Source organism: Pleurodeles waltl, chromosome 2_2, assembly GCF_031143425.1.
Source record: "Pleurodeles waltl isolate 20211129_DDA chromosome 2_2, aPleWal1.hap1.20221129, whole genome shotgun sequence".
NCBI lineage: Eukaryota > Metazoa > Chordata > Amphibia > Caudata > Salamandridae > Pleurodeles > Pleurodeles waltl.
In genome coordinates this window covers 18,386,367-18,458,455 of record NC_090439.1, presented here as the reverse complement: position 1 = coordinate 18,458,455, position 72,089 = coordinate 18,386,367, and positions in this window count along the sequence as shown.

Sequence of the window (72,089 nt, the reverse complement as noted above, 5' to 3'; positions counted from 1 at the left end):
TGGTGAGATCCTGGAAAGAGAGCAATTTTTTGGAGAACAGCTTCTTTGGGAAAAGACTTAGGGGGATATTATGACCCCGGCGGTCGGAGATAATGTGACGGTTGTGCCGCCAACAGGCTGGCGGTACTCACTGCCACATTATGACATTGGCTGGTTGGCTGAAGCCAACATGCCAATGTACCACTCCGACCGCAATGGTAGTAGCAGCCGCCGGGCTGGAGATAACAATCTCCAGCTCGGCAGCCGCTATTGTACCGCTGGTGGTATCATGACCCTGCCTACCGCCAAGGTTTCTGTGATGTTCATAACACCATAAAAACCATGGCAGTAGGCCCTATCAGTGACAGGGAATTCCTTCCCTGTCACTGTCAGGAGGCCCCCTCTTCCTCTCCAACACTCCCCAGATACCCCCCACCCCCTTCATCCACGCTTCCCCACCCTTCCAACCTCCCCCATACACACACACGCAGACACACACTCATTCACACAGACATACACGCATACATACATGCATGCATCCATTTATTCATGCTGACACGCAGACACGCATTCACATTTCCATTCATGCACGCACTCTCACACATGCATACATGCATGCAAACAACACTACACACACACTCGCGTTCACGGATACACTCACACACTCATGCACACCCCCCCCCACCCTCCTCCCCTGTTGGAAACCTGACTTACCTGCATTCAGGGGGTCTTCCAGCAGGGGACGGGATGGGGCGCTGTTACCACCAGCAGTGCCCGCCAGCAGAACACTGCCAGGCAGTATTATTTTTCATAATATGTCTGGCGGTGGGCTACTGGCGTGGCACTGCTGGTGGTAGCAGCCCCACCTTACCACCATCCTCCAGTATGGTCACAGCTGGATTTCCGCCCTTTTTGTGGCGGAAATCAGGGTGTGGTCATAATTTGACGAATGGATGGTAGCAGCGGCGACGGTCTTTTGGCGGCCGTCGCTGAGGCGGTAGGCAGCATTTATCACCATTATTGTAATGAGAGCCATATAAGGCTGAATATGTCATAGATCCTTGCCGAATTGCTCAAATGTGAGTTCTGGATTAGCAGAATTGTAGTTGTGTTTTTCAATTCAGACTGACTACTTGTTTGATTTCTTTTAATAGAGGTTAATGCTCTGCCTGTGCAGTGGATCGGACTCAATAGTTTCACCCATTTTGGCGAGCGTCGCAGTAATTGCTTCCATTGCCTGCACAATTGGATATACCTGTGTTGTAGAGGTCTTATGTGGAACAGAGGTACTTGGTTCACAGCGAGACTGTGGACTGGATTGCAGTTCAGAAGTTAAAGGACCGTTCACCTCAGGAAATTCCTCTACTAGGGCAGTATTGTCCAAAGACCTAATGAGTAAATTGTATGAATTCTTTTAGGTCTGGGACTTTTGAGTTGGAAGTGCAGAGGCTGAGTCCTCCTCCAAACTACTCCCTGTCAACCATAGGATTTAGTCTGTCAATGGAGTGTGTTTCTGACTGATTAGTGAATAGAGCAATGTTGGATGTTGGGCAGTAATTATCACCACTGTTGTTATTATATTGGTAAGAGCACAGGAGGAATACACAGGGCTTTTGGCCTGTGGATACTACTTCAAAGCTTCAAAGGCCTGCTGGCTCGGAGTGAACAGCCAGCCAGGGCAGGGGAAGGAATTAAATTCCAGAACCAGATGTGAGGGGAAGTCTAGAAGTTTCTCCCACCACACAGCTGGCAACAGGTATAAATATTAGACATTCAGACCATCACTTTAGGTCACGTTTGGACCTTTGGACACGTGTTACAGGCTCAGGGTAGCAGGGCAGTCCTTCAGAAGATGGACTGCTCTGCTGCCCTGCGGCTGGAAGGACAGTCCCACTGATCTGCAGCAACAAGGACTGCCCTGCTTCCTGAGGAAGAAAGACTGCACCACCTGCTTGAACCCAGAATCACCAGAGTGCCTCCAATGGCTAGCTGACTGGCTTTCTGTTCTCTGCTACAGGGACATAACAAGCTCCAGAGACCTGTCCTGCATCTGCTCAGGTACCCAAACTCAACTGCATCTGCCTGTGTCCAGCTGCTGCCCTTAGCTGATTTGAGCCATGATCCCCAGGAGGTGACCCCCCCCAGATCTTAGACCCTATGCTGGCATCAGCGTATACTCCTCCTGGCCCAACGGTGGGTTCCCTCAGAACTGATGTAGCACAATGCAGCACGATGCAATGTGATGCAGCATGATGCAGATCGTTGCATCCCAACACTACTTAGCTCCTGATCATCAGTGTCATCGAGACTGATGCAGCGTGATGCATCTCAATTCAGGGCCTCCCACAGCAGCACCCTGCAGCTTCTGATCAGTGGCCTCATCGGCACAAATGCAGCACAATACATCTCAATACAGGACCTTAGATTGCAGAACCTAGCAGCTCCTGATTGGCAGCTTCATCAGCAATGAAGCAGTGCAATGCAAGTCAACGCAGCACCTCACCTCTCCTAAGCGGCTGTCCCATCAAAGTCAATGAAGCGTGACGCAGGACCTCACATCTCAGTCCAGGTACAACCAGGTACATTGCCCAGCAGGCTGAACTCAGTCCTGTACCCAGCCGGTGCTCCATCGCAGTAGGCTTAATCTCATGACTTTGCTCCAGTCCTTTCTGGACTAGATAACCGCAATCAGCGTTTTGTGCTGTTTTGTACTATGTTTGCCTAATAATTTGAAATTGCACATCCCCACTTTTGACTGATTGGTTATTGTCATCTGGTATTTTATTTATTAACAAGTGCTCTATTTTTCTAGATTGGTGTAGGATTTTTCCTTGTGCTGTGTTTTCACTTTATCTCTGCATGATTGCTGCAGAAATACTTTGCAAATTGCCTATAGGTTACACCTGACTGCTTTTGTGTGAAGGTACCTGAGAGTTAAGCAGTTCAGTTTAGTGCCTTTTGTATTTCACCTTGAAAGGACTGTGGCTATTATTTGAGAAGGGCTCACAGCCCCCTCAACCAACATCACAATTTTTAACAATAGAGAAAATAGCATGCATGTTAATGTTGATGTATCTAGATGACTTAGTAAAGGGGACTGTGGCACTAAACGATATTGCAGTCACAACATGTAAAAAAAAGCCAGGCTATCTGGCAGTTACAAAGCAGTGGCAACATGCTTTTAAACCATTTAGAAGTATTAGAAAATCATTTAAGTGTTTATCAACAACTGCCCATACAAGAAGTTCTGATGGTCCCATAATCAATGTTTTCACAATCAATGATTGTTTCAGGATGTCTTTATCCCAAATGGTGCAGACAGGGGGGCATTTAACAAACACTTCGATGCCATCATGGGCAGTGGACCGGTGCATTTTATGTTATGTACTGCTGTTTATTTGTATTGAAATCAATGAAAACAGATTTACACATAGTTCTTTTTAGAGTATGATAATACCTCAGGAATCAGAAATACAACATCATACTCATGCACGGTACTCATTTTTGGAGCCTGGGATAAAGCATTTACTAGTGTGTAAAAGGCTAAATTGTTGAGTATGTACAAATCAAACCTGTAATATTAAGGAAGGCAATTTTGGCCACAAACACTTCCAGAGATGAACCGTTCAAACCAAATTAGATCTCGTGGGTAAAGGGTCTTGATATTGTCAACGATAGAAGCAATTAACAATAAAGTGAAATAATGTTATGACTCATACGTAGATGATCCAACAATCTTTAAAAATATCAGTACACCATTATTGATTTCTTCTGCCCTCTATACTTGCAGGAAATGCTAATGTCTTAATTGATTAAACATTTCTTCTTCAAGTGCATGATGAACATCGCCCACTGGATGAGAACCAACTGCCTACAGCAGACAAGACAGAAGTGCTGATCTTCAGAAACACCTCCCCGTGGAATGATGCATGGTGGCCCGCCTAACCTAGACTCTCCCCAACACTGACCAGCCACACCCGCAGCCTAAGCATCATCCTGGACAGGAAGCTGACCATGAAAAAACAGATCAGCACAGTCTCAAGTGCCCTTCCCCCTCAACACTAGATGCACCGTCACTCAAACCCAGGTCACCAGCTGACTGGACTACGGCAACACACTCTATGGAGGTATACTCACGTGAAACTCCTCAACAGACTGCAGACTATACAGAACTTAGCAGTCAGACCCATCCTTGACTTCCCCAAGTGGACCCACTTCACCACCCACCTCAAGAAGCACCACTGGCTCCCCATTCGGAAAAGATGCCAGTTCAATATGGTGATCCATGCCTTCAAATCCCTCCACAACCTACGACCAGTGTACATAAACCACCAACTGAATTTCCATCCCCTGTCCAGACACCTTTGCTCTGCCTCCCTCTTCCTCGACCTCGCTTTCACCTACAGAAATTAATAGACATCTAGTTTAAAGAGGTAAATGATCCTTTACTATGTCTATTAAATCATGCAGGGTTTAAGTTAATTCTATCAAGTCCTATGACATCACAACAAAGAAGCAGAACTATGATTAGACTCTTTAATTAGATAATGATATAGGACCTGATTTAGATCTTGGTGGTCGCACCACCAAGCTGCGTTTGACCTGAGTAGTCGATTGTTTCCACCCAATTAATTTAGATGTATTGCACCTGAGCCAAAGGATGCCACAACAGAGTGCTCTATTTACCCATCAGGTGGGTGGGTGTCCCCGGCCATATTTATATGTTACAGTTGGACTGGAGGCAGTTTGCTGACTGAGGGAGGACATCGCTGTACCCAATGGACATCAGACAATGGCAGTGGCTGTAGACTAGAGGTAAGCCACCCACGCATACACATACACACACATGCTACCCTTCACATATGCGTCCCCCTGCCTTGCACATGACACAATACATCACAAACACACCATTATCCATTGCTATTACTCCACAACACCTATATGCTCACACCACCTACAAACTCCCACATACACCCATCACACAACATACACACACTAGTGACACTACACCCACACACAACACACCCACACCCACAAAAACCAACACACTCATCTACACAAACACACAAACACAACACACACATCACAGCCGTGGCCGCCACACAACAACATGCACCTAACATACAGAAACACAACAAACACAGCATCATCCACACTGTATGCATGTGGAACACATACTGACACAACCACATCACCCACTACACCTCCCTCCACCTCACCTAGCCAATTGCACCGCACACACATATACACATTCTAACTCAGACACAAAACTCAACCACAACATGACAGGTACATGTCCCCTTGCAATGTGCCCACATAGGCACAGGTGGCAATTGTGATTGCACCGTCATTGTAGTGCCAGCATTCATTTGGCAAAGAATACTGATGCGATAATGACAGTTGTTTGTGTGTCTGATATGTGTTGTGTACCAATGTGTCCTTACCTGTGTCGCTGACATATGCATGTCCCAGTAATTTAAAAATATTACTGTAACATGTATATGTCTGCAGTCGCTCTGGCCCATGTGCAGTGACCCCCTCCCCAGTTCAGAGCCAATGCTGGTTGTCTATCTTCGTGTCTAGTGACTGGAGTTGTGTTTCCTCCAGAGTCCTGTGGCAGCAGCAATGGAGAGTCCTGTCCAGATGTGTCCAGCCAGAAACTGAAGTAGAATTGGGAGAAAAGGTGAGTTTTCCCCCACTTTCACCCCCAATCTGCCAAGTCAGAATTGGATGTCAGACCACCATTTTTTGCTTGGTGGTGTGGCACATCCAAATCTGCTCAAAGGAAGGTGTGGCAGGAGTCCTGCCATCAGCCACTCTTCCTATGGTGTTGTGGCAGTGGATGGATACCTTGGCGGAGTTTGCGGAGCTCAGCCGGGTTAAAGTCTATGGGACTGCCAACATCTAAATAAGGTGGTGGACTGCCAAGTTGGCAAGTGGGTTTTCCATCAGAAAACCGACAGTGGGACCATTACTGCTAACATCTAAATCAGGCCTATAGTCACCCATATAAGGAATGCAACAGTAGAATTTTTCAACTGTAATCAAGACTATGTTTATGGAAACATAACCATTATATTGATGCAACAATACATGATGACAGCAAGAAAGATGAGAAGGGAACAAGCTCCCCTAGAAAACCAGCTAAACTTGGCTCAAGGAAGAATAAATTTGCTAGATACAACAACTGTCACCAGACAATTGTGTGAAAACAGCCAGGTAAGGGGCTTTGGTTCTGTCCACAAGTTGAAAACCAAGTGTACATGTTTTAATTGGACAGAAGTTGTGGGGTTCCACAGAAAGTGCTTGCCCTCCACACAGCTTTGATAATTTGGTTTATTTATTCAGCTTCATGAGCGTTAACTTTAAGGGGCACACACATAGGCCATTGTAATGCTCTTAAAGTGTCTTAGATAACTAGATAATTAATAGTGTTTTTCTAAGGTAGAAGTACAGATAGAAGGCAGCAATTAAGTACTTGGAGTTTAGGTCTGGCTTAACAGTGCATTCCTAAACAAGACCTATTGGCATTGCCAGTACTTGTTTGAACATACACTTCTTTCTTTGAGGCTGCATCTAGATTCTATGTGTAGGTCCACTGTTCTTGTTAAGTGTAGGAGGCTGGACTGGCCTGTAGTGAGTACCAAGGGGTACTTACACCTTGCACCATGCCCAGGTATCCCTTATTAGTGTATAGGGTGTCTAGCAGCTTAGGCTGATAGATAATGGTAGCTTAGCAGAGCAGCTTAGGCTGAACTAGAAGACGAGTGAAGCTCCTACAGTACCACTAGTGTCATATGCACAATATCATAAGAAAACACAATACACAGATATACTAAAAATAAAGGTACTTTATTTTTATGACAATATGCCAAAAGTATCTCAGTGAGTACCCTCAGTATGAGGATAGCAAATATACACAAGATATATGTACACAATACCAAAAATATGCAGTATAGTAATAGAAAACAGTGCAAACAATGTATAGTTACAATAGGATGCAATGGAGACACATAGGGATAGGGGCAACACAAACCATATACTCCAAAAGTGGAATGCGAACCACGAATGGACCCCAAACCTATGTGACCTTGTAGAGGGTCGCTGGGACTGTAAGAAAACAGTGAGGGTTAGAAAAATAGCCCACCCCAAGACCCTGAAAAGTGAGTGCAAAGTGCACTAAAGTTCCCCAAATAGCACAGAAGTCGTGATAGGGGAATTCTACAGGAAAGACCAAAACCAGCAATGCAACAACGATGGATTTCCAGACGAGGGTACCTGTGGAACAAGGGGACCAAGTCCAAAAGTCACGATCAAATCGAGAGTGGGCAGATGCCCAGGAAATGCCAGCTGTGGGTGCAAAGAAGCTGCTACTGGACAGTAGAAGCTGAGGATTCTGCAAGAATGACAAGGGCTAGAAACTTCCCCTTTGGAGGATAGATGTCCCACGCTGTGGAAAGTCGTGCAGAAGTGTTTTCCTGCGGAAAGACCATAAACAAGCCTTGCTAGCTGCAAAGCTTGTGGTTAGGGGTTTTGGGTGCTGCTGTGGCCCAGGAGGGACCATGATGTCGCCAATTGCGTCAGGGGACAGAGGAGGCACCCAGCAAGACAAAGAGCCCTCTCAGAAGCAGGCTGCACCCGCAGAAGTGCCGGAACAGGCACTACAAAGTGGAGTGAAACGGTGCTCACCCGAAGTTGCACAAAGGAGTCCCACGCCGCCGGAGGACAACTCAGGAGGTTGTGCAATGCAGATTAGAGTGCCGTGGATGCAGGCTTGGCAGGGTACAAAGGATTCCCTCAGAAAGTGCACAGGAGCCGGAGTAGCTGCAAAACACGCGGTTCCCAGCAATGCAGTCTGGTGTGGGGATGCAAGGACTTACCTCCACCAAACTTGGACTGAAGAGTCACTGAACTGTGGGAGTCACTGGGACAGAGTTGCTGGATTCAAGGGACCTCGCTTGTCGTGCTGAGAGGAGACCCAGAGGACTGGTGATGCATAACTTTGGTGCCTGCGGTTGCAGGGGGACGATTCCGTCGACCCACAGGAGATTTCTTCGGAGCTTCTAGTGCAGAGAGGAGGCAGACTACCCCCACAGCATGCACCACCAGGAAAACAGTCGAGAAGGCGGCAGGATCAGCGTTACAGAGTTGCAGTAGTCGTCTTCGCTACTTTGTTGCAGTTTTGCAGGCTTCCAGCACGGTCAGCAGTCGATTCCTTGGCAGAAGGTGAAGAGAGAGATGCAGAGGAACTCTGATGAGCTCTTGCATTCGTTATCTGAAGAATTCCTTAGAGCAGAGACCCTAAATAGCCAGAAAAGGAGGTTTGGCTACCTAGGTGAGAGAATAGGCTAGCAACACAGGTAAGAGCCTATCAGAAGGGATCTCTGACGTCACCTGCTGGCCCTGACCACTCAGAGCAGTCCAGTGTGCCAGCAGCACCTCTGTTTCCAAGATGGCAGAGGTCTGGAGCACACTGGAGGAGCTCTGGGCACCTCCCAGGGGAGGTGCAGGTCAGGGGAGTGGTCACTCCCCTTTCCTTTGTCCAGTTTCGAGCCAGAGCAGGGCCGGGGGATCCCTGAACCGGTGTAGACTGGCTTATGCAGAAATGGGCACCATGTGTGCCCATGAAAGCATTTCCAGAGGCTGGGGGAGGCTACTCCTCCCCTGCCTTAACACCATTTTCCAAAGGGAGAGGGTGTAACACCGTCTCTCTGAGGAAGTCCTTTGTTCTGCCTTCCTGGGCCAGGCCTGGCTGGACCCCAGGAGGGCAGAAACCTGTCTGAGGGGTTGGCAGCCACAGCAGCTGCAGTGAAACCCCAGAAAAAGGCAGTTTGGCAGTACCCGGGTCTGTGCTAGAGACCCGTGGGATCATGGGATTGTGCCAACAATGCCAGGATGGCATAGAGGGGGCAATTCCATGATCATAGACATGTTACATGGCCATATTCGGAGTTACCATTGTGAAGCTACACATAGGTAGTGACCTATGTGTAGTGCACGCGTGTAATGGTGTCCCCGCACTCACAAAGTCTGGGGAATTTGCCCTGAACAATGTGGGGGCACCTTGGCTAGTGCCAGGGTGCCCACACACTAAGTAACTTAGCACCCAACCTTTACCAGGTAAAGGTTAGACATATAGGTGACTTATAAGTTACTGAAGTGCAGTGTAAAATGGCTGTGAAATAACGCGGACGTTATTTCACTCATGCTGCAGTGGCAGGCCTGTGTAAGAATTGTCAGAGCTCCCTATGGGTGGCAAAAGAAATGCTGCAGCCCATAGGGATCTCCTGGAACCCCAATACCCTGGGTACCTCAGTACCATATACTAGGGAATGATAAGGGTGTTCCAGTATGCCAATGTAAATTGGTAAAATTGGTCACTAGCCTGTTAGTGACAATTTAAAAGAAATGAGAGAGCATAACCACTGAGGTTCTGGTTAGTAGAGCCTCAGTGAGACAGTTAGGCATCACATAGGGAACACATACTTATAGGTCACAAACTTATGAGCACTGGGGTCCTGACTAGCAGGGTCCCAGTGACACATAACAAACATACTGAAAACATAGGGTTTTCACTATGAGCATTGGGCCCTGGCTAGCAGGATCCCAGTGAGACAGTGAAAACACCCTGACAGACACTCACAAACAGGCCAAAAGCGGGGGTAACAAGGCTAGAAAGAGGCTACTTTCTCACATTAAGCATGCTTTCTGTTCTCTCAAATCATATTTTGGGATTTACTGAGCATGTGCACGCCTTTGTTTTTAAACCTGCACATGTCTTTTTCTCTGCTACATTAACATTTTCTAATCATGATCATCTATTTTTTGAGCATGCAACACTGATTTAGTTACCTGCAAATATTTTGTAGCCTCCACTTTTACATTTCAGAACAAATGCCCCTAAATTCCAGTTTTTTGGAGAAACACATTTTGAAAGCTTAAATTGCAGGTTTTTCTGAGCCCACATATTATTTTTCTAAGCTCTATCTATTATTTAGAGCAGTTTTCCCTGTAGCTGTGTGTAAATGTCTATAGTGAATAAATCCACGGTTGTGTGACCACGCTGCTGTATTTTTGAATACGTACCCCAGTTTTCCAAGATTAAACCCTTAAATGGAGCTAGCACCATTACTCTGAGCCAGCAGTCCTTTCTGTAGCTACTCACTTTTCACTAAAAACTATATTCCTATATTACAAATCCCTAGCTTATGCTTACCAGTGTTTAATTTGTGCAGCACTTAACCTGACCTTATTTTTCATCATTAGACTTTGACCCAGATCAGGGCAGAGAAAGGCAAAAAGAAGGAAGAAGAGAAAAATAGTCAAAACGGAAAGGGCAAGGAGCAAGATGGACCTGGAAGAGAGAAACAAAGAGACAGGATGTGAAGGGGGGGAGTGAAAGAAAGGGGCTTGAGGTGAAATCTAAACAGGGCAGATACAGCAAACACAAACATTTGTCAAACTTAGCGGAGGGTTTCTAAGAGGAGGCTTCCTCAGCTTTTGTGGCCATGGTACTGTAGCAGAAATTCAGCCAAGTGACTCTTTGATTTCAACTCTTCTGTCTGAGACTTGGGAGTGACTATTCCATGAGCCAGACACTACAGGCACACTCCCCCCCCCTTTGTTAGCTAAAGGATAGGGAGATACAGTCCAGCAGTTGGTGCAGCCTTTCTTGTTTGGTCCAAGTAACAGCAGGGCAGTCATTCTTCAGTCCTCTTTTCAGTCCAGGTGTCATCTGAGGTCAGGATGCCATGCTTATGCCCAGAAGGAGCCCTCTGAGGATGCTGCAGTTACTAGGCAATGGGCTACTAGGACCTTCGTGCTTGATAATGACTTCCTGCAATGTATGACATCCAACTGACACAGAGTGCATTATTCTGCCCTCTCCCAAGATGAAAGAACCCCTCTCGTGATGTGTGGAGTTTGGTACCACACCCTAGAGATGTGGCTACAGAATCAACGTGACTCATAGCTCGCCATATTTCAATTGTCTATTTTCAAAATATTTTGAAAACAGGATTCAAATAATGTATGGTACTGTAGGTACAAGTGGAAAAAGGTTTATTTATAGGAAAGGGCTTATTGAATACAATTAACAGTGGATATTGAATGGGTGAATTATAGTTTCTTCCCTGAATGAGTCACGTTGAGAGTAGATGGAAAGCTGTCGGTGTTGTATAAGAATGAGAATTACTGTTCAAAGAAAAAATGTAAACCAATAACTATAACTACTATATTTCTAATGTTTGTGTAGCTTATCTGTCGGTTATAATGGAGGACTATTATATTAAGCCCTAACTATAACTGACTTGTAACCTTTGTTTTTTTAATTTCATGATTTCATGTTTTTTTTTATAATTAGACTAAAATATATAATGGGTTTGTTTAAAGTATTACTAAAGAAAAAGTTTAAAAAAATTGTATAACAATTTAGATTTTCTTTAATTATTACATATTGTTTATGTTAATGTATTAGAAGACAAATATGTTCAAGAATGTATTGTTTTTAATATGAAAGCAATATCAAATTAAAATGAAAGAAAGGAAATATGTGTACAAATGTATGAACTATGTTAAATAAAAAGTGATAATATAGGAGTACGTTTAGTAATGCATAGAGGACACATTTTATCTTATTATTATCATTATTTCCTAATTGATAAGAAACAGTTTACATTATTATAGAAAGTGTTGGCTATTTTTGTAGTAATATTGGGCTACACTACTTCAGCCTCCTTCAACATGAGAATATATAGTACATATAAACACCCCCAACTGTAAAAGTGAATATAACTGTGAAATCATACTTGTTTATGGGGGCATTGTCTGTTGTGAAAGTGTTTAGTATTTGTGGTTTTTAATGTTTTATTTTTTATTGGTGGCACCACGGTACTACTGTGGAAGTCCCACAGTATTTTGCAACTGTAAGAAAGCTTCTGATGTTGGACCAGTAGAAAGCTCCAATTTATTTTTGTCTCTTTCTGTTGTGCTTTTGTTTAAAGCAAAAGCATAATAGTTTGAGAGCTGCTTTTGCTTTGTTTTTGTGATTCCTTGGAAGATTTACATTCTCTTCTAAAGAAATCACAGAAGCAGGAGAGGCTATTGGTGAGCGTCAGTCTGCAGTGGGGGAGGAAGAGGAGGGCATTGTCCAGGAGCAGCAGTAGGAGGAAAGAAGAAGGCACCTGAAAGAGTCAGTAGTGTGGCAGTTTTTCACCTTACCTGCTTTTGTGTGGAACTGGTCAGAAATATGCACTGGGTACTACAGGCACGCAGAAGCACCATCAAGCTATGCACTTGACACATTTGGCCCGGGTGGAACTCAAAAGATGGTCAGAGTTTGCAGGACTTGAAGATACTGGATCCACACTAACTGCTGAAGACAACAATGTAGCACCATCCACCTTGGCCATCCAGACTACACTTGCACCTACATTTAATGGTTCAATAGTACCCTCAATTCAAGTACCTGGTTCGGTGGTGCCTGTGCACCAGCGGAGGCAAGATCACCATATAGTCGAGGTGTATGCCAGTACAGCCATATAATGTACATACTTACAGACTAATATATTCAGAGGAGGAGGGTGATTTGAACATTCATAGGAAGCTTGTAATTCACCATGTGTGCCCTCGCAATAGGGCAGGATGTTTCCTTCTGCACTGTTCTGTGTGTTTTTTTGCTTGAATCTTTTTTTAAATTGTAACCAGTAAAACTTTACAATACAGCTATGGTAAATTATTTTGTTACACTTGTTCAGCTTTCAGATACTATTTATGGCTCCTGAATCAAGCTCCAAGGAGCTAGAAAATTGTTGATCATGATAAGATTGCTCCTTGTTAGTAATGAGCTAATAATTGGGGCCGAGTGAGTTCTTCAAGGCGATTGCTGTTGGGTGCAGACTACGGCGAAAGTCCATCTGCTTAGTCCAGTGAGCGCTTCTTCACGAAGTTATAACCTTATGTTTTGTCTTCTATACAATTGGTATGTCCATAGAATCATTTATAAGTGTAGCTCCGACATCGATGATAAACAGAATAACATAATTCAGGAGAATTGGGGGCCCCCAATATAACTGCATGAATGGTAATGTGATAAAGTCTAGGATGACACATTAAAATAACTTACAGATGATATCTTGACTGTAAATGCTGTTTAGGAGTAGGAAAGATGTCAAGGGTACAGCTATCAGCATTTACATACCAATTGTCTAGTCCTATATCGCTACCATGAATTGTTCAGTTGAGTTCGTGTCAGTGTTTGGTTCACGTAGGAGAGATAACATCTCATCCCAGCTAATAGATAGGGGATATTTACGTGTGCCCAAAGCATCTTCATGTCTTAATGCCACCCCTTCAGGTTCCGCCCATGTTAGAAAATAGGTCCCAGTTAGGATGGTGGTTCTGCGGCTTTCCATCTCCGAGTGATTAGACGCTTGGCTGTTAGGAGCCCGAAGTCTAGGAAACTCGTTGAGGAGTTACGATTCTTGTGCCTGGCGAAAAGGCTAAGAATACAGAGGGGCATATTTATACTCCGTTTGCGCCGAAATTGCGTCGTTTTTTTTTACGCAATTTTGACGCAAAACTAACTCCATATTTATACTTTGGCGTTAGACGCGTCTAGCGCCAAAGTCCATGGAGTTAGCGTCATTTTTTAGCGTGGACACCTACTTTGCGTTAATTATATGCAAGGTAGGCGTTCCCGTCTAAAAAATCGACTCCGAGGCATGTGCGTGGGATTTATACTCCCGGGCAAAAATCACGCCCGGGAGTGGGCGGGTCAAAAAAAATGACGTACGGCCGCTTTTGCGCCGTTTTTTAGCGCCTGCAAAAGGCAGGCGTTAAGGGACCTGTGGGCTCTGAAGGAGCCCACAGGTGCCCCCCCATACCCCCAGGGACACCCCCTGTCACCCATGCCCACCCCAGGAGGACACCCAAGGCTGGAGGGACCCATTCCAGGGACATTAAGGTAAGTTCAGGTAAGTGTTTTTTTTTATTTTTGTTGTGGCATAGGGGGGCCTGATTTGTGCCCCACTACATGCCATTATGCCCAATGACCATGCCCAGGGGACAGAAGTCCCCTGGGCATGGCCATTGGGCAAGGGGGCATGACTCCTGTCTTTGCTAAGACAGGAGTCATTTCAATGGGGGTTGGGAGTGAAAAAAAATGGCGCAAATCGGGTTGAGGCGAAAAAATTGCCTCAACCTGACTTGCCCCATTTCTTGACGCCCAAGCTCCATATCCCCCTACGCCGGCGCTGCCTGGTGTACGTCGTTTTTTTTAACGCACACCAGACGGCGCCGGCGGCTAACGCCGGCTAACGTCATTCAATAAATACCGCGCCCGCATGGTGCTTCAGAATGGCGTTAGCCGGCGCGAATTTTTTTGACGCAAAACTGCGTTGGCGCAGTTTTGCGTCAAAAAGTATAAATATGGGCCAGAGTTCCCAGCTTTTTAATGGTGGGCGTGACGTGCATATTGAGAGACATGATGTTACTGCATGCTAGTAGGTGAGTAAGAAGGGACAGGACTACAGCATGTGAAGGGTGCCCGCATTGTTCTTGCTTACAGCAAGGACAAGCAGCATCTAGACGGCTAAAGTATTTATTAATGCGGGCCGGAGTGAGGTATACTGTAGGAATAATATAAAATTGTATAAGGAGAAATCTAGAGTTGCAGGGGATGGTAGTGTGACTGGACAGGGCTGCACCCCATTATGCATCAGTAAAGGGCTCAGTGGAGTCGCATTTCCAGGTGGCGTGGAGTGCAGTATCAGTGTGCAGTGTGTGCATTCTAAGGGGCATATTTATACTCTGTTTGCACTGAATTAGTGTCATTTCTTTTACTCTAATTTGGTGCAAAACAAACTCCATATTTATACTGTGGTGCTAGACCCGTATAGCGCCACATTTATGGAGTTAAAGTCATTTTTTGGAAGTGGAGACCTACCTTGCCTTAATGAGAGGCAAGGTAGGCATTCCCTCACAAAAAATGACTCTTAGTTTTGCACTGAATTAGAGTAAAACAAAATGACACTAATTCAGAGCAAACAGAGTATAAATATGCCCCTTAGCGTCACAAAATGATGCTAATCTAGTTAGAGTAATTTACTTTGACTCTAACCTGCCTAACGTCATTTTTTTTTAAGCTAGCCTACCCTTTGCACCGGCTTGCACCATTCCATAAATATGGTGCCCAGCTTGTGCTAAAAAATGGTGCAAGCCGGTGCAAAACTTTTTGGTGCAAAACTTTGGAAAAGAAGTATAATAAACGAGGGAGTACTATCATCTTCAGGAGAGCAATCCTTCCTGCCCCTGAGAGTGGCATTGTTTGCCAGAAGGTCATTTGGAGCGAATGGATGATACTGCCCTTCTAAGGTTCCCGTCATGAAGATCTTCGTCTCTGTGGAATATCTGTATACCCAGGTAACGGAACGTCCTTGGTTGCCATGGAATGCTGACTCCTGAGAGGCATAGGTTCGGATTTGGTAGTGTCAGATCGAAAAGGAAAAGGCATGATTTTGCCCAATTTACTCGCAAACCAGACAGGGTAGTGAACTGTTGCAGAAGGACCATGACTTCTGGAGGGATGTTATTGATGTCCCTAAAATACAACAGAAGGTCATCAGCATACAGTGATATGATGAGTTGGCCATCTCCTAGTAGAATGCTCTAGTCTTCACCTCTCCTGCGAATCTCCGCAGCCAGTGGTTCCATCGCTAGGGAAAATAGCAGCGGAGAGAGGGGGCAACTCTGTTGTGTACCCCTGCCCACCTCAATCGGGTCAGAAACGTTCCCACCTATCTTGACCCTTAACCATGGTTGGGTGTACAGTAGTTTCATAAGGGCCGAGGCCAAATCACTTCAGCAATTCAAACAGGTAAACCCATTCCAAGGAGTCAAAGGCTTTCTCCAAGTCAAGCACCAGACATCCTGCTCGAGGCCAATCCCGCGTTGAGTATCACATGATTTGGAACAGGTGTCTGATGTTATGAGAGGTGTCTCATGCAGGTACAAAACCGTTTTGGTCGGGGTGAACCGGTTGTGGGACCAGGGGTGCCAGTTGTAACACCAAGACCTTGGCAAGGATCTTATAACCAGGGTTGAGCATTGCCAGTGGTCTATAAGAGCTGAGTTCTAACGGGTCTTTGCCTGGTTTAGGGAGGGACACCAGCAGTGCCTCTCTCTGTGATGCCGGGAGGGACGCTGACTGTAATGCCTCCTCATAGAGGGAGAGAAGGCAAGGTGCAAGAGTTGCAGAAAAGGATTTATAAAAGTCTGACGGGAGTCCATCTGGTCCTGGAGTTTTACCTGCAGACAATGTATGGATACCTTCCTGTACCTCAGAGAGGGTCAGGGGCTCCTCCAGTTCTTCCCACTGGTCAGTAGCCAAGTGGGGTAGGGCGATCAGGGAGAAGAAGTCATCAAAATCCAAGCGGCTGGTCGCTGCCATGGAGCAATAAAGGGACTCATAATGCCTCGTACATTCAGCATGAATGACCTCAGGCACCAGTCAGACTGCAGGCATCAAGGATGTGGGGGGCCGCTTGCGTGTGCCACTCGGAGGAGTAGGCGCCGCAGCACGAGCAGCCCTCCCCTCCGTTACCACCACACCGCTGGGGGAGACAATTGAGAATCGCTCCGGTAACAAATGGCGAGTGTGTCCGATTGTTTCAGAGCAGTTGGAGAAGCTTCAGGAGGAGGCAACAGAATAACTTCACTCCCTTCCCCTGTATGTTCATACGCCACAGCGTTCGGTTATGTGTTAAACAGGAGGACCTTTTGCATCCACACTGTCAGCGGGGGTCAGATCATTGTACAAATGAGGTAGGGATAGGAAAGCCCGCTTGCGTGACCAAAGTGGTGAGAAAAGCGCAGCAGCACGACCAGCCTCTCTCTCTGTCGTGTCCACACTGCAAAAGTGTCACTCACCGGTCACTCCGACCGCGGTTGTATCTTCTCCCCTATTCTCCTGCACTTTGTCATCCTCCCACAGCGTCAACCAACGTGCCCAAATTCAAGAGTGCTAACCATTTCATATGGTAAGAGTCGAGTTAATTGTCGGTTAGTGTGGATGGGTCCTCCCTTCTCCTGTTGCGCGGTGCCTCATCCAGCCATTGCCTCCCGGCCAGTGCTGCCTGTCTGACCCCGCCCAGGATCGGCAGCGTGATTGCAGAGTTTGCCCACTGGCAACATAGGACCCCATGTCAGGGCACCACCAAGTAGGCCACTCTCGGCGTCTTGCTGAGTAGGCCGGCAGCTCCGGTGTCCCCAGCGGGTCAGTTCAACTCTGGAGAGCTCCGCCCACAGGCGCGTAAGTTGGCTGCTGATCATTGGCCCCCCATTACCGCATTTTGTTGAATAATCCGGGTTGGCCACGGAGCTCGGCTAGATCGCGTCCACCATCTTAGCTTGCAAGCCACGCCCGCTGCGCTATTCTGTGTGTTGTATATTTTTTTATTGTGGATCTAGCTGACCTGTAGTTTGAGAAAAAAATACTGAAAAAATGTAACAATAAAAAGAAGAAAAAGTTATTTTCAGAACTATTTTCATTTTCATCAAAAGAAAGAGCTGGTTACTAATGTAACATTTTCCCAAGCAGGTGAGTAAATGATAAATGTGAAAAAGCAGTAAAGGATAAGGTAAGTGAAGTGTAATTTTTATTTTATGGGTACGTATAAGGAAGCATAACGAATATTATTATGTTTTTTTGTAACTAATATATTATTTTTAAACTTAAAAAACAGAGGGCCTGATTTACATTTTGGAGGAGGGGTTACTCTGTCACAACCTGACAGATATCCCGTCCTCATAAATCTAAATCCCATAAGCTGTAATGGGATTTAGATTTCTGCACACAGGATATCTGTCACCATTGTGACAGAGTAACCCCTTAACCGATATCTAAATCAGGCCCCTAAGTTAGTTTTTAAAATATAATGTTCCCAATAATTAAAACACATACTTCATAAATGCAATACTTTTTTTTGTGTTTTTCAGACAGTAATAGTAATAATGTTACAAATATATACAAGAACGCAGCACCTAATAAGGTGCAAATAAGCATCATGTAGTGGTAATCATGAAACACTGGGTAAAAACAGAAATCAAATGGATTGTAAAAAGAAACCTGTATACATGAAGTTCTTGTTTAACTTTATTTTTGGCAAAAGTATGAAATCAAATCAAATCATTAACATTTATAAAGCGCGCTACTCACCCGTGCGGGTCTCAAGGCGCTAGGGGGGAAAGGGGGGGTTATCGCTGCTCGAACAGCCAAGTCTTTACGAGTCTCCGGAAAGCGGAGTGGTCCTGGGTGGTCCTGAGGCTGGTGGGGAGGGAGTTCCAGGTCTTGGCCGCCAGGAAGGAGAAAGATCTCCCACCCGCCGTGGAGCGGCGGGTGCGAGGGACGGCAGCAAGTGCGAGGCCAGCGGAGCGGAGGGGGCGGGTGGGGACGTAGAAGCTGAGGCGTCTGTTGAGGTATTCCGGTCCCTTGTTGTGGAGGGCTTTGTGTGCGTGGGTGAGAAGACGGAAGGTGATCCTTTTGCTGACTGGGAGCCAATGCAGGTGTCTCAGGTGTGCGGAGATGTGGCTGTTGCGGGGTACGTCGAGGATGAGGCGGGCCGAGGCGTTTTGGATGCGTTGCAGGTGGTTTTGGAGTTTGGCTGTGGTCCCGGCGTAGAGGGTGTTGCCGTAGTCCAGGCGGCTCGTGACGAGGGCGTGGGTCACGGTTTTTCTGGTGTCGGCGGGGATCCAGCGGAAGATCTTACGGAGCATGCGGAGAGTGAGGAAGCAGGCGGAGGACACGGCGTTGACTTGCTTGGTCATGGTGAGAAGAGGGTCCAGGATGAAGCCGAGGTTGCGGGCGTGGTCTGCGGGGGTCGGTGCGGTGCCGAGGGCCGTGGGCCACCAGGAGTCGTCCCAGGCGGACGGGGTGTTGCCGAGGATGAGGACTTCCGTTTTTTCAGAGTTCAGCTTTAGGCGGCTGAGCCTCATCCAATCTGCGACGTCCTTCATACCCTCTTGTAGGTTGGTCTTGGCGATGGTGGGGTCCTTGGTGAGGGAGAGTACAAGTTGGGTGTCGTCGGCGTAGGAGGTGATGATGATGTCGTGCTTGCGTACGATGTCGGCGAGGGGGCTCATGTAGACATTGAAGAGTGTCGGGCTGAGCGATGAGCCTTGAGGTACGCCGCAGATGATCTTGGTGGGTTCTGAGCGAAACGGAGGGAGGTAAACTCTTTGGGAGCGGTTAGCGAGGAAGGAGGCGATCCAGTCCAGGGCCTGGCCTTGGATCCCGGTGGAGCGTAGGCGGGTGATTAGGGTGCGGTGACAGACGGTGTCAAAGGCAGCTGAGAGGTCGAGGAGAATGAGGGCGACTGTTTCACCGTTGTCCATCAGGGTTCTGATGTCGTCTGTGACTGAGATGAGGGCGGTTTCCGTGCTGTGGTTGGTTCGGAATCCGGTTTGTGAAGGGTCGAGCAGGTTGTTGTCTTCCAGGAAGGTGGTCAGCTGTTTGTTGACGGTCTTTTCTATTACCTTGGCTGGGAAAGGTAGAAGAGAGATGGGGCGGAAGTTTTTCAGGTCGCTTGGGTCAGCCGTAGGTTTCTTTAGTAGGGCGTTGACTTCAGCGTGCTTCCAGCATTCGGGGAAGGTAGCAGAAGAAAAAGAAGAGTTGATGACGGTCTGGAGGTGCGGGCGATGATGTCGTCGGCTTTGTTAAAGATGAAGTGCGGGCAGGGGTCCGAAGGGGCGCCGGAGTGGATAGAGTTCATGATGGATTTGGTTTCTTCCGTGTTGATGTGGGTCCAGTTGTTGAGGGTGATGTCCGGGGAAGCGGGTTCAGTGGTGTATGGTTGGGTCTGGTGTCCGAAGCTGTCGTGGAGGTCGCTGATCTTGCGATGGAAGAAAGTGGCGAGGGATTCGCACAAATCCTGTGAGGGCGTGACGGCGTTGGCGCTGGCGCTGGGGTTGGAGAACTCTTTGACGATGCTGAAGAGTTCTCTGCTGTTGTGGCTGTTTTTGTCTAGTCTGTCGGTGAAAAAGTTCCTTTTGGCAGTGCGGATCAGGTGGTGGTGTTCGCGTGTAGCGTTCTTGAGGGCGGTCATGTTGTCAGCGGTGTGGTCCTTGCGCCAGGCCTTCTCAAGGGCACGACAAGTTTTCTTTGATTCTTTGAGGGTGTCAGAGAACCAGAGAGGTTTTTTGGTGTTGGTCTGTCGATGCGTGCGTTTGAGGGGAGCAAGGTTGTCAGCGCAGTTGGAGATCCAGTTTGTGAGGTTGAGAGCTGCGTCGTTGGGGTCGGTGGTGAGGGTGGGTTGGTTGGCGGCGAGAGCGGAGAAGAGTTGCTCTTCAGGGATCTTGTTCCACTGTCGATGAGGGATGGGTTGAGTGCGGAGGTGGGAGGTCTCGCGTCGGAATGTGAAGTGGACGCAGCTGTGGTCGGTCCAGTGTAGGGCAGAGGTGTGGCTGAAGAAGACGTGTTTGCTGGCGGAGAAGATAGGGTCGAGCGTGTGTCCGGCGGTGTGGGTGGCGGTGTTCACCAGTTGTTTGAGGCCGAGGTTGGCGAGGTTGTCGAGCAGGGTGGTGGTGTTGGGGTCGTTGTTTTGTTCCAGATGGAAGTTGAGGTCGCCTAGGAGGATGTAGTCCGGTGAGGCGAGGGCGTGCGGGGAGATGAAGTCGGCGATGGCGTCGCTGAAAGAGGCGCGAGGTCCGGGAGGACGGTAGACGAGGGATCCTCTGAGGGTGGTCCTTGGGTCGATGCGAATCTGAAAATGCAGGTGTTCAGCGGCGAGGGGGGGGGTCTTCGGTGGAGGTGGTGACGCTGATGGAGTCTTTGAAGATGATGGCGACACCTCCTCCTACTTGGTTGGTGCGGTCTTTTCTGGAGATCTTGTAGCCTTCGGGGATGGCGGGTAGCGATGTCTGGAGCAGAGGAGGCGTTCATCCATGTCTCCGTGATGAAGGCGACGTCCGGGGCTGTGGAGTCCAGGAGGTCCCAAAGTTCAACGGCGTGCTTGTGGACGGAACGAGCGTTGATCAGGATGCACTTGAGGTGGTTGATGGCGCGTGGGCTTGTGGTCGTGGTAGTTGCGTGGTGGAAGATGCGTTTGCAGGAGTTGCAGGCGAAGGGTCCATGGGTGCGTTTGGGGTGAGCTAGGAAGCAGGTTTTGGAGCGCCCTGGGTTGAGGGCGTGGAGGGTGGTGGGGTCGTAGCGGATCAGCGGGGCTTGGGGGAGCTGGGGACCAGGGGTCGTGGCGCTGGGCGCGGGCCAGGCGCGGACCAGGCGCGGACGGGCGCAGACGGGCTTGCCTCTGGCGCGCCTCCGGCGCCCCAGCGGCGTGCCCGCTGCGCGCGCCCGCTGCGCAGTCGCGCAGCGGCCGCCATAAGACGTAGGAGGGGGGGGAGGGGTCAGCTGGGGGCGAATGGGAGCTGGGGGGCGGGGGCGTGCAGGAGGTCGCGGCGGGAAAGCGCGAGGGAGGGGGGGGGACAGGTAGAGTGAGAGGAGCTGGGGGAGGGGGTTTAGGGTGGAGGAGGGTGAGTGTTAGGAGGTTTGGAGATTAGGGAGAGAGATAGGAGTAGGGTTGTGAAGATAGGGGAGGGGGGGTTGTAGAGGTGGGTGAGGGAGAGAGGTAGAGTGAGAGGATAGGGAGATAGGTAGTAGAGGGGGTGGCGGGAGGGGGGGAGAGATAGAGAAATAGATAGAGAAAATAGATAGAGAAGTCGATAGATAGGGAAATAGATAGATAGACAGATAGGTAGGTAGGAGGAGGTGGAGAGTGGGGGAGTTAGATAGTGAGATAGGGAGCTAGAGAGATAGGAAGATAGGAGGAGTGAGGGAGGTAGATAGCGAACGGGTTAGCTAGGGGTGAGAGAGGGGGAGGCGAGTGAGGGAGGGGGATGAGGAAGGAGCAGGAGGGCAGGCTCGGGGGAAGAAGACGGAGGAGGTAGAAGAGCCGAAGACAGGAGAACAGAAGACAGAAGAACAGAAGACAGAAGAACAGAAGACCGGAAGAGCAGAAGACAGAAGAACAGAAGAACAGAAGAACAGAAGAACAGAAGACAGAAGCACAGAAGATCGGAAGAGCAGAAGAACAGAGAAGAACAGAGAAGAACAGAGAAGAACACAGAGGAACCGAGAAGAAGAACACAGAAGCACCGAGAAGAACAGAGAAGAAGAACACAGAAGACCGGAAGAACACAGAAGAACAGAAGGGAAGAACAGAAGAACAGAAGAGAAGAACAGAAGAACACAGAAGAAGATTGCAGAGGGGGAGCGAGGAGGAAGAGACAGAGAGGAGGAAAAGAAGCAGGAGCAGGAGAGAAGGTGAGTGGCGCGGGGCAGGGCGAGGGGCTGGGAGGAGGGGGGTACTTACAGTTAGGTGGGTCTCAGGAACACAGGAACTCGGGAACTTGGAGGAGCTGCAGCGGCAGGGGGAGCGACCTACCCTTGGGTCAAGGGTCGCTACCACTGTCGCGCAGCGGCCGCCATAAGAGGTAGGAGGGGGGGGAGGGGTCAGCTGGGGGCGAATGGGAGCTGGGGGGCGGGGGCGTGCAGGAGGTCGCGGCGGGAAAGCGCGAGGGAGGGGGGGACAGGTAGAGTGAGAGGAGCTGGGGGAGGGGGTTTAGGGTGGAGGAGGGTGAGTGTTAGGAGGTTTGGAGATTAGGGAGAGAGATAGGAGTAGGGTTGTGAAGATAGGGGAGGGGGGGTTGTAGAGGTGGGTGAGGGAGAGAGGTAGAGTGAGAGGATAGGGAGATAGGTAGTAGAGGGGGTGGCGGGAGGGGGGGAGAGATAGAGAAATAGATAGAGAAAATAGATAGAGAAGTCGATAGATAGGGAAATAGATAGATAGACAGATAGGTAGGTAGGAGGAGGTGGAGAGTGGGGGAGTTAGATAGTGAGATAGGGAGCTAGAGAGATAGGAAGATAGGAGGAGTGAGGGAGGTAGATAGCGAACGGGTTAGCTAGGGGTGAGAGAGGGGGAGGCGAGTGAGGGAGGGGGATGAGGAAGGAGCAGGAGGGCAGGCTCGGGGGAAGAAGACGGAGGAGGTAGAAGAGCCGAAGACAGGAGAACAGAAGACAGAAGAACAGAAGACAGAAGAACAGAAGACCGGAAGAGCAGAAGACAGAAGAACAGAAGAACAGAAGAACAGAAGAACAGAAGACAGAAGCACAGAAGATCGGAAGAGCAGAAGAACAGAGAAGAACAGAGAAGAACACAGAAGAACACAGAAGAACCGAGAAGAAGAACACAGAAGCACCGAGAAGAACAGAGAAGAAGAACACAGAAGACCGGAAGAACACAGAAGAACAGAAGGGAAGAACAGAAGAACAGAAGAGAAGAACAGAAGAACACAGAAGAAGATTGCAGAGGGGGAGCGAGGAGGAAGAGACAGAGAGGAGGAAAAGAAGCAGGAGCAGGAGAGAAGGTGAGTGGCGCGGGGCAGGGCGAGGGGCTGGGAGGAGGGGGGTACTTACAGTTAGGTGGGTCTCAGGAACACAGGAACTCGGGAACTTGGAGGAGCTGCAGCGGCAGGGGGAGCGACCTACCCTTGGGTCAAGGGTCGCTACCACTGTCGCGCAGCGGCCGCCATTAGAGGTAGGAGGGGGGGGAGGGGTCAGCTGGGGGCGAATGGGAGCTGGGGGGCGGGGGCGTGCAGGAGGTCGCGGCGGGAAAGCGCGAGGGAGGGGGGGGACAGGTAGAGTGAGAGGAGCTGGGGGAGGGGGTTTAGGGTGGAGGAGGGTGAGTGTTAGGAGGTTTGGAGATTAGGGAGAGAGATAGGAGTAGGGTTGTGAAGATAGGGGAGGGGGGGTTGTAGAGGTGGGTGAGGGAGAGAGGTAGAGTGAGAGGATAGGGAGATAGGTAGTAGAGGGGGTGGCGGGAGGGGGGGGAGAGATAGAGAAATAGATAGAGAAAATAGATAGAGAAGTCGATAGATAGGGAAATAGATAGATAGACAGATAGGTAGGTAGGAGGAGGTGGAGAGTGGGGGAGTTAGATAGTGAGATAGGGAGCTAGAGAGATAGGAAGATAGGAGGAGTGAGGGAGGTAGATAGCGAACGGGTTAGCTAGGGGTGAGAGAGGGGGAGGCGAGTGAGGGAGGGGGATGAGGAAGGAGCAGGAGGGCAGGCTCGGGGGAAGAAGACGGAGGAGGTAGAAGAGCCGAAGACAGGAGAACAGAAGACAGAAGAACAGAAGACAGAAGAACAGAAGACCGGAAGAGCAGAAGACAGAAGAACAGAAGAACAGAAGAACAGAAGAACAGAAGACAGAAGCACAGAAGATCGGAAGAGCAGAAGAACAGAGAAGAACAGAGAAGAACACAGAAGAACCGAGAAGAAGAACACAGAAGCACCGAGAAGAACAGAGAAGAAGAACACAGAAGACCGGAAGAACACAGAAGAACAGAAGGGAAGAACAGAAGAACAGAAGAGAAGAACAGAAGAACACAGAAGAAGATTGCAGAGGGGGAGCGAGGAGGAAGAGACAGAGAGGAGGAAAAGAAGCAGGAGCAGGAGAGAAGGTGAGTGGCGCGGGGCAGGGCGAGGGGCTGGGAGGAGGGGGGTACTTACAGTTAGGTGGGTCTCAGGAACACAGGAACTCGGGAACTTGGAGGAGCTGCAGCGGCAGGGGGAGCGACCTACCCTTGGGTCAAGGGTCGCTACCACTGTCGCGCAGCGGCCGCCATAAGAGGTAGGAGGGGGGGGAGGGGTCAGCTGGGGGCGAATGGGAGCTGGGGGGCTGGGGCGTGCAGGAGGTCGCGGCGGGAAAGCGCGAGGGAGGGGGGGGGACAGGTAGAGTGAGAGGAGCTGGGGGAGGGGGTTTAGGGTGGAGGAGGGTGAGTGTTAGGAGGTTTGGAGATTAGGGAGAGAGATAGGAGTAGGGTTGTGAAGATAGGGGAGGGGGGGTTGTAGAGGTGGGTGAGGGAGAGAGGTAGAGTGAGAGGATAGGGAGATAGGTAGTAGAGGGGGTGGCGGGAGGGGGGAGAGATAGAGAAATAGATAGAGAAAATAGATAGAGAAGTCGATAGATAGGGAAATAGATAGATAGACAGATAGGTAGGTAGGAGGAGGTGGAGAGTGGGGGAGTTAGATAGTGAGATAGGGAGCTAGAGAGATAGGAAGATAGGAGGAGTGAGGGAGGTAGATAGCGAACGGGTTAGCTAGGGGTGAGAGAGGGGGAGGCGAGTGAGGGAGGGGGATGAGGAAGGAGCAGGAGGGCAGGCTCGGGGGAAGAAGACGGAGGAGGTAGAAGAGCCGAAGACAGGAGAACAGAAGACAGAAGAACAGAAGACAGAAGAACAGAAGACCGGAAGAGCAGAAGACAGAAGAACAGAAGAACAGAAGAACAGAAGACAGAAGCTCGGAAGAGCAGAAGAACAGAGAAGAACACAGAAGAACACAGAAGAACCGAGAAGAAGAACACAGAAGCACCGAGAAGAACAGAGAAGAAGAACACAGAAGACCGGAAGAACACAGAAGAACAGAAGGGAAGAACAGAAGAACAGAAGAGAAGAACAGAAGAACACAGAAGAAGATTGCAGAGGGGGAGCGAGGAGGAAGAGACAGAGAGGAGGAAAAGAAGCAGGAGCAGGAGAGAAGGTGAGTGGCGCGGGGCAGGGCGAGGGGCTGGGAGGAGGGGGGTACTTACAGTTAGGTGGGTCTCAGGAACACAGGAACTCGGGAACTTGGAGGAGCTGCAGCGGCGGGGGGAGCGACCTACCCTTGGGTCAAGGGTCGCTAGTCAATAGTAAGTAATGAAGTAATGAAATTTCTAATCGAAGCCAGTAGATTTCTTTTAAAGTCATCTACCTTGATAGGCCACATAATGGCATATCTACCGACTGCTATCATATACTGTGTCCAGATGATATTCCTGATTTACTATACATTTGTAGCTTAAATTAAAAAATTTGAGTTAAAATAAGTAAATGTTTAGTCACTTTGGGCCTGATTACGACCTTGGCAAAGGGGATTACTCTGTCACAAATGTGATGGATATTCCGTCCGCTATATTATCGGTTCTATTTTATCCAATGGAACTTGTAAATCAGTGGTCGGGATATCCGTTGTGTTTGTGATGAAGTAATCCCCTCCATTAAGGTCGTAATCAGGCCCTGCGTGTTTAAAAGTTAACAGTGTAATCTCATTCAGTCCATTCTGTTTTGTTCCTTAAATATATTGTTAAGTGGTTTCTCCATAAAGGAAAATAATGGCAATACAAGTGTGTCCAGAAATGGATATTTGGTTAGCAGTGAAATGACTAAATAAGGTATTCAGTTTCATTAATGGCTCGAGTGCTGATCTCCAAGATGGAGATGTTCCCTCTGCTCCTATATTTCTTTGTTAACCTCCCAGTAATGGTCCCTGTGGCCTGGTTTCGGAGGCTAGATGTTCTACTGCGGAAGTTGATGTGTGACGGGGGCCACTTTAGGATATCGCTTGGAGTGCTGCGGTGACCACATGCTGCAGGAGGGCCTGTGGGTTCCAGATTTTGAGCTATATTATCTAAAAGTGCACAAGCAGTCAGTGGCCCAGTGGCTTGACGAGACCCATATGAATGACTTGCCTTGTGGGATTGATATGTGCAGATGTGGTGCTTCCCCAGCCGGGTGCCTTTCTACAGGTAACCCTGTACTGTTGGCATAGATATAGAATGAGTACCCAGAAGGCACTGTCATACATATCGGCGTTGCCATTATTTGGGCTCCTGCACAGGAATCTAGTACGTTATCTTACAATGGGTCAACTCCGAGCTTGGAATGTAGGAGGGGTAATGTGAGTGGGAGAATGTTTTGAGCTAGGTGTACTCAAGTTCCTGGAAGCGTTGATGGAACGATGGAACAGCATGCTTAACCCGGTGGACAATTCCTGGCATATGAGGTGTTAAGATGCACATTTGTTGATTTATGGGTCACGGAGTGGGAAGTATCTCCGCAGCATGTTGTGCTCTAATGGCACCTTACTCTGGGCTCTGCGAGATGACTGAGGTCATGGATATACCAGTCATTGAATACTATGGGACGACAACAGCTGGGAGCGCTTCAGACACGATGGAGAGCATACTGGTTCATGAGATGGTGAACCAAGAATGGAATATAATATTGTCTTACCCCAAGACAGCCTCACACAATACTAGACTTCAATATATTCAGCTGACTATTCTGTACCTGGCCTAACTCAACCCACACAGACTGCCAGTTATATGTGGGGGAGAGCCCTGAGAGTGTTTCGCAGATGCTGTTTCCTTGATGCGGACTTCCAACATATGCTGTGGAGTTGTCAGATACTCCAGACATTTTGGGGCACTGTGTTACTACATCTATGCAGGGCATTAGGGCACCCCTTCATTGCATGGTGGACACCTGCCATTTGGTTTTTTTTCCTATGCCCAGGAGGTGTAGGATTGGCACCAGATTCCTGGACCTGGCACTGTGTTGTCCAGATGGAGGATCAAGTTAATGTGGAAGTCTAAGATGGAACCAGGGGTGGACGCAAAGGCCAGAGATGTCACATCATGGGCTAGAGGTGAAGAAACTGTTTTTTATAGAGAGGACACCAATGGGGGGTTAGGAGACACCCCTTGGCGGAACAGTGGGTGGAGGTATTAGAGAGATGGAGTGCCCTGGCGGAGTAACTGACTCAGACCCGGACAGTTTAACTGAGAGTGAAACTAAGGGCAAGGAGGCTGTGGAGGAGGTGGTGGAAGTAGAAGCCTGTCCCACACGAGTCTGAGGCCTCAGATTTGCTGACATGAATAGATGTCTCTTCCGTGAGACATAGCCCACAAAGAGGAGACCACGGACTGGCCATCCCTCGACAGTCAACAACATTTCTCCATATAAGTTTATGCTGACCATACTCACATCACTTGGACATATAACACCCTTAGGATACCTGCTTGTGATAAGATGCCCATACCACCAGCCGCAATGGTTAGTACTGATCCACCCAGTTCTCCTTTTACCCTTCTATTATTGTTTTTTGCTTTTCCCACCCTGGTTGTTCTTTTGTCTTCTCCATTGTTAGACAATGGGCTAACTTCCAAGACCCGGAAACTCAGTTGGTGTTTCACTAGAGCTTATCTAGCATTATTTTACACATGGTAATTTGTGACACTGTACTGTATGATGTTGAAAGTTTGTTGTATTGCAATCAAAGTAAATCAGGCAAGTATAGCACACAACTTATTCTGAGTGCCACAGAGTGAAGCCCTGTGTATATCAAGGTAAAACTGATAAAAGAAATGTGAGGACAGCAGAGAGAGTTGCCCCTGATGGATGCCAATGTAATGGAGTTTATTGGTGTATAAACAGAACCTCTCCTAAGAGGAAAATGCTGACTACTGTAGGGTGATATGATTGTACTGTTAAAATGCCAATAAAATATGTTAAAAAAAAATAAGGTACTCAGTTTGATATTATCTGGAGATCCTCTCTGTATCATTATAACTAAATACTTAATTACCATAGTTAACCAAATTGTCAGCACAATCTTCGATGCACAGTTTGAACAAAAGTTAGAGTGCACAGCTTGATGTATAAAATGTTGATATTATATGGATTTACAATCAGGAATAGGAAGGTATACAAATCTTTCAAATTACGTAACTGTTGAGAAAGCATTGAAGCACTGGAAACATTCATATTCCCTGTAGTAGCCTACACCAAAACGATCTGTATGAGGTAAGGCAAAGTCTTGTTAGCTATAATTCCAAGAATAGCCATACAGAATTCTTGCACATTTTGTTGTTGATTTATAGAGACACAAATTGTTCCTGTACAAACATCAACAATATCTCTAATACAACTTGTAGAATGGCAGAGTTGTTTTTCGGATTGAAGTACTGAATACTGATTAATTACAGTCTTACTGAAAGGGTTTTGTGTATTTTCTACAACCAATTCTTCCACTAAAGGTACGTAGAGAATAAGATTAACAATCACATTACTATAGCAGTTAATTCCATTTGCATTACTAAGCTGAAAACCTAAAATTTCAAGGTGGTTTTCTTTTCCATTTTCTTAGAGGGTTCTTTATTGTCCAAGCGATCATTATTTGTGACCTTTTCTTTCCTTTTCATATATATTTTAGTTTTTTACATAACTGGATAGTATCCAAGAGAATGTGTATATAGTCTTCGCAAACTGTTGTATTAGCATACATAAAGAGCCCCATTACGAGTTTGGCAGTCTTTTGGGAAGACTGCTGCGGTGGAGGCTGCCAAAAGACCGCCATGTTGGCGGTAATCCGACCGACGTATTAAGAGTCACACTGTGAAGATCGCCAAAATTCAGCCAAAAGTCTGAAACTGCTTGGACACTGGAGGGCACGAAAGAGGAGGTCCCACCACCAGCACCGCCAACCGGACAAAAATCCACCCACCAGCTAATGAGCCACAGTTCACTACAGCGGTTCTTCCAGGGCAGAAAAATATTGGTGGTGCGAACCATCGCGGTCAGAACCCACATCATTCAGAACACCATGCCACATTGGATAGTCTGAGTACCCCACACCTGACACAGATCCACACAATAGGCACACATATACATCACACTCAGCACACAACCCACATCAGCACAACTATCACAATACACACATCACTGGCACACACGATCCGTGACAACCATCTCACCCACACAACGCAGCACCCACACATCACCAATTACTTAACACTGCACCCTTACACTCATAACACCCCCAAACACCATCTACACAACCACTACCATATCCCCACATAAACACCCACGTTTCACTGATGATGAGTTGAGGGTCATGGTGGATGAAATTGTCAGGGTAGAGCCACAACTGTTTGGTTCATGGTGGATTAAATTGTCAGGGTAGAGCCATACCTATACGGAGCACAGGTTCAACAAACATTGATTGCCAGGAAAATGAAGCTGTGGCAAAGGATAGTCGACAGGTAGGCAGCCACCCACGCACAATGGAGAACATCAGAAAGAGGTGGAAGGACCTCAGGGGGAAGGTGCATTCCATGGCATCACTCCACCAGATAGCTGTGCAGAAGACTGGCGGTGGGCCCCCATCTCCTCCCCTTCAGTTCACATCATGGGAAGAGAAGGTCATGGACATACTGCATCCTGAGGGCCTGACTGGAATATCTTTGGGCCTGGAGACTACAGTCATGCCACACATTTGTCTTGTTCTGCATGCTTCCTCACCACCCAAATACTTCTTAATGAACTAAATGTTTCACTATACCTCCCACCTAAGAACCTAATGCCCCTCCCCTGCATGCCTCCACTCCACTCAGCCCAACAGCCTTCATAGCCCTTGACAATGGCACATTAACAACTGGCTAATCATATCACTACAGCTCCCAGAATGCACTAACGCATCATTGTGAAAACCTGGAATGTGTACAACACATCACATGTAATGCATGTACAATTAAAGTACTAGCTACACCCTCTAGATTGTTGTTGTTAGGACCAGTACATGGCAGTGACAGCAATGCAATGGCACACTCACAATAGCAAACAAAGCAAAGCACAGCCTAATGGCCACAGACCGAATATCCCAAGCCAGAAATAGACTGACCTGGGTTGGAAAGTAAGATGGCTGAGTCGATACACATGAACAACATTTAGATACAGGACCATTACCCTTGCATACTCACATACTGTGTTCCCACTAGGGCACCATTGTGCAGTGTGCAGCTTTAATGTGTGACATCTAGCAAATCTGACTATTCACTAGGTAACAGAGGTGAACAGTCATGTCAATTGTCAGGCATTCTGTACCAAATCTGTATGACAGATCTCAACATGGAGTATGGAAATCAAGGCCTTCATTACAACTCTGGCGGTCGGTGATAAAGCGGCAGTAATACGGCCAATAGGCCGGCGGTAATAAATATGAAATTATGACCATGGAGGAAACCGCTCAGACAGACAGACACTTTAACATACCGACCACCAGGGTGAAATCAACAGGCACCACCGCGGTAACTGCCAACAGCCAGGTGGAAGACAATGTACCGCCCACTGTATAATGACAGTTCAATCCACCACCTTTTACGGGTTGGTACCAATAACATCAAAAGCCTGGCGGAAACACTGCACGGAAGAGAAACGACTCAACTCTAGACACTCAAGAAAGAGCCACGCTGCCATGGAGCCCGAGTTGCATGTCTTCCCCATGCTCTTCTACCTTCTGCTCCACTACGAACACCAACGCCGGTGAAGACGACCACGGTGAGTACTGCCGCCTAGCACACACAGGAGGGGGGAGAAAAAAGAGAGTGACACACACACACGCAACACCCCCACCCCCAACACCATTCACACAAGCAGATGCAGTAACATTACATATTCATCCCGTAACCCTCAGGAATAATGCAAGGACAACTACTATAGTGTAAAAAGGATGTAATCAGATAAATATAGGTGAAATTTGTGAATCCAAATAAAAAAGTATATACATATTTACAATGCAAGGGACACTGCCCAGGGCCACATCACAAAGTCCAAGGCCCAACCTCACTCCTGCAACAACACGGAGAGAACACTGCAAGGGCATCAGGTCGAAAGTAGACAGGCACCTCAGGGGGACGGGGAATGGGGGGCACCTCAGCCGGAAGAAGGAACACCACTGGTCCTGGAGGGGGCATCATGCCCTGTGCTTGCTCCTGGGGAGTGCAAGGTCACAGTCTCTCAAGTGGGTGATTTGCCCACATGCTCTGGAGGGGGCAACATGCCCTGTGCTTGGTCCTGGGGAGTACAAGGCCAGAGTCTCTCAAGTGGGTGACTTGCCTACATGCTCTGGAGGGGGAAACATGCCCTGTGCTTGGTCCTGGGTTAGTGCAAGACCACAGTCTCTCTAGTAGGTGATTTGCCCACATGCTCTGGAGGGGGCAACATGCCCTGTGCTTGGTACTGGGGAGTGCAAGTCCACAGTCTCTCAAGTGGGTGGTTTGCCCACATGCTATTGAGGGGGCAATATGCCCTGTGCTTGATCCTGGGGAGTGCAAGGCCACAGTCTCTCTAGTGGGTGATTTGCCCACATGCTCTGGAGGGGGCAACATGGCCTGTGCTTGGTCCTGGGGAGTGCAAGGCCACAGTCTCTCAAGCCCTTCCCCTGCAGCCTCGGACGGCTGCCCACTGGGGCTGCTGCTGCTGGCAGTGGTACTGGTGGCGGTGCTGGTGGTGATGCTAGCAGTGGTGGGGGAAGGCTGCAGCCCATCCCCTGCAGCCTCAGATGGCTGCACCACCATGTTTGGTGGTGGGGGCTCTGACTGAATCCCAGCACCAGGCCTCCTGTCCTTTTTGCCTGCTGGTGCAGGCCCCTTGCCCTTCCTGCCAGCAGCTGGGGATGGCTCCTTGCTCCTTCGGCAGCAGACGGGGATTGCTCCTTGCCCCTCCTTTTACCAGCTGGGGGTGCCTCCTTGACCTTCTTTGCAGCAGCTGGGGGTTCCTCCTTGCCCTTCTTTCCAGCAGCTGGGGTGCATCCTTGCCCTTCCTTACAGCACTTGGTGCAGGTACCCTATCAGTGTGGCAGCTTGGTGTCCGGGATCCTCTCCCATCTCGTATAGCTGTGGACACTACTGTGCCCCTGGACTGGGTGGATAAGGTGATTGGCTGGGTTCTGACCACCCTGGCCTGACATGAGGGATGGGGGGAGAGGGCTAGGGAAGAGGTCAAAGGTGGAGAGGAAAAGCTTCTTAGGGACATTGGTGCAGGAAGAGGGAGATGGTTTGGGAGTGGAGGTAGAGGGAGTTGTTGTAGGAGGTGTCTGCTGTGTTTGGGTGCAGGTGCATGGGCTGGATGCTGTTGTGAGGTGGATGGCTATTGGGTGTCTGAGTGCTTGCATTTGTGTACTTTGGGAGAAGGGGGCACAGACACAGTGGGAGCGGACACAGTGGACGTGTGCATGGAAGTGGGGGTTGTGACTTCCAGTGAGGGACGTGTGCTGATAGGTGTGCTGGTGATGGGGGTAGTGGATGAGGATGTAGTGCATGCAGGTGTGAGTGTAGATTAAACTGGGAAGGTGGACAATGAGGAGGAGGGGACACAGTGGAGGCAGTGGATGTTGGTATGTCTGCATCTGGATGGTGTTTGTGTGAGTGCCTGTGGGATGAAGTGTGGTGCTTGTGTTTGCCATTTCCACTCTTGTGTGTTGTCCTGGGAGCCTGCTAGTCTACCTGTGTCCTTGGGATAGGTTGGGGTTGAGGGGAATGGGACTGGGTAGAGGAAGTTGGAGGGGGGAGCCTGGAAAAAGGGACAATGGCTGCCATCAGAGAGGAGGCCAGATCCTGGATTGATCTATGTTGGGCTGCCATGCCAGCATGAATGCCCTCCAGGAATGCATTTGTCTGTTGCATTTGGGCTGCCATCCCCTGGTTGGCATTTACAATGGTTGACTGCCCAACAGAGATGGATTGCAGGAGGTCAATAGCCTCCTCACTCAGGGCAGCAGGGCTTACTGGGGCTGGGCCTGAGGTGCCTGGGGTGAAGGAGATGCCCACCCTCCTAGGAGAGCGGGCACGGGAAACATGCTGAGGGGCTCCTGGGAGGGCGGTGCTGGTACAGAGGTGGCAGCTGTACCTGTAGCTGGGTTGGGCACAGAGGTGTCAGCCACCAACAGGGACCTTCCATTGGAAGAGGAATCCATGTCCGATCTGTCCCCTCCTGTCTCCGCCGTGGTTGTCCCCTCGCCCTCTGTCCCACTGGTGCCCTCACCATCAGTGGATTTGGCCTCCTGGGCCCTGTGGGATGCAGCTCCCTCTGTCACCGGTGCCTCAGCTCCTCCACCAGATGATGCTAATGCATATAAGGACTGGGAAACAAAACATAAAGGGTAGGGAAGGGACAAAGGATACACTTGGTCAATGGCGGCAACAACCCACCGTTGGCGTACACGACACACACACAGGGAACAGCCCTACGCACTAGGCAATGCACTACCAGTCACAATGCTAGTCACCAGGCCATGGATAGGGACACCTAACGCCAATTGCAGCATACCTGAGACCCACAGACCCGTGCCCAGTAGTGGATGCCTACTAACTTGGTTGGAGGTATTTTACATCAGAACCCTGCCCAACATGGGACCTACTCTGCAATGTCAGGCCTCGCCTAGGAGCACCCACAGGCCCACATCCCCACCCCCCCGGATACCACCCCACCAGGCGCAAGTTGTATATTGGGGCTCTGTACTCACCCGCTTGTTGCTGCTGTGATGCCCCCAGTGCCCATCCAGCTCTGGATAGGCCACCGCCAGTATGCTGGCCATCGGGGGGGTCAGGGTTTGACGGGCACCCCTTCCTCGTTGGGAGGCCACCCCCAGCTGGGCCTCCACCATCTTCCATGCCCAGCGTCTCAGGTCCTCCCACCATTTGTGACAGTGGGTGCTCCGCCTGTGTAGACCCCCAGGGTCCGCACGTCCTTGGTGATGGCACGCCATATTCCCTTTTTCTGATGGGCGCTGACCTGCAGGGAAATTGACAGAGGGAAAAGCATTAGTCCGACCGTCCTGCCTGTTAGACTCAAGGCCCACCATGCCCCTTCCCATCCCCCATAGCAAAGACGGCCAACCATACATTCAGCACGCTGCCCAGTGCCCATCCACCAACCCCCCATACATGAGGAATTCACACACAGCACTACATGCACTCACGCCCCATGCATCGTACTCACGGTGTACCTACCAGTTGGTCTGGAGACCCATACAGCATTCGGTACTGGGGTAGGACCGCATCCACCAGTCGTTCCAACTCCACCGAGGTGAAGGCAGGGGCCCTTTCCCAATGACACGAGCCATGGTCAGTTCCAGACACAGGTCACAGCAGCACTTGCAGTGTAGGTCCTCTCCTGTTGAAGGTCAGGTAGCAAATAAGTGAACAGATAGAAAATAGCGGTGATGTCTGCGGCGGTGCATACCGTTACTGCCGGCGTACATCACCATTGGCCACTGTGCCCCATAGGGCCCAATGTTAACCAATCAGGAGTTGCATGGCGGTTTTCAACCGCCTCCCGCAACGGCGCACAGCGGAATTACCTCATTTCCACCTGTCCTTCCACACAGGACAGGCAGACGCCATTTCAGGGGGGTTGCAGGCCATGGCTCCTAACTGCATCACAGTACACATATGCACCATTTGGACCTCTCCAAAACAACACTGTTACAATCACGACATGCATTGAAGTGTAGTGGTTGGAAATAAGAGATACTGACCAGCTGCTCACCATATTACCCCATAGATTGCAACCGCTGCGGATGAATAGGAGATGGAGACATCCCCCCGTGTACAGACCCCTGGTGAACTTGGCAACAATGGAGGACAGGCGCATTATCCTCACCTATAGACTGGACAGGGCCACAATCACAGAGCTGTGTGTGTCCAATTGGATCCTGACCTAATCTTTGCTATCCGTCACCCTACCGGGATCCCACCTCTTGTGCAAGTGCTATCAGTGCTCCATTTCCTGGCAACTGGCTCCTTCCAAGTGATAGTGGGCTTGGCAGCATGAATGTCTCTGCCAATGTTCTCAATAATGCTGACCAGAGTGTTGTCTGCCCTGATTAAACACATGCGCAGCTACATCGTTTTCCCCCAATTGGAGGATTTGGCGACAGTGAAAGCTGATTTCTATGCAATGGGACATATCCCCATCATTATTGGGGCAATTTAATGTACACATATAGCTTTTGTCCCCCCGGCGATTTGAAACAGGTGTTCAGAAATCGAAAGAGCTTTCACTCAATGAATGTGCAGATTGTGTGCCTGGCAGACCAGTACATCTCCCACATCAATGCAAAATATCCTGGGTCTGTGCATGATGCCTTTATACTGAGGAATAGCAGCATCCCATATGTGATGGCTCAATTCCAGAGGGACTGGGTGTGGCTAATAGGTGAGCCCTGGTTCCCACCCAGTGGATGTTGGTGTATGGGTATGGTAAGGGCCCTAAGGGTTGGTGTGTGGCTAACAGTTGTCCCTCGATATTTGCAGGTGAGTCTGATTACCACAACCTCTCATGGCTACTGACCCCTGTGTGGAATCCCAGGACAAGGGCAGAGGAATGTTACAATGAGGCACATGGGCAAACAAGAAGGATTACAGAGAGGACCTTTGGCCTCCTGAAGGCCAGGGTTCGTTGCCTTCATCTAACAGGTGGATCCCTGTACTACTCACCCAAGAAGATCTGCCAGATCATCATGGCATGCTGTATGTTGCACAACCTTGCCTTACGTCGCCATGTGCCTTTTCTGCAGGAGGATGAGGCTGGAGATGACCGTGTGGCAGCGTTGGACCCTGTGGACAGTAAAGATGAGGAGGCAGAGGATGAGGATGAGGTCAACAGACGTGCAATAATTTGTCAATGCTTCCAATGACACACAGGTAAGACAGTGTAACTTCACATTTAATTGACAGTTTTGTGTTTGACATTGTCACTGGCATGCTGATTTTCCCACTTCTATGGCCACTCACTGTAGCCTTTGGCACCTCTATTTGCAGATAATTGTGCCCCACTATCGCTCCTGGTGTGTTGACAGCCAGCTACAGGTAATTCCTATGTATACATTTCTGTACAGTTGATTTTCAATGTTTCAACCTTGTTAAACGAATACATACTTAAATCATTTGACATACTCCATACTTGTTTATTTCAGTGCTAAGTGGTAGAGGCGGATGTGCAATGGGCTGGGGGATGATAGAGGAAAGTCCAGGTTGGAGTCCAGTCTATTTGTATCACAGGTACATTGTCCAAGAGGGCATAAGAAGGGGAGCAATGGCAGTTCAAGGTGGACAGGGTGACAGAGTGGGACACAAGGGTGACAATCAGGAGAGTCTCCTTTCCTGGCAGGGGTCTTGGCAATAGTCTCTGGCTTCTGTCTGCATCACAGGGAATGTTTGCAGGGTGGTTCACCTTCTGCAAGTGGAGGGGTGCTGGTGGCCTGTTGGTCCTGTGGCTGGGTCTCCTGTCCACTAGCAGCAGCGGAGGTGGAGGGCTGTTTATCTGTTTGGCTAGTGGCAGAGGCCCGGTGGGGTGCCAGTGCCTTCCTCATAGTGTTGGCCATGTCTGCCAGCTCCCCTGCAATGGAGACCAGGGTGGTGGTGATGTCCTTCAAGTCCTCCCTGATCCCCAGATACTGTCCCTCCTGCAGCCGCATGTTCTCCTGCAACTTGTCCAGTATCTGGCCCATCGTCTCCTGGGAATGGTGGTATGCTCCCAGGATCGCAGTGAGTGCCTCCTGAAAAGTCGGTTCCCTGGGCCTGTCCTCTCCCTGTCGCACAGAAGTCCTCCCAGCTTCCCTGTTGTCCGGTGCCTCTGTCCCCTGAACCGTGTGCCCACTGCCACTGACCCGAGGTCCCTGATCGTTCTGTGTATGTGGGGTGGCCTGGGGTCCCTGTAGTGGTGGACACACTGCTGATTGATGTGTCCTGGGAACAGAGGTATGGGCCCGCTGCCTGGGTGATGTGGTGGTGTTTCCTGAGGGGCGAGGCTCTGTGGTGGTGTGAGAGTTTATCTGGGTAACCGTCTGTCCGGAGATCCCTGATGGGCCAGGTTGGTCATCCAGATCCAGGCGAGCAGAGCTGCTGTCATCACTGTGGGCCACTTCTGGGGGTGGACTGGATGTTGCTGGCACCTCTTACCGGGTGACATTGGCTGGGGGACCTGTAGGGATGTTAAATGCAGAGTTATTGTTTCTGCATGTGACATCATGTGCATGGGTGTGTTGCCCTCTATGGTTGTTGTTGCCCTGGCAGATTTGCCTTTGAGTGAATAGCTATTTGGTGGGCTAGGTGATTATCTCCAGTGTGCATGCAGTGGTGATAGGTGTCCATGCAGGTCTGTGAGGGGTGTCCATGCATTGGTGTTACATGCAGGGCTTGGTATTGGGATGAGTGGGTTGTGATGGTGGGGTATGTGGGAGATGGTGAAGTGATTGGAGTGAGGGTACGGGTGGGGGTTTGTGATGGCATGCAGGTAGGGTGGGTGATAGTAATAGAGTTTTGACTTACCAGAGTCCAATCCTCCTCCTACTCCTGCAAGGTCCTCAGGATGCATGATTGACAAGACTTGCTCCTCCCATGTTGTTAGTTGTGGGGTAGGAGGTGGGGGTCCACCGCCAGTCCTCTGTACAGCTAGTTGGTGTCTTGCTGTTGTGGAACATACCTTCCCCCATAGGTCGTTCCACCTCTTCCTGATGTCGTCCGTTGTTCTGGGGTGCTGTCCCACCGCGTTGACCCTGTCCACGATTCTCTGCCATAGCTCAATTTTTTTATTTTAGGGAGTTTTGTATAGTGCTGGCAGGACCCGCGGGTATCATAGCGCTTTACAACAGTACAAGCAATCAAAAAACGATATTCATATTATACAGGTATGGTTTCACATAGGCATAGAAGATGGAGTGTAGGCAGTGGTGGGGGGGTGGGAATTAGAGTGAATGGTGGCTCTTTACTGAGATGTTGGTTGAGGAGGAGGAATTCCCTTAGTTGCTTCTTGAAGATCTGGAGGGAGGGTTTTGATCTTATGTGAACTGGTATGGAGTTCCAGATTTTGGGGGCGTTGGTTGTAAAGGAGCATGCCCGGGTGTCCCTGGGGGCTTGGGAGGGCACCTCTGGGCTCATTCTGAGCCCACAGGTCCCTTAACGCCTGCCCTGACCCAGGAGCTAAATTCCGGCGCAAATGCGGGTTTTTTAGTCCCGCCCACTCCCGGGCGTCATTTTTGCCCGGGAGTATAAATACGACGCAATAGCATCGCAGTCATTTTTTAAGACGGGAACGCCTACCTTGCATATCATTAACGCAAGGAAGGTGTTCATGCAAAAAAATGACGCTAACTCCATGAACTTTGGCGCTAGACGCGTCTAACGCCAAAGTATAAATATGGTGTTAGTTTTGCGTTGAATTTGCGTCTAAAAAAATGACGCAAATTCGGCGCAAACGAAGTATAAATATGCCCCTAAGTGTTCTTGTCTGTCCTGCTTTAATGAGTTTAGTGGTGAGGTATTCTGGTTTCCCAGTGTGTAGGGGTTTGTGAGTTAGACAGGCTGTTCTGAAATTGCAGCGAGCTTCGATTGGGAGCCATGTTAGTCTTTTCAGGGCAGGGGAGATGTGGTCATATTTTTTAATTCCTGTTACCATTCTGTCCGCTGCATGAAGAGTGGATCTCATGGGAGCCAGCTGGGATTTAGCTGTGCTGGTGAGGATGGAGATCCCGTAGTCTAGTCTGGAAAGCACCAGTGCTTGTGTGGCATGTTTTAGGTCATTTGGGGGTATGAACGGTTTGATTTTGTTCAGTAGTTTCAGGCTGTGGAAAGCATTTTTCGCGTTATTCTTTATGTGGTCCTGCATAGTCAAGTTGGTGTCCAGAGTGATTCCTAGCGACTTGACCGAGTTTTTTGGGGTAAGATTGCATTTGAGAGTGTCTATGGATTTTAGCCATTCTTGCATCTGGGGGAGCTGATTTGTTTTTGATATGAGAAGTATTTCAGTCTTATCTTGGTTGAGTTTCAGATGGTTGTGGGATAGCCAAAGTTGTGCTTCTTTAACGCTGGCATTTAGTCGGTGTACGTCCTCTATTGAGGATATTTCCATCTAAAGTTGGGTGTCGTCAGCGTATAGGTGGAAGGGGATGTTAGCTCATTTGAGAATGGCAGTAAGGGGGTCCATGTAGGTGTTGAAGAGTATGGGTGAGAGGACAGATCCTTGGGGAACCAATCCATCTTCCTAGCAATGGATGTCTGCTACACCTGTGATCCAAATAGCTGTGGCGCTACCTGGATGATTTCCTTCACCATGACCCTCAACTCCTCCTCAGAAAATCTGGAGTGTCATTGTGATGCCATGGGTGTAGTGTGAGTGGTGTGGGTGAGGGTGTGTGGGGTGATGTGTTGTGGTGTGTGATGTAAGGTGCATGGATGGTGTATAGGTGATGTCAAGTGGCTCTGGTTGTGTGTGTACTCTTGCTGTCTCTCTCTGGTGGCAATTATTTCTAGTCGTAAAGGATTGTGGGTGGTGTGGGTGGGTGTTTTATAGTGGTGTAGGTGTGTGGGTATGGTGTCTGCATGGATGTCAGGTGTGTGTAGTTTGAATTGACCAATGTAGTGTTGTTTTGTTTGTGTGTGTGCATTTTGAGCGCAGTGGTATGTACCACCAATAGTTTACCGCCTGCCGCGGTGATTCGTGGGTCATAATGCTGTGAGCGTAGATCTGTTGGCGTAAGGGTGTGGGTTTTGCTACCGCCAGTTTATTGCTGAACTTTGGGCTGGCAGACTTGTGTGTGTGGCTGTATAGTGACAGATTGGTATGTGTGTGTCATAATATGGTTGTCAGTTATCCGCTGCGGCGGTGTTATGTTGGCGGCAGTCAGCATAGCGGTAAGCGGGATTTACCTCCAATGTCATAATGAGGGCCTAAGTCACAGAGTTGTATGTACAACAAAGGTATGCTGTACAGCATCTGTCAATGTCATTGCATGGAATCATATAAAGCCACTGTCTGCATCTCACAAATAGGTAACCAAACACAAATTCTAACCTGAACTCTATGTCTGCCTCCCTCCACAGGTAACCTTGCCATTGCACATGGAGTGGATATCTGAGCTGAGACTGACAATCCCTCTCAGGGTGAAGGCCCCAGTGAGGACAACACGCCTGGATGTCTGGACAATGAGATTCAACCTGGACCTTCTGGGACACCTGGTCAGTCAACGACTCCCTGACTCACCCTGCCCACATCAACCCCCCTACCTGCTGGTGCATCCACATCACAGGCCACCATTTGTCCCCAATCCTGTGTCCCAGGGACTCTTCAATCAATTGTGTGCCCCGCAATACAGGGACCTGAGTCGAACCTTAACATCCCTGACAATGAAGGACCTGCTACCACAGGGAGTGGGCACACCATGCCAGGGGCATAAGCACCTGGGGGTAGGGTGTGTGGGAGGGATGCGGATTCGGATTCCTTTGTTTCCCGGTTGGCTATAGAAGGCTGTGAATTTTGGTTGAAGTCGATTTGCTTAAAAAGTGTGTGAGGAACAAAAAACTGGCAAATAAGGAGGAAAGAAGCTTTATTTAGAGCATGCCTGATATCTGTTAAAATTATATTTTTAAATGAAACTGTACAACAGACAAGTTGTTTAGGCTTAGCAAAGAGTTAAGGAATTGAATGTGCCCAGTATTACTGCCCCTGCAAAACTTTACAAATGGCAAAAGTATATAAAAGCAACTGAAGATCAGCTTGATGAATGGGAATGGCACGTTTAATGATTCACTGTCACGTGTTGGCGGTAGTTATTGTGGCCAATAGATACCAATGGGTATCATAAACGTTTTATAAACTCCACTGGGTTTTAGAACAAGTAGGCCAGACACTTGCTATATTTCATCCGAACATGCAGGTATAGTAACAACATACAGTGTAGGGAAACTATGCCTACAATGGTTGAAGAGTTCCTCACTAGATGGTGTTAGAGATCACCTCAGTCTCCTGTCTAATAACACTGACTTACAAGATTTCCTGTTAGACCCCAGAAAACACCGCAGAAAGCGCTTCTTATATGCAATCTATAGTGAAATTTGGAAGCCTCCTCAACAAGAAGCTGCTGCCCAGTTAAGGCAAATAGATCAGGAGAACTTATAGAAGGCATTAGCTGTTGTAGATAATGGGATTAATACCCTGTCCGACGGGATATACACCTTAAACAACATCGTTTCTCTGCAATACACATAATACGAAGTGATATGTCGTCTTTACTCCATGGACAGAGTCAACTAAGGTCCATTATGCAGTTGGGTTGAACACTACAAACATTGAAGGCAGGTTGCGTTCCCTGGCAACATGTTAGCGCAAGGGACATATTTTCTACATTTCAATTAACGCGACAACAACAACTAATGGCTAAAAAGGAAGCGACTTATGTCGTGTTAAACACTGAAAAGTTAGAAAAGTTGCCTTTTACTCTGGCTGAAATACCATCTGTTGAGTGGTTAATACACGGGGTCATTAATCTACCTATTTCAACACTTCAATTCATGTCCTGCTTAAAACACATTCCAGTAGGCAGATATGAAAGGCTAGGAGATAGTTACATCCATGAGGTGTGGGAGCAGCCCTTCTCATACAAATGTCTCAGTGTCATGAAAGAGGTCTTTCTTAGAGGTAGTAAATGCAAGACTTCTGTCAGCCATTCAATGGTTTGTAAGCAGCAGACCTGTGTCCCAGGTGCTCTCAAATGGCAGCTATGTCCTCCTCAATAGTGAAAACTGTTGTTGGATGCGAGCCGGAATAGTTTATGTTGTTTCAGTCTCTAAGACTATTGCAGGCTGCAGGAACATACTTTTTCCTCCCACAAGACAGAGGGAAGTAGCTGAGATTTGGCCCCATATTGCTACCTCAAATGCAAATTTTGAAAAGTTGAGCAGACTCAAGGCTTTATTGTTTCAAAAACATGTGGCGCTCACATCTGCATGCAAGACCTATGCACCTCAGGTGGCAAGGTCATCAGCAGAGATACAGTCCCTTTTAAGTACTAACTTTCAGAGACACTTTGGTGAGCTCGTGGGATGAATATTGAATGCGTCAAATACTTCTGGAATAGCAAATTTCTTTAAAGCTGTTGGTTCTGGTTTCGTTCACACCTTCTACTCTATATTTGGTTTAATACGATCAGCCATCCACTCAATATTCTCCAGTATTTTCTCAGGATTTCCGATAACTTTGGCTATAATAGGTGGCATCTTGCTATTGCTACTTTTTCAGCGCAATGGGTGCCCCGCCGCAACAAGAAGGTTGAAAGCTCTCCCATCAGCGCAGCTGTGTCGTGAACGCATAATGCAGTACTTTGGAGCAACACTCCTGAGTGTGACTGGTCTCTGTCATTCAGATCAGTTTTGCATTGTGTGCAGCCCGTGTTTCGGTGCCTCTGGTGCTCATTCGAACATGCACTGAAAGTTTGTCTTTCTAAGCAGCACTTGCTTTAATTGGACGCTGATCTGTTGATGTTCTCGCTGAGGGCTCATTACCAGACATGTGTGTTGAGGGTGTGTTTGCTATGGGATGCTGCTTATGAGTTTCCCTTTATGGATGATGCAGCTCTAAACATATCGTTGGGCACACCACGGATTGCTGCTGCCTTGGCTGAAGCTCAGGCTTTGGAACACGAATTCTCCTTGGTTCTCCATGGCAATGATTTTCCTACTTTACCACTTGCCGAAGTGGAAGATTTCCTGTCCTCAATTATCCCGGATTCGAATGGCAACTTCCAGTATGACTTTGACTCTTGAAATTCGGCCTTTTTTACACCACAGTTACCATTTTAAATTGTCCTTTTTACACATACGCAAGTGTCTTTTTAACTTGCCATTATTGACATTCTTATATATAGGTCTTAGGTTGAGTTTTAGTAGCTTTTATATATAATTAGGCTTTGAACCACCTTTGATCTGGCAAGGGGAGGGTGTTGTGTAGCCATTTTAGTTATAGCTTCATATGCGTTAATTTAGCAAACTAGGCCTGCCGCAGTGCACTTTAACCTAGATATATTTTATTCAGCTTTGTTTAATTATTCAAACAATAGCCACATTTGCTGTCTTGTTTTATTTCTCTCTATCTAGCTGTTCTTTGCCTAGGTCAGCACTGCGTTCTTAAATAAGACATTTCTTTCACTCTGTGCTCTTCTCAAGGCTGCAGTAAGATAGGTTGCCAGCAAATGTGGTAATGCTTTGTCTCCAGTGTTCATAGAAACATACACACTCTTACATAGGGATCCTTTCTTGGAACATCAGCTGTGTTATTCTAAAACACTACTTTGACTCATGTATGTTAGAGGGCGATTCCAGCCAGATGACCACGACTGAATGCTGATTGCTGAGTGCTTCACTACAGCTGCTTATGTAGACTACAGGCCTCTGCTCAGGTATGAGGGATGATGTCTTCCCAGGGGAACCTGAAGGGCAGAACTAGAGCTTAATATGCTGTGCTTTAACATAGCCTAGGTAGGAATTATTTTAATGATTCTAGTGACAATATGGTAGTGTTACTTTTATGCTTTACTCTCCTCATCACAATTTTAATCCTGTCATGCTTCATCATCCTGGTTATTGCAGTACACGCTTTATTATCTACGATGCAGTTACTTTACTAAAAGCTTATTGAATTTTATTCTGCCTCTGATTGTCCTTGTATATTTGAGACTAATATAACTGAAAGAAACATATGTGATCTGAGTGACCAAGATTTACCTAAGGAGTCAATTGTGTCATGTGCTCAGTTGCCCAATCATCCCTGCTCTTGGGTGGAGATGAGGCACTGGTACTCAGCCAGAGCAAAACCCGCATTAGGCCGACAGGTGCCACTTGTAGTGGGTTCAGACTCAGTGTCCCACAGTGCAAGTGATTCTGCTGCCAAATCCAGTAGTCTCATTAGAATAATCAGAGCCTAAGTGACAATGGTAGCCAGTCACCCTTTGGCTTCTATCCCCCTCCACCTTCCTCTTCCCAATCCCAAACCCCTCTTTCCCAGCCCAGTCAAAGCACACAAACAAACAAGTACGCATCCACCTCAGCATCGAAGGGTACCGCTTACAAACACAAGCACCACAAGATCACCCACCTACATGCACACAAACAACACCCACCTGCAGACACACCAACAGTCACTACCTGCACTGACTCCCCCACCACCCTCAGCATCACAGACACAACACCGGACACACCTACAGACACCACACTAACATTCACTGATCCAGCCACAACTCCTATCATACCCACAGTCAGCTCGATAGCAGAACTGCAGACACGCAACCACAGACACAACTACATGTAGCACATCTACCATGCCTGCAGTCACCATCCCAACAGACAGTCACCCATCTACCATGGCATCTCCCAGCACCTCCACCCCCCTCCTCCCTAGGCACATAAATGCCCACACTTACCCACCCAACAGACACCCATCACCCACAAGCATAGCTTGCACACAAATGCACCCAAGACATCCCCCAAAAAACCTCTTACAACCACTCCTTCCAGCCCCAAACACTTTTGCCATGACCATCCCGTATGTCAAAGAAGGCTTTCTTCTCTGAGTTCTCCCTTTTCCCTACTCCTCTCCCACCCTGCAATACCCCAAAATGCTGTGTCCCTCCCCATGTCCAGCCCTTCCACCTCCAAATCCTCCCCTGGCCCCACTGCAAGTACCCATGCCTCTTTCCCCGCCAAGAAGTCAACCATTCCCAAGAGTTCCCAGCCCTCTCCTAAGCCTCGACATAAGCCCTTCCTCCCAAGCCCAAAGATCCCCCTCCCGAACTCCCCTCTGACCTCCCCCCAATCCTTGTGGTGCCTGCCTGTCCCCTTGATGCCCCCACCTGTGGAGGTTACATTGCACTCAGGAGTCAAGTTGCACATATGTGTTAGGACTGGCTTATGGCCTTAATCTGTGTACATATATATGTATATATATATATATATATGTATATATATATATATATATATATATATATATATATATATATATATATATATACATATATATATATATATATATATTTATTTACATATATCTGGGCCAACTCATTGTTGGTTCAAAGTTTACTTCTTGGTCCTGCCTTTCTTTTATAAGGGAGGTTTTGGTCTTGGCTGCTTTTGTTTGTGTGTGAGTAGGTTTTGTTTTTGTGGTGGTTATGCTACCAGTTGTGTCTGGGCAGCATGTGTGGGTATGTGCATTGCATTTGTCCTGCAGTAATTGGTGTGCATTGTGTGATGGGCATGTATAAGTTGGGGACATGTATTTGTGTTGGTATTATGTGTAGACATGTGCTATTTGCAGTGTCTGTGCCTTTGTGTGGTTGTACTGTGTGTGTGAGTGTGTGTGGTGATTGGTATGTCAGATCCATTGTGATGTGTGTTTGCAGGGTATGATGTATGCCTCGTTGCATGGATGTGTGATTGTCTGTGTTTGTTCTCTGGTGTTGTTACATTGTGTTGTATGTATAATTTGTCAAAAGGAGGTGTGTATTGTGGATGCTTAATGGCACTTTTGAGGTGTTGTAGTTGTGGTGTAGTTGTGTCATTTGGTGGTGTTGTGTGTTCTTGTGTGAGAATGTGCTGATGCTGTGTATATGGGTATTGGTGTGGTTTTGGTGTGTGTGATGGCCACAGTGTTTGTACTATGTATGTGGGTGTGTGTGTATGTGGCTGTCTGTGAATGTGTGTGCCATTGTGAGGTTATGTGTGTGTGTCATCCTTGCCAACCGTTCCGGATGTGTATGTTGTGTATGTGTATAAGTGCATTGGCATTTTGCAACAGTGACAGGTAAGTGAGTGTACTCATGGTTGCTGTCGTCATCGATGGTTCCGTAGTCGTTGGGTGAGCAGAAGCAGCAAGAAGTTGTGCAGTTTAGGTTCTATGGTGGCTCCAGATGAGTATGTGCTGCTAAAGGTGAGTATCTCCTTTTATAGAGTTGACTTCCCCCACGGTTTCCATGCTGGCATGACCAAGGCAGAAACCTTGGCGGTGTGCAGCCTTGTAATCTATCCGGTGTGAACATGGTCTCCGCCGACCTGCAGGTGGCTACCATCGTCCGTGGCAGCCTGACCGCACTGGTGGTGCCGGCGGTGGGTTAACTGTATTCTATTGGGAATACCGTCATGGTCATAATTTGGCAGTCTTCTCCACCAGCCTGTTGATGGTACGACTGCCAACATGGCAGTCATGAGACCAACGGAACTCGTAATGACCCCCAAAGTGTCTGCAATCACTTTTGTCATCAAAGTCAATTATATTTACCCCTGCTAATATTTTGACACAAGACAAAGCATCATATGTGATACCATATTTGAAAACACAAGAGCCAAAGTTAATTAATGTGTAATCCAAGGTTAGTGACAATAAGAGGGATAGGGAGTTAGTGGTCCAGTGTACAGTCTCCCAAAATGACTAATCACTCACTAAATAGGTACACTGTTCCATAAATCTAGGGAGACACTGATGTTCAGGAGCAAGAGCCCCCACACATCCAAATGGATGTCATGCTTCATCATCGGGTTGCTCCTCGTCAGACTGGCGCTGCAATATCTGACGGGCTCCCTGTTCGGGGGCTGTTTGCCGGAGATCTTTTTATAAGTGGCTGCCGTCGTAATCGTAGAGGTCAGGCACTAATTCTGGCAGGAGAGTAAAAAATTTAAATTGGTTCTTAGCCCCACTGAAAACAGCATAGTTTAATGTGTCAGGAAGAAAGGGCTAAGACCAAGATTAAAAACACAAGGAAAGTGGAATATTGAGGATTTATGCTCAGCCACTTTCTAATTGAACCTGGAGATCTGGGAAATTATCACCTATCCCCTAAGGCATGGTCAACACGTTTCGCGTATTGTGGTCCATACAGATCCTATAACGCTTCTTCAGGACCGAAAATCAATTTAACTTCTCCTGACTCATAATAAGTTAAGAAAAATAAGTGAAATACAGAACTACTTAGTGTATGTATAAGGAAATAACAGTCACTTACATTTCAGTAAACTGTCTGTCAAAAATAATGAATAAAGGGCGCCCTAGAAAACAAAAATAAACAATATATATAATCTGCATGTACGGGTAATGATCAAAACACCCGGGAAAATCCGTGAGCAAAAGGGTGTGGTAGCCCATAGTGTAAGACAACAAGTAAAATTATATGCTTACCATCCCTCATCATTGGGGGGGGCCCTTGGGAAGTAGCAAGCCACGTACGTCACTACTAATAAAAATTGAGATATAAAGTCAAAAGACTGAATCTTATTATAATCCAATCAGTGCAATGCAATGTAGAGAACACCAATCTGGAATGATGGAATGTGTGAAAAAACTACTGAGTTGCTGTACCCAATCTATTAAACAGCTTTCCTAATTAGGATGCAGATAAATCTTTATAAGCAAGTCAGTCAAAACGAGGTGTCAACAAGCACAATGCCTATTTCACTGCATAGCATGTGCATTAATAAGCGGTGGTTACTTGCCAAAATCAATATTATAACCACAAACAAAAAAACGATTAAGAAAAAACGTCAGCCCATTAGTCTCAGAGGAGCCCGTAGGATTAAGGGTTCCTCAGTGCATAAGTGCACCAAATCATTAGAATGCTGTGTCAGGCATCCATACCGCTTAGCATGCCATGTGTGTACAATCGTACAGACAGCCTTCGTGATGTTAGTGAGCCATCCAAAGCTACATACTTCTTGTATTGACGGACGAGGTCACATTCACCTACCCTTGGCGTGCACTCCCAGAAAGATATAAACCGGGAGTGTAACGCGCGTTTTAAAGAAACAACGCGACGCGGAGGCAACGTCCTTCCGCGTCACGTGAGGTGATACTGTAGGAGACATAGAGGAAGGAATGGCCGCAACTCGGGTCGGTCTTTGATCATAAAAATGGAAATAAAGAAGGGACAATAGGCATACAAATATTGGAGGCCATGTTGAGGTCGCCATTTCGATGTCAACCAACAAGTGTCTTGTACTCGTTCAAAATAGGAAAGAAAAGGGAACTGGCTGTAGCCGAAGTCAGTTGTAAACTATTGGAATGGAGATTAGCAATGAAAAATTGGTGGGTAGTGATTAGAGGCCCTCACTGTTAGATCGATGATTATGATATATTACCCTGTGAGCAATTAGCTGGTAAATTCGTGGAATGCCCTACATTGCCCCTAGATTATCAAGGGACCACGTATAGCCAATCAGGGAACAGCAGGTAACATGGAACTATAATAATATAATTCACATGAGAAAGGGTCGCAGGACCCATTCAATTTGTCAAAAAAGTACTAACAGGACAACTTTACCCATGGGATATCGTCGTTCAGACCATTGATATTAGTATGGAGTTTGAATACCCAACATTGTTCAAGTCTGTACAGGGAGTGTTTAAGAGTCGTTCGTGAATCTTGGGGATTCCAAAACCACCCAGCGCAGATCGTCAGGACTGTGTGGTGTCTCTAGAAAATGGGCACATAATTTTGTGGTAACACGTCCACATCTAATGTTGCTCCTATGTTCATTGATCCGTACCTTGATGAGAGGTCATCCCAATGTATCATAGACCACAAGGGCATGCAATCATGTAGACACAGTTCTTCGTGTTGCAATTAGTGTGTGTGGTGAGGTGCCATTGACCTATTGGTTCCAAATCAAGGATCTTAGCATGGCTGGTCAGTGGGCAGACATTACAGTGGCCACACGCCTAATGGCCCACCACAGGGGGAAGATTCCAGAATGTCGCCTGTGATTGTGTAGTGCCTTTAGGCCGAGTATGTATTATTAAGTCCTTGATATTTTGAGATCGTTTAAATGCAAAGAGAGGTCTGGGGATCGAGTTGCCCCCACTTGTAAGGATGGGCCATCTCTTATTGATCAACTTCTTAATCTCATTTGATAAGGGGGTGAAGGTGGACACACAAGTCAATGTCCTGTTGGTATCCCTAGTATTGGGTTGGAGTAAAGCTTCGCGGTTATTATTTCTGGCTCTCTTGCGAGCTTGGTTGACAATATAATGTGGATAGTGTTGTGCTAGTAGTTTGGTTTGTAGGTCATCAGCTTGAGTGTTGTACACCTGTGCTGAGCTGCAGTTGCGTCGTAATCTTAAAAATTGTAAAAACGGCAAATTATCATGTAAGGGTTTTGGGTGATGACTGTCATATGTCAAGAGGCTACTTCGATCTGTCGGTTTATGATATGTACTGGTCGATAATTTACCGTTGTGAATCGTAATCAGTAGATCTAGAAAGTTGACTTCCCTGGTAGACACAGTGGAGGTGAATTTCAAGTAAATGCGTCAGCAGTGGCTAAAGAGCCATGCCACACTACCAATACGTTGTCAATGTAACATCGCCATAATTTGATGTTAGCAAAAAATGGATTGGTAGCGGGTAGAATGAAAAGTTTTTCAAAATTATACATGTAGAGACAAGCCAAGGTTAGACCTTGAGATTTGTGTGTTGTTACCACATAAGCTAAATATACAGTAAATTGTTCTCTCTGAATATATACCTTTCATCAGTAAAAATCTTGCTTTTGTTTAGGCTGATTTATAGTGTCAAATTTAACAGTAAGATATTCCATGTCATCTTCAGTTTTATGTTCCATATCCAAATTTCTTTCTTAAAATCATGTGACATCATTTTACAAAGATATAGGTATTTTTCTAATTCTGCATTCTGTGACACAGATTGTTTCATGTTTAACAGTTTAGTAGATAAGCATTTAGTTACAGGAATGCTTACTGCATGAGTTTCAAATGAATCTTTACAAGGTAGATGCATGTTTTCATTTTCCATACATAGCATCTCCATATTTAATTCAGAGCAGTATTTTAGGGTAGGCATCAAACAAACAACAGGTAGTATCTCCAAAAGAAGATAATGCATAACTTCTGCTTCATTTTTAAATGTGAAAATAGGAAAATATAGTTATTTTTTTAAGCATCATCTTTACCTGCTTGGTTATATTTCCTAGCCTAATAATTTTAATATTTTGCCATATTCCTCATTATTTGGGTGTCTCATATTTTGTTTGAGTTCACCATATGAGAAATATAAACAAATATTAACATTACCTATACTTCCAAAGGAGTTGTGAGTTTCTTTTTCTGAAAGTTTTAAAAATTGGCTCCCATTTTACAAGAGTAATTTGAAGCATATTGGCAAAAACTAAAATATTTTACCTCCAAACAGATTGTCATATGATGTTGTTAAGATTTCTGCCATACGTAAGTGAACAAAAGCCATCATTACGTTAGAAACCATGCTAACCTTGTCTATAATCAAAATTTGTAGTTTTTGTGAACTCAACAGAGTTCCTGAGAGGTATTTCAATTCAATTATAAGTATTCTAGTTTATAGGAATAGTTGGTGTAATGCAATCCCTTTCGTATTATGTGCTACTAATCCAGTTGGAGCAGTAACAACACATGAAAAGTTAGAATTAGTAACTTTCTGAAGGTAAGCGTTTATTACTTTTATGAGGAAACGTTTACATGTGCCAGCCTGTCCTTTAATATACTGTAACATAGGTTGAAAAAAGTGAACATATACCTGAACCATGTTCATGTTGATGGTCATGACCTACGCTTTTTTGAGTGTGTTGAAATAGTTGAAGTTGTTCATTACTTAATTTCAATATAAGGTAACCTAAGTTTTCACCATCCATTCGAATTTCACCCATAGAAAATTCTGCCTCACCCATAGCAACAGTAGATTCCTTACCAATATTTGGTTCCCCAAGTGGGTCTGCAGGTGTAATATTGGAAGGATATGGATAATTCCAGTACTGCATAGTATTTCAGATTGTATTTTATTTCCTCAGAAATTTCTAGATAAATCTGGAACTCCGGTATTCTAATCTGGGTGTTATATGCATAAAAAGCAACCTCAAATAATGCTGATGTTCGTAGCAATCGTTCCTCTTTTGCCATAGTTTAAAAAGCTGTAAAAGTGCTAGAAATAAAATTGTTAATTAGCAGTATTGTCATTCGTAAGTTTCCGGCGATTAATTAGTGTAGGCTTGGGGTGGTGTATTAAGCAGCCGTCTATTCCATCAACAATACATTTTCCAGTATTAACATCCTCAACTACATTTAATTAATTATGCATGTATAAAATCGAGCAACGTCATACACTGATACATTTTCCAATAAAGGTCCTCTGTAGTAATTGTCCAATATATTTGTTTTTTACAACATTTTTGTTCTGTAGCTCAAAGTGACAAGATATTCAACTTCTGGTAAACTTTTCAGAATTCTTCATCACAAGCACTCTAATTCTAAACCAAGCCACATAATGGCACAAGAATTAGCATATAACCTTGAAGAGCTTAAACAGTCACATGCCTCATAACTGCTCACCCCTCTGTGAAATAGCATTTGAAGGCTAAATCGATATAGGCTTTTACTTGATGATTGCTCAGCATTTATTGCTTCCCATACTTTCTTCATACCAGTTTCTTCAGCCTTAGTAATATATGAAGGGACATATTGGGCCACAGCTGTTGAATTATGTGCAACAAATATTATGTCTATATAAATACTCAACATATGTACCCCACTAAAGGGTTGTAGTGGTTGATCTACTGTGATGTGTGCCCTCTTTTTAAATGGTATGTGTTTTAGGAGACTTTCCTGTGACATGCCTAACAGAAGACATAAGATTGTTCATTCTTCCTTTATTTAGAATTGGTCTTGTAAAACCAAAACTAAATTTGGTGTACTGTTTGGATTTGTTTTTAAATTTATGTAAGCAGTATTTTCCGCATTTATGATTTGGAAATGTTATTACCTGTTCAATGATTTTCTTATTATTTAATTTGCTGGGGGTATCACAAGTAACATTTTACGCAACAAAATTAAGAACAGATTCATCTGAGACATGTCCAAATGTTGGACCATATTTAATCCATAAGAGCATGAATGTGAGGTTCACCTCTTGCTTGGAACACTTTTCTCCCAAAAAAGTCAACAGCCTCTCCTAGGAGATTGTTTTGTATTTGTTAAGAACCGAGGCATGGTATTGAATTTGTGATTAAAAACTCTGCAAACATTTGCCATTTGTAAAGAACATAATTCACCAGTTGTCTTAAAGGCAACCTCTGTTAGATTATTTGCTGCTTCAAGTAGGACAGTATATAAATCATCCATAGGTATTCAGCACAACTCAAAGTGAGAAACCAAGTATGTGGTCCCAAATTCCTCAACATACATCTTAGTTCACCACATCTTCAGAACCAATAGTAATTTTTACCTCACTGACATGCTATAATGTTGATTCAGTTATATTTGAGCTTTTCACCATTGCTTTCCACATTTTTTAGGACATCTTTGGCTGTTAATTTATTAAATCCTGTTCCAGTTTGTATCACATGTGCAACACCATGAAAGATGATGGTTGGATCACTTTCGTATAATAGTGTGAAAATATGAGGGCTGTTTTGTCTAAAACATGGGTCCTCTTAATGTAGTATTATGGAACAATCTTCTGAAGCAGAAATATGAATGGGACGATTATCATGTTGTCCTCATTTCCTGTTGGAAATAAATTTGGATAACATCTAGCATCTAAAGTTGTTATGCCAGAGACTAACGAGGTCTCCTGTAGCCTGTCTCATTTGATACAGTTCTAAGATAGCACCAATAATATTTCTAGAATGCAATAGGTGTATACTATAGTGCTCGTACATTTGCTCGTGTGTTCTGAAACTGGCCAACTTTACTTCCATCAGTGACTAGCACCCCAGTGGTATCTATGAAGTCATTAGATTTCATGTATTTGTAGTGCGTGTTGTTTTTTAAAAGGTATGAAATAGCATCTTGTATTTTAGTAATGCTTATTAATTCTTGTCAAACTTTTGTTGTATTTTGTTAGGAGTCCATTAACCAATACAACTAAAGGTGTTCGAATTTGTGCTGTACTCACATAGTTAGAGTATTTTTCCATTCTAATGTGAGAAAAATATCCCCCCCTTTTAGGGCATGGACTAATTCTTGTGGTTGAAATTTGTGGGATTTAGGTTGCATTCTAATAATAGTTTGAAATGGATTTAGATTTTGAATCAATGTACTTTCATGTAAATTGATATTTTGTAATTCTAAATGTAAGGTGAAAATCTCTAAATAGTTGTGAATTACATGTGAAGGCATAACGTTATGGTCAGTTTCCCAAGGCAATAGACACATACGATTCGATCAGCACAATTATCATATCTTTTTTTACATTAGATTAATGGCAAGTTTTCACCTAGCTAATGTCTTCTTTTTATTTATTTTTCTTGTAAATCAATCTAATTAGCTTATTTGCCATAATATGTGCATATGCAGCAAATGCTTACTGTGTTTTGACTTTCAGGAATAGTTTTGTTAAATTGCACAATATCCAATTCATAATGTTTCAAGTCCATAACTGTATTTTTCACAGTACTTTCTGAAAATAAAATATTTAAACAAACTGAATTTTCTGATTCCCACCAAAGTATTGTGATTGTATATAGACTATAATTTAGAGCACCCTTTGTGAATAACCATGCAATTGAGCATAATTATAATAATTTTCCCCTGTTGTATTGCTGACAAAGTATGACGTCCATGCAAATTGTCTTTTACTTGACTGATGAGTAGAAAGCTTTTTATTGTCATGGAGAGGTGAATTACACATCTCATTTTGAAGCCAGCCTAATGGATGGCCTTGTATTTGGTTAATGTATCTAACTGGGCAATTGCCCATTTTTTTGCAAAATATTTATTTTGCCTTACAGATGTGTTATTTTAAAAGTAGTGATAAAGTGTTGCAGTTTTTTGAATGATTTATTCTCGATATTGCATTTTGAAGTACAATTTAATTTGAAAACATGATGTACCACAGAGTTCTCCTCAAAATGCTGTTCAGAAGGTTCAGACATATTTTTGACTTTTTTTTCTAAGCTTACCCCACACCGAAGAATCACTTTATAGCAACATTCTTCATCAGTGACAGGTAAGGCTCAATTAGTGTATTTAGAGTAAGTGTGTTTGTGAAAGTATTATTCTGCAATGGACTTGTGTCTCCAAAAGCCTCCAAATATGTTACAAAAGTTTAATAAATTAAATTTTGTTTTTCCTAACATATATTTTATAGGTCGAATTTAAACATGTGAGTGTTTTCATTCAATTCATAGTTAAAATGAATAATTTTCTTTTTACAGCAAACACTTTCTCCACAATATTCTGAACATATTTTTCATATTTCAGTCTGGCAGTATTGTTTCTGGCATAATTTTATTGTTTCTGGGACTGGCATAGTTTTGGATTACATTTACAATTACTCAATTTTAAAACTGTCTATAAACTGTTTTCATGCAATGTTTCTAATGCTCTCCCTCTCTTAAACTGCATGTTTAGGGCGGTAGGACCACAAATTGTGGGAGACTGAGTCCACATCACACTGTTTGGAAGCTGTCGGCCTGACTCCTGGCTAGCCCACGGTGCCTCACCCAACGCTGGAAAGGAACGCTGATTTGTGGCAACCTAAACTTGTCACTGACTTCTCCTGGAAGTCGTGAAAACAGATCATACCCCGCTTGCTCAGTTACTCAGAGACTCACATTTTCTAAGGCAGGATATGAGATATGAACAACTATGTCTTCTTGGAAAGAAGCCACTGATTAAAATGTAACATCAATGAGCTAAAAGCTGGCTGTGCAAAAAAATATATGAACAAATAAAATGCATGCAAATTTAAAAGGCACAGGCCACGGCCCTAATGTTAAAATATGAGTGCCCAACCTAAGCTCCAAAGGAGTCCTACAACAACTGTAAATGTCTCTTTTTTCTAGTTGTACGCTTGTTTTGCACACGTCATAGCTCTGTTGAAGAACTTTTTAACATGGGTAAACTTATTATCTCCACAAAGAGCATGCAAACATTTATTTATAAGCTTGCCATTCTTAATGTTATTACATCCACTTTTTTTCCTTTTCTAGGTATGGGTATGCATTATCTGATCTGTTTGCAGTACAGTTTCATTTTCATGTTTTTTCAGGCAATATTTTGAAGACATCCTGCTCAATGTAGGTATACCTGTATATAAACATATAAAATAAAGAAACAATGATTAGTGATTGTTGAAGTATAAATCAGAGATTAGCTGTAGGATAACAAGTTGGGGTGATTTCATATCAGGATAATTTAGTTGTCTCTACCTTCAATAGTAGTCAATGTGCTGATTTGGATTGCAATAATAGTAGTTTTCTAAATAAGTACCTCTATGTACAAACTTCTGTTGTACTGTATCAATTAACCTACTCTCAGTGCAGGTTGCATACATCAAGCAGTATTGGGCTAAATTTGTAACCTATTTAAAAATATAATCCAATAACAATCTTCTTTACTGATGAATTATATTTGTTGTGCAGCATGCTATTTATTTTTACTATAATTTGATTCAAGTTATTATGATTTAAGTTATCGCAACTTTTATGTTTTTCTAGCAAATCACCAAATACATTACATCTAACTGCTGGTTTTCCCTTTTAATCGTGTACTCATTTGGTTCAAATGGTCATGTGACGTGAAATATGTGTGACATAGCTCTAGGTAAACTGTTAAAATATGAAGGTATCCAGTCTAGTCTATTTGTTATTCAGTGTGCTTCTTTAGTACTCTTTGGGATATGGCAGTAACCCAATATTACATATAGTGAATCAAAGACCTTGTATTACCTCTTAAATATCTTGCATTTGGACAATGTTCTACCCTAGTACACAGATATAGGCCCTCATTATGACATTGGCGGCCAACATGCCATCGCCTTGGCTACCAACCGTCCATGGCATTATGCCCGTAGACGGAATACCGCCAGAAGGCTGGCCGAACTCCATCAACGGTCATGGCGGTGGACGGCGGTAAGGTGGCGCTGCTGCCAGCAGCAGGGCAACACCAGCAAAACACCACCTACTGTATCATGTTCCATGAAACGGCCTGGAAGTGTTTTGCTGGCAGACGCTGCTGCTGACATTGGCTTTGGCTAAACCGCCAATGTCATAATAGTGGAGGTAAGTACTGCCAGCCTGTTGGCGGTGGTACCTCCACTATTCCACTGACCTCCAGGGTTGTAATAAGGTAATGAGGGCCATAGTCTTTTCATTTATTAAGTGAGTGCTTGAACAACCCGTTTGGTAGTCTTCAAACAACATGTTTGTGTGTGGCTAATTAGACACTGTTATATATTTTGTGTTAGCATGAAAAAAAGAGTGATTTTGACCATAATTTAGATTTCGCATACGTTAATATCACCTGGTTGGCTAAAAAAGGTTTTCGGCGGATTAACATCCTACCTCTCCTTTCATCTCTTACTGGTTGTGAACAGCCACAGTTTTTAATTAATCATTGTCGAGGAAATGATACAGGTCACCTAACTGGTGTTTGAATAGAGTTAGAGATGAAAGCTATTTTTTAGTGTTTAATGACTACGGGCCTGATTTAGAACTCAGTGGAGGGGTTACTCTGTCACAACGGTGATGGATATCCTGTTCGCCGAAATCTCAATCCCATTATATTGAATGGGATTTAGATTTCGGCAGATGGGCTATCTGTCTCTGTTGTGACGGAGTAACCTGTCCACCAAGTTCTTAATTAGGCCCTATATTTCCTCACACCCAGTTTGTGTTTTCAAATATGTGGACGGGGAAGCCTCAATTCACCTGCAGTCTCATTGCTCCTGCTTGCAGGGTGCAGCAAGAAATGCTGCTCAATGTGTGCAAGAGCAATTGTTTCATCTATTCCCAGTGAGTGGAAACAGTTCTCCTGCTCCTGCCCGTTGGGAGCAAACTTACAGTTTGCTCTCGCTTGGCAGGAGCTGTCATAGTTCATGCCAAGCAACAGCAAACTACTATGTCCCATGTCCCAAGGGCAGGCACCTCAGGACATAGAGGGCTCAGTCCTGGGGGGGGGTGACGTTCACCAGGGCCATTAATGGCTATAAGAGGGCCGCCACGTGGTGCCACTCCTTTGTTTGTGATAGGACCAGCCCTGGGTAGGTGGTGGTCCCCGGGGCAGAAAACATCCCAAGAGAGGGCCACATGCCCCTCCCGGTTTACATTTACTGTGGCCCCAGGAAGGTGGTGGTCTCCAAGGGAATGTTTTAATGAGGAGGGAGATCCGCGCTGCCCCCTCATATTACAAGGCCAAGCTCCTGCGAGGTGGTTGTCCCCGTGTCCCCCAAAAGGCCTACAGAGGGGGTCTGCATGGCCCACCTTCTCCCTATTACACATATGCCAGGCCCCGGTGAGGTGGTGGTCTTCGTGCCCATATTGTGCATGGTAAGGGGGACACAAGCGTCCCCTCCCCATAATATGTATGAATATATGCCCTTGGGACCTGGTCCACCTGGGGACTGAAATACAAACAAGCATAGGAAATCTCACTTGGTTTTTTTTAGATTTTCATGTGAATTCACAGATCCTCTGCAATGTTTCCTGCGAATATTAGAAAAAAAGGCTTTTTGGCCCTGGTGGGGTTCCTGGGAGACCACAGCACCAGGCCAAGGGGGTCAGGATATTCCTAGCTAGATCCTTTTTCTTTATTTTTAACATTTTGTTTTGGGACTTGGCTCAGTCTGAGTACCAAAATGTCTGGCAACACTTCTTGGCTGAGTTTTGGCAGCTGATGAGACCTCAGCTTGAGATCTGTCAGATTCATGGAGGATCCACGTTCGTAGATATTTATATTTGTTAACTTTAAACCCCGCTCTTTCTCAGCCCCGCTTGACAGATCACGTCAAAACTTTCAAGCCAGCAGCTGAACAAGTTAGTGTACAAGTTTTGAAAATTATGCAAAGGTTCATCTAACAGCACCAACGTCATTGGAAAAACAAGAAACACTTCATCTATGGGAATTAGGTCCTAACTATAACTACTTACTAGCCACTGCTATATATATATATATATATATATACATATATATATATATATAGGGTCGTTCAGTCAGCTCTCTTCATCTCTTCATTGATTCAACTGTTGTGTCATTCACATTTCTCTTCCACTCACTATACAATACACCATGGCGTACTGGGAGGCATTGGCTAATTTCAGTGTACCTGATGGCATTTTTCTCTTTCAAAAGGAGCATAATCACAAACAAAGTAGTTCACCTCGGTGACAGGAGCTACTTTGACATGGTGTGCTCTTAGAGACTAAACAAATATCTTTTAGGCATATTTTTTATACTGGCTAAAAGCTTGGCATCCACAGAACATCACCACAATTTACAAAAGCTACGACAAAACAAGCAATATTAAAAACAAAAGTCTGGCAACTAGTGCTAGATCTTTTGGCTTTGCTGATGCTTGTTTTTGAGAGGCACCATCCCTTTTTGGCCTAGATCCCTGTTATATAGGCTTCATGTTTAAAACTACTAAGGATTTTTATTTATTTATAGATGTTTGTAGAAAGTCATTTGAAACACTTTTGTCCTGAATCAGTCAGGTCAGATGCGTTTATCTACTGAAGCAGTACATCTGTGCCAACCCTAGGGCACATGCACCCACATTTACTTTGAGGTAGCAGATACATAATTGGAAAGAGGACTACAATGACAGGAAATACCCACTGTTTTTTCCTGACAATCCACAATGTAATCAAGAACTGGTACATAACTGTGTGGTACACACATGGGTATTTTGCACCAGTTTGGCCTGTCCCAGAGGGGAATATTATATTGTTTAAAACAATTCACTCATATAAATATCTTTGTAAGGTTAAGTCTACAGTATGAGCAAGTATGAGAGGGCAGTAGGCAGGAAGTTGGCTCGTGGAAATGCCCTGTGAGTTTTTGAACATAGACAAATGAGGAACTGGGGAATGGGACTTCACACAGACCTCTCTGGCAGTGAAAAACCCAAACTTTTGAGTCCTGTTGGAGAAGGATTTATTTCACATGGAAACATTCTTTCTACATGAAGAAAAAAGAGAAAAGTCGTGCATTTTCATTTGCTCCGTTTTTTCCCATTCTAAAAGACATCCGTGTATATTCTTCCATATGAAAACAGAATTCATAAAATCATTTTTTTTTCTCATTTAAGTTCATCAGTGATAGCTGCGCAACAACTCCAAGCCTTCCAAAGTGGAAAGGTGGGTGGGGCATTCTTTTTTCCAAAGCACTTTTGGGCACAACCCTGGTCTGAACCAGCAGGAAAAGAGCACTTAATCATAGGACTTCTTCATGTCTACCATGTAACCATTCAGCCACTGGGGACCATAAATCAGTCTTACTCGTACTTCGATTCCCTAAATTCAAAGAAAGATATTTCTATACTTGAGCCAGCCAGTCCTCTGGCTTGGAAAGGTCAAGATCAACCCATCTTTTACAGATAGAATGACTCGCTATTATTATTAAATAAAAAAATAGGTTCCTTTTTTCCCAATTGTTAAGCTCTTCCTCCATCTCTGAGGCTGTATCTTAATTTCTTTGTTAATAATTTACGATAAGGATGAACTTACTGTCCCCCAGAATGCGTTCAATCCAGGACATTTCACAAACATGTGAAGTTTGAACGCACTGGGCATGTTACACTTCTTACAACAGCGTTCAGAAATACCGGAGATTTTCAAAATGGTTTCCTCATACCATGACTGAGGTGGATTTTGCCCTGAGAGTAAAGTGTGTTTTTAAAACGAGTCTCATCTCTTCTCTAATGGTTTTATAAAGTTGCCTTGGTACCTCGTCTGGCCCTACTGTCTTCCCATCACTGATACCCTCAATAGCATCCCTGACCTCTTCCTCGGTTATTTCCTGCACAAACTCTCCTCAAGATTCCTCTCAGAGACACCACAAATGTACAGGCTCAAGGCACTCTATAATGCATTGTGGGTAATAGCACAAATCATCATTATAAAGATCATGAAAAAATTTGTGAAAATAATCTCTAATTTCCTGTGGCTGTTTTTGTTCTTGCTCCTTCCCAGCTTGTTCCCTAACATATACTGAAATACGTTTGATAGCATTATGGGTAGTCTGTGTTCTCACACATCATGCTAGTAACTTATCAATCACCTCCTCATCATTAAACGATTTCCCCTTCCCAATTTACCAACTCTCTTGCTGTTTCTTCCCCACGAGATCTCTATATTTTTGTTTAACCATTGTTAATTCCTTATTCAGGGATTCATGCTGACTAATGTTAACATGATTACTGATCAAACTATCTAATTGTTGAATCTCTTCTTGCCAGCCCATTTCCAACTTTCTTTCTTCCCTTCTCCTTCACCTATTTAATAATCATACCCCTTTTGTAAGCCTTGTAAACATCCCAAACTATCCTCGCCCCACACTTACCCTTTTTGATTTCAAAATAGATGTTTGTGTGCGCCAGCATGGTTTGTAAGAGATCAGGGTATATAAGGAACCTTCTTTCTAGCGTCCATCACCTCACTTGATCGCCCACCTTATAATCGTCCACTTCTACTGCCAACCAAACAATTTTCTGATCTGAGTGTGCACTGGGGATGTACTTAATCTGACTCACTTTTTCATGTACCTGTGGTCGAAGAACCAATAATCCAGTCTTGAGCTATGCCCATGTTTCTGAACTGTTAAAGGAATATGCCCTTTGACCACACATTTTATTCTTCCAATAATCTCTTAGTTCTAGATCTCTCAGCATAGACTTCAAACTACTTGCTATTTTAGGGGAACAAACTTGGGTTTTACAATCCATGACATTAATCTAATGCATTGCCTATGACTGTTCATACCCCCCTATTTATTCCATATCTGACCTTGTTTACCACTCTTTACCTCACCCCCTTCATGATAACACCTGGTGGTTTACAAACTGCTCTATTGATGAGGACAATTTATTTTTCATTTTTTCCCCATGCTTTCCACCGGTTGCACCTCATACTCTAATCCCATATTGACCCCTTCCCTGAGGAACCTTTCAGATTCCCTTGGCTAAAACAGCCATTTGGGTGTACATTTGAAGTCCTTCTCTCTCCCACTCTTGTATATTTCATAACCTTATCTTAAAGTTTAAACCCTCTATCAGTAAGACTTAATTGTTTCATGGATTTTCTCCTCCTTCCCTCGCCTCCCCTATTTATACATTTGATCTCTTTTGCTCTTTGTTTCCCCTTAAAGCTCTCATCTTATGCTGTTGTAACCTTTTCTGTTATTTTACTGCATTCAGGTCTTAACCAAACTAGCTCCATGATCAAATTGCTCCTTATTTCTCATCTCTTTTGCCACACTTGCTGAAGCAGAGCTTCAGCCTCATCCCTGTTATGGACAATATTAATTTTATTAATCTCCCATGACCTTAAAATTGGCTGAGAATGTCAACTGAGCAGACAGCCCCAGCTCTTCGAATTAAGACATGTTTGTCCCAATAGGCCAACTCCTCTCTTCTGTGACTCAACATAGGTCTGCCCTTATGCAACATGAGGCTCCCTCAAATGAGCAAAGGTTTGCCTCCTTGACCTGAAGAGAGCAAAGGTTCACCAGGATTTTCCTCGGTTTTGCCCTATTCTGCTTAAATCTAAACAGGTTCCTGTGTACTCTTTGGATTTCTGCCTCTAAGTCCTCCTGGAAAGACCCCTCGAATAACACCTTCTTGATCGGTTTGATGACAAAACCTTTACTGTCTGAGCCTTCAGCTCCTTTGGGACATTTATAATCTTAACATTGTTATGTCTTGCTTGATTTTCTATCCTCCCCAGAGCTATTGGTGTTCATTTATTCTGCATTTTTAGCTCTTCCAGTTCCTGAGAATGTTTTCTCACATTCACTGTCAGCACCTCCATTGCACCCTCTAATAGCACAGTTCTTGAAGTTAACTCATTTATCGTATCTGACAGCTTTTGGAATGTATCCTGAATCTCTCAGTTTTTTCTCCAAAATATCAAACCTAATTCTGGCCTATTGACAAGCTCTAAGACAATCTTCTCAGACTCACTTCTATTCTGTATAAGTTGGGATGCTTGACCTGACTGGGGCTTTATTTGGGAGAGCTGTCTCAGTGTAGGCCTATGAATATGAGTACTTGAGGTACCCTCGCTATTAGACTAATGGTGTGAGAAGCTTCTGAGTCAATACCCCTGCCTCAGCTTCCGTTTCTAAAAGTCCCAAAGCGCTAGACTCTAATCCACCAGTTTGATCTCCTTTAGTAGGTGACTTTATTCCCCTCGGGTGCTGATACTGTCAACTCTTTTGAGGCTGAAAAATGTCCTTTAGGTTTACTTTTAGGGTTACCTTTATGATTATTAACATTAGATGACTCCATATTACTTCTTCTCTTGGATACTCAAAAAAGGAACAGAGAGAAGGAGTCGGTTTTAGGGGCATATTCAGCTTAAGTGGCTTACTGGGTCAGGCAACTTTCAGCCCCTCTTTCCTGTATGGTGGTCTTATATCTCCTATCCCCTTTGCAAGCACAGAGACCCTCTTATTGGTGGCTTGTGAGCTCATTGGTGCATTTTCTTCCTGAGTTCTGGTGAGATTATCAAGATGCAGATATAGCCGAAACCCCAGTCTAAGCTAGTATTTTCCTTGGTGCCTATTAACCTTCGGAGACCCTCTGACTTTTCACCACCCTGGCAAGACATACAATCCTCCTTAAGCCTTAATAGGCTTGATAAAGTTATCAGCAGAAACTCCTCAAGTTTCCACCTGCCTCTAGGGGAGTAAGACTTACCGGTAAACTGGAGCTCGTGCCTAATGTAGCACTCGCCAGCACCACCGCTCTGGAAGGTTCACTGTCTGTGTCGTGGGCTGCAGAGCCCTGTTCTATCAACTTCGCTGTATCTTCAAGCCAGGATGTATGCATACTTCTTTGGCATGTGTTCCGACAAATGCTGGTGCTAGCAGTGCCACTCTTCCACAGGAGGGGAATCATCCACCTTACCCAGCGATCATTGTGCAGGGCCACGGCAGCTGATGCAGCTCAAGGCCAGACGTCTGAAGCTGTAATCATCTGTTCTCTCTTTTAGTTGGTGGTGGAAAAGCACAACAAAAAGGTAAGTGGGATACTGTACTTGGGGGATGCAAGAAAGAGTTGGTTGAAGGGGATGAATCTGGCAGGTCTCATTTGCCCTGAGTTAGGATACTCATTTCCAACACCCGAGGCAGAGGTTTAGCGTGCAGCCACATTCCCCCAAACAACATTTTCACAAAAGCTTTTTAATAGTGTGCATGAATCTCCGACTGTTGCACCTACTTGAGATCATAAACATCTGGGTGTAAATTAGCAAATTTGTCTGAGAATACAGTCAAGTAAATTGGAAAAAGAAAAACATATCTTGGTATTAGAAAGTAACCATGACCACACAAGATTGTGGGGCCAGATATATGTTAAGACTGGTCACAAAAAGTGACTTGCAAATTGTGCACTGGCATTTTGTGAACAATCTTTAATTTTATGATGTGAACTATGTACTAAGAGATTGTGTCACAAAATCTCCAATCACAATGGGTGCGAGTGCAACCTGCCTAAAGTATATTTATGAAGGTGCTACTTGCAACTCTATGTGATTGGCAACAAACACAGGAACAGTGTCCTGTAAAAAGCAACAGATTATCATCCCTAGGTTTGCATTCCTGAAAACAAAGCCCTTGTTCTTAAATTAAAGTTTCCCATTTTTCAAAACTTCTTTTGCAAGGGCAGTAATCCCTTAGATCACTGTCTGTTTACCCCAAAACTCCTGACATAATTTCCAAAGGAGAAGGGATGCAGAGGGGACGCCCCTCCCCTTTATGAATCAGTTCCCACCCTTTTGAGTTGTTGGTAACTGATCAATTGTTCAAATCATTGATACATAACACATCAAATCACATCCTAATTGTGATTCTATATATGCCATTAAACCCATTTATTTTGAAAGTGAGAAATGCATTTCGGACTTGCAAACTGTATTTCATTTTATTGTTTTGTATAAAAATATTTTTCATAAGCAAACCCTGTGATTTTGTAAATCACATGGTTTGCAAGCACAAAATGGTTTTGCAACCCTGGTCCATAGTTCCCATTTGAAACATGTTACTAAATGATGTCTCTGGAACAAAACAATTAACGTTTTTTTCAATTTTTAACAGGGCTTTAAAACATACCTAATAACGACATACAACTAAGGGCCTTATTTATACTTTTTGGTGCAAAACTGCACTAAAGCAGTTTTGCACCAAAGATTTTTGCTCCGGCTTGCACCTTTTTTTAGCAGCAGCTGGGCATCATATTCATGTAATGGTGTAAAGGGTAGTCTAGCTTTAAAAAAAATGAGGTTAGGCAGGTTTGAGTCAAAATAAATGACTCTAACCAGATCAGCATCATTTTTTTTACACTAAGGGGCATATTTATACTCTGTTTGCACTAAATTAGCATAATTTTTTTTTTAACTCTAATTCAGTGCAAAACTAACTCCATATTTATACTTTGGTGCTAGACCCGTCTAGCGCCAAATTTATGGAGTTAAAGTCATTTTTTGGAAGTGGAAACCTACCTTGCCTTAATGAGATGCAAGGTAGGCGTTCCCGTGCAAAAAATGACTCTATGGCCTTAACGCCATATTTATACTCCCATGCAAAAATGGTTCAAGGGAGGGAGGAGGGGTCAAAAAATGGGGCATAGCTTGCTTTGCCCCATTTTTTAAAGCCTGGGTCAGGACAGGTGTTAGGGGTCCTGTGGGTCTATTTCCATGGTGGAACACCATGGAATAAGCCCACAGGTGCCCTCCCCAGGCCATAGGGACACCCCCAACCACACCAGAGGGACAGTGGAGAATGGGTCCCCATCGCAGGTAAGTACAGATAAGTATTTAATTTTATTTTTTAAAGTGCCATAGGGGGCCCTGAAATGGGCACCCATACATGGCACAGGGTGCAATAGCCATGCCGAGGGGACCCTGGTCCCCTGTGCTGGCCATTGGGGTTGTGGGCAAAAGACAGGAGTCATGTGATATGGATGGTTTGTGTCAGAAATTGACTCTAGGCAGGTTAGAGTCATTTATTTTATTCTAACCTGCTTAACGTCATTTTTTGGTGCAAAACCCCCTTCTTCCATGCTGCCAGCCCCACCCGACTAAAGTCATTTTTTTTGCACTAGCCTACCCTTTGCACTGGCTTGCACATTCCATAAATATGGTGCCCGGCTGGTGCACAGAAATGGTGCAAGCCGGTGCTAAACTTTTTGGTGCAAAACTGCGTTAGTGCAGTTTTGCCCCAAATAGTATAAATCAGGACCTTAGAGCCTCTCATCTTCTTGCTGCAGCTTTAATTTCACAGTATAAGCCCATTTGCCGTGAAAAGCATGCTGATGAGCATGCGAACCGCATGGCATGTTTTGCAAATGGTGGAGCGGAGGTTCTTGTATCTCAGTCGTTTAGTGTAGTCATCAAATCACAAGGATGGTGGCCCGCAGAGCTCAGCAGACCACCATGTCTGTGATTGCTTTCAAATAAAGCAATCTTTTTTTTTTAATGCAGCCCGTTTTCCTTAAAGGAAAATGGGATGTGTTTAAAAAAGAAAAATGAAAAGTTTTCTTTCCATTTTTTTTAGGTGCAGGTAGTCATCTGTGTGACCACTGCCTGCCCTTAAAAAATATTTTCACTATCATTCATGAAGGGGAAGGGTTCCATTAGTGACACTTTCCCGTTTGCAAATGAGTTACCATTTACTTGAAGTAGGTGGTAAAATGCAAATGTTTTGCAATCGCATTTCAGTCACAAAACATTCCTGCATACCGGCGACCCCAAAAAAGCATGATACATCTGGCCCTAAATGTCACCTAGCCAAATACAACAGTCTTTAGATTCGTCTTAAAGACTGTCACCAAGAGGTAGACAGTCTAGAGGGCACAAATTCCAGATAATGAGAGACTGCTTAAAAAAAACAAGTGTGCCCCTCCTGCACTAAAGTTGTATTCCTCCTGTGGCCTAGCTATGAGTTTGGTTTTTATTACAGATATGTGTGGTAGCTCCTCTTGCCACAGCTTACAGTACTCCCCACAATCTTACCCAGGTAAACTATTTTGGTAGGCCAAATCTGCTGAAATTTACCTGGGGGGGGGGGTGTTGGCAAATAAAGGCAGATAAATGGGGAATTCAATTCAGCAAGCATGTATCTCCACCTGTCATGTCAGATTCCCCAAGAGGAAACTCAGAATAGAAGGTTCTTAGGCATACCATGCAAATACCTGTTATTTACCTAGTTCTGTAACTTCCCCACCATAATCTACTTCATTTGCACTTGGGGTCTAAGTAGGATATGTGATAATGTATAGTGCCTAATTTAGGTTGAAAAGAAGTCTGGTGCCAGGTACTTTAGTTGTTTGTAGTTACATAAGTTAACTTGAACCAAATGCTCTTGCCACCAGGACCCTCTGTGAAGACCTAAAGGCAAAGGGAATGTATTCTCTTTTCCTTGATCCAGGAGTAGGCAGGATGATGTATTTTATATTCTGTGCTACTTCTGAATTACAACACTAGGTAGTCCATCATCGAAGAGCTCATGACAATGGGGCAGATTTATCACCACTTTGCACCACTGCAAATGTATGCAAAGTGACTCAAAGTGACTGAAAGAGGTGCAAACTCTTCACAGGGAATTTACTTTCCAGAGCAAAAAATTTCTGCACAAGAAAAGTGCCTGTTTTAGCACAAATAGTGCTTTGACTCATTTTGCGTCAAGGGGGCGTTACATGGGTAGTACCTGAATATTCCAGGACAAACACCATTTCTTTTTACACAAAGCTCCTTCTACTAAAATTGGCAGCCTGGGCTCTGTGGCAAAAAAATACCAGCTCCTCGAGGCAGGTGCAAAGTTTGAAAAATGTATTAATTCCTCCAAACAGTTCACATATCAAGTGTGCTGCACTGAACAGTACTGTTAGAAATTGGGTTTCTGGTTGGCAAAGGTATGCACCCTGTCCATCCTGGTCAGAGTAAGTCACAAACACACCCTAAATAAACCTAAACCTAGCCCCTGTAGCTTGGCACGGAGCAACCAGGCTTAATTTAAGATTCACTGTGTTAAGCATTTATGCAACACTTCAAACAGTAAAAGAGTGAAAACAACACACAAAAAGATACCACATTTGATTAGAAAATTAGATCTAAGTTTAATTAACAAAACAAACCTAAAAATAACAAAGTTCAATAGGTAAAAGTTGAGATATGAATTTTAAAGAATAAACATAGTTTTAGTGCTTAAAAGCATAAAGTGCCAACCGGGGCTATCTAGTTGCACTAGACTGAGTCAAATTTGAAAAGGCCACCTACAATGGAGCATGTGCCAGATAAAGGGACCAGCCTTGACCCTCTGAAGCAGTACCTTGGGTTTGGAGTTGCATCGACGTTTGGAACAAGATACGGAGAGCAAAGGAGGCAATACATTGGCATAGATCCTGAAGATGTAGGCGATGCATCGGCTCCAAGTTGCGCACAGCTTATGATGTGTCACGCATTCGGCAATGCGGTGTTCCTGATCTTCACAGCAGCAGCAATGTGCCGGCATCGACAGCAATGTGGTTTCCTTGATCCTCGCAGCAACAGTGATGCATCGATGGAGATGCACCGGTTCTGAGTGCCGCAACAGCATTTATGCATGGATTTTGCTCTGGAGCAGCACTTTATACCCATTTCCAGGGACCCAGGATTGGATTGGCACCACTTGGTAGGGCAAGACTCAAAGATGGCAGAGTCCAGGTGCTATAGGTGATGAGTTGGAAATCTTTGTGTCCCTGAGACTTCAGAACAATGGGAGGCAAGACAGCAAGCCCTTAGAGTCACTCTGGTTCAGGATTCAAGTGCTGTGGGTCCAGTCCTTCTCACCTATGCAAGGAGGGTAGGAGGCAGCGGTTCAGCACAGCAAGGAAGCTGTTCTTTCAGACCATCAGTCCAGAAGAGTAGCAGTTCTTGTAGCAACACAGCAGTCCTTCTTCCTGGCAGGTTATCCACAGGTCCAGATATACTGAATTGGTAGGGTCAGAAGTCCAGTTCTTATGCCTTTGAAGTGGGAGAGCCTTCAAAGAAGGGCTTTCAAGTGCACAGAGGTCCTCCTTTGGAGCCCTGGCTCAAGACTCACTACAGGAGGCTAAGCAGTCCTTTGAAAGGGGGCAGGGCTCAACTTATTCAGGAGTAAGCGTGAGGCTTTGCCCAGTTCTTCCCTCCCATCCTTCCCAGGATGGCCCATCAGGAAGGTGATTGTCCATCAGTCACACCTAAGCTCTCTTTGGTGTGGTTGTCTAGACAGAATGCACAAGCCCAGCTGTCACCCCACCCGAGACGTGTATTGGATACAAGCTGCAGCCACACAGGCCTACAAGGAGCAAAATGCCAACTTTCAAAAAGTGCCATTTTCAAAATTGTAACAATAAATCTGACTGCACCACTAAAGAGGATTTATCATTACAATTCCATAAATACTAAACATGACATATCTACTCCTTCTCAATTAGGAATTACAGCCTATTAAAAACAATGAGGAATCCCCAATGTTAACCTATGAGATGGGTAGGCCTCAAAGTACTGAAAAACGAACTTGGGAGCTGTAAAACTTAACGGTATATGTCCTCCCTTTTAATTACCTAACGCCCAGCCCTATGGGCTACCTAGGGTCTTCCTTAGGGGTGATCTATATGTAATAAAATGTGAGTTCAAGGCTTGGAAAGAGGTTTTAAATGCCAAGTCGACATGGCAGTGTAAACTGCACATACAGGTTTGCTCTGCAATGGCAGGTCTGAGACATGTTTAAGGGCTACTTCAGTGGATGGCACACCACTAGTAGTACATAATTTAAAGGCCCCAGGCACCTGTAGTGCAACTTACTAGGGACTTATACAGCAGCGGTTACTCCGTTTGGGCAAAGGAGCATTGTCTCCCTGCTGCAGGAGCTCCACGGGTGAAGAATAAAATGGTAATAAAATGAATTGATTATCTTTTTATTTTTCACTGCTACTCTTAGCCAGAGCCAAGAGTCAGGGCGGGCCGATGCTGATGATTTGCAGAAGGGGTAGAGTGGTGCCCATTCCTGTTTAAAGTGCACATGTCACTTTGGCCAGCTGTCTTGAGACAGCCAGAATGACATGCACTCTTTAAACCTCTCCAACCGGAGCTGTCTTAAAAAAGGCACATGTCCCCAGTGCCTAAAAGAGCATTGAGCCAGCCGCTCCAACCAATCCTGGTGCTTTTATTGTGCTGCTAACATTATCAGCAGCATGAGAAAAGCATCTGGAGTGGTACAAAGGAATTGGCTGAGGCTCTGAGACGTGAGCTGGAACTGCAGAATAGAACACTGAGGGCAAGGACGCATGTGTGAGTAAACATTTTTATTATTCTTTATTTTTTGACCCACTGAGAGGCACTGAAAGAAACTCGCACTGCCTTCAGCCTCAAGTTCAGAGTTCTCAATCATGGCCCATTATTAAAAAAACAGTGTTGAATGGCCATGATTGAGAACTTTGGCATCAAGACTAAAGGCATGTATCTGATTGGCTGTCACTGAGTGAAAACATTCACTTCGCTCTGGCGCCCATCCATAACTAAATATCACCGCCCATCACTGGACTTATAAGTAAATTAAGTATGACAATTGTGAATGTACCAATCAAACCATATTTAGAGGAAAGAGCACATGCATTTTAGCACTGGTAAAGTGATCAGAGTCCTAAGGCCAACAAAAGGAAATCAGCAAAACATGAGACAAGCAGGCAGAGTTTGGGGGGAGACCACCCTAAGAATGTCAGGTTTAACAAGTACGCATTTAATGTTTGAAATGTTTTACAAATTATCAGCACATAAGATTTGGTACTGGAAGAGTTTTGTTCAAATACAAACCCTTTGCTACGCATCAAACATGTATCTGTGTGCTATGGTGCAATGGTGTGTGCATAATGCTAGGCAGCATGTTTGTGTACCAGGACAGGAGAAGATGGCAGAAGCAAGTCATATTTAGGAAACATGAGTCTGTGATTCTTTTTCTCCTTTGCTCAAGATAGCATAGTAACTTTGGTTGCTGAGTTACGTTGCCCCAAAATGTTAGTAAATATGCCCCTCGTTGTGTGTTGCTCTCAGTACTTTCCAACAATGTTTAGCATAAGCAATATCTGAATTTGTTAGCACCTATTTTGTTTAATTCAAAAGTAGAATAAGGAAGATTAAGGAAAATATTTCAGTAATCCGTAATAATGTACAGTAAAACCGTCCATGGTATTACTGATGCCTTGTAATATTATCATGCCTATAATGGGCCGCTAACATGGCAAAATTGCATTATTGCACACATCGTTGCATGATTTCCTCAAATTCCATTGCACTATCCGGGCACATTTATAGATACTCTGGGCCATATTTATACTTTTTGACGCAAAACTGCGCTATCGCAGTTTTGCGCCAAAAAGATTAGCGCCGGCTAACGCCATTCTGAAGCACCATGCGGGCGCCGTATTTATTGAATGGCGTTAGCCGGCGCTAGCAGACCGGTGCTGCCTGGTGTGCGTGGAAAAAAAACACGTACACCAGGCAGCGCCGGCGTAGGGAAAAATTTCGTTAGGGCGTCTTAAAATGGGGCAAGTCAGGTTGAGGCAAATAAATCGCCTCCACCCGATTTGCGCCATTTTTAACGACGCCCAGACGCCATTTACATGACTCCTGTCTTAGTAAAGACAGGAGTCATGCCCCCTTGCCCAATGGCCATGCCCAGGGGACTTATGTCCCCTGGGCATGGTCATTGGGCATTGTGGCATGTAGGGGGGCACAAATCAGGCCCCCCTATGCCAAAAAAAAATATTAAAAAAAAATATATATATACTTACCTGAACTTACCTGAATGTCCCTGGGATGGGTCCCTCCATCCTTGGGTGTCCTCCTGGGGTGGGCAAGGGTGGCAGGGGGAGTCCCTGGGGGCATGGGAGGGCAGCTGTAGGCTCATTTTGAGCCCACAGGTCCCTTAACGCCTGCCCTGACCCAGGCGTTAAAAAGAGGCACAAATGCGGGTTTTTTTGCCCCGCCCACTCCCGGGCGTGATTTTTGCCCGGGAGTATAAATACGACGCATTTGCGTCACAGTCATTTTTTTAGACGGGAACGCCTACCTTGCATCTCATTAACGCAAGGAAGGCGTTCACGCAAAAAAATGATGCTCATTCCTCATACTTTGGCGCTAGACGCGTCTAACGCCAAAGTATAAATATGGCGTTAGTTTTGCGCCGAATTTGCGTCGAAAAAAACGACGCAAATTTGGCGCAAACGGAGTATAAATATGCCCCTCTGTGTAGCGGTAAATGCTCCTCTTTACCAGGTAACTTGTGGTCCCAGTTTGGTTGAAAACCGGTGTTAGTGTCTGAAAACAAGAATACCATTCCACTCAGTTTCACTTTGCCTAGAAACATAAACTATGGTAAATATATTTTGAGGCCTGCCTATCACCCCATGAATACAGATATTTTCTCTTTGAGTTAAGTTGAATTTGGCAGTAATTCTTCATTTATCTGGAGTGTGCCGCTAAGCCAAATAATTGTTTCTCAGTCGTGCACGATGTAATTCGCGCAGAGCTCTACGCTGCTAGCGACCGGTGTGCTTCCCTTCTGCTTTCTCAAGCATCCTGCCATCAAGCCTTGTTGCTTCTCCAGTACTCTATGGATGTAATAGGACTTGGCTAAGAAGTCCCAAC